Genomic DNA, 72089 nt, shown 5'->3' with positions numbered 1-72089 from the left:
GCCATTGTTTGTAAGGGAAACAGTATGTGTGAGATAGGAATTAAATTAAATGGTCCTATTTCTACATTATTTTGTAAGGAAATTTATAATGGAATCAGTCGCGTTTAACAACCGTTATAATTTAGATAAATGACAAATAAATCGATTATTTATCTGAATAAATTCTCCACCATTAAAATCATAATATCTCGTTGCATCAGCTCAACTGTTCCCTACAGTTAACTGTAGGGAATTAGCTTTAATAAGAGAAGTATGATTAATTATCATATTGGAGTAATATTATTCTAATGGCTTATTGACAATAATATTACACATAAAGGTATAGATTTGAAGCTAAATCTTTTAGAAACAGGGATGATATTAATTATCAAAAATATACCACAGTCAACATATCATTAAAAGGGAAACATAAATAATTAATCATAACTCATTGTAATTAATTATGAACATTTGGATTGGTCAATAGAATCAACTCGATGTAGCTGAATTAACATTAAAATCAATGTATCTGTTCATCCAGCGAACACTCAGTATTGATAATCTATCAATTCTCAGAAAGGATATTTTTCGTGGCCACACAAAAATAACTCTTTATTAGCATGGAGCTGAGATCGACTTGTTAAATTTACATTGATTGACAAGCAGACCAGAATCAACTCGTAAGAATGTACACAAAAGTTTATTTAACTAAAATAAGAACACATAACTAATCTAAACAAAAATATACACACAAAACACATACATGGGAAAGGGAAGAATGAAAATAAAATTAAACCGGAACAGAATAGGGGAAATACAGTTATGAAAAGAGTAATTTTGACCATCTGTGAGAACAACAAGCTCTTAATTCAAAAGCACCTTTGTTATAAAGGGGTTTTCATCTTATACTAAAACTAGGTTCCGTTAGTTATTGATACAAGATGTTCGTTAGCAGCACGTAGACTGGTAAATTGAGTTTGGAATCCATGTAGCACTTCACTCTGGTAGTTGAAAGCTGCTTGAATCTGTGATACTTCTGCTGGATTCAGATCGGGCAAAGTATTCTGTAACTAACTCAGACTGGAGGTCGGGTTAGAATCCATTTTGCAGAAGAGTTTAATGAACACATCCAAATCAGAAATCACTAACATAGTAAGTAATACAGGCAGAGGTTGGCAACAGGTAATCAATCCAAACAGGCTAAAAATACCAAATGGGTAATCCAAGAACTTAATTCCAATAAACAGGCAGTACATCATAACATGAAGCAGAACGAGATGGCAACAGATAAGCGCTTGGTAAGGCAAGTGAACTGGCAATACTTTGCAAGGTGTGAGTGAATGTGCATGGCTTAATTACAGAGCAAACAGGAAGTGACATGGCAGGAACTGATTTGGCAGGAAACAGGAAGTGACAGAGTTCAGTATTCAGGTGAGGGCTCCCCCTCTGGTGGATGGGAGGCCGCTCAGATGTTACAGTTAGGAGCATAGATATTCACAAACAAGAATTTTAAATTACAACCATTTCCAGTGAGACAACCGAGCACACATTTTGCTGGAACTTTAAAATCTCTTTCATACTCCAAAGCATCACATTGCTTGGAGACGTGCAGCCCAGGGGCCCGAAGACCCGCTGTTCCAGAACTGGTGAACAGACCACTCTATCCCCCGGTGGAGGGCAGGTAGGAGAATCTTTTGTTTCTTTCTCATTTCATTTCGCCACATGCTCAAGTAGCTGTGGTACCCAAAAGTTTAACAAAAGAGCAGCTTCCATATTTCCTGGGTCACATAACCGATGTGTACAGCCGTCATTAGGACCACCGTTTTCCCCGCCCCTGCACACCAAGCTGTGACACAAGCATGCTCAACCCCGGATGGTTTCGAAGGACCGTGGTGACAAAACACGACCTCCCCCCTCCTCGACTGATCTGCTGGTGAGTATCAGGAATCAGGTAAGTGCTTCAATGTCTCTCGACTCAGCAGCACCACATAGCTCAAGATTCAGTTCGCTACCTTGCACGCGGAAATCGCCACCCTTCTGCGGAAGCCTGTCCCTCCGACCATAATGAAGAAAGGGTTTTAGAGCCCCTACTTCATTGTATCAAAAAAAGGCAGTGGGTTGCGGGCAATCTTGGACCTACATGAAGCAAAGTCTCCTGTTCAAGATGCTGATGCAAAGGCGCATTCTAGCGAGGTTGGTATGGTACACATATCACAACTCGGGTAATCCAAGAATACAGAATACTTAATTCCAATAAACAGGCAGTAAATCATAACATGAAGAAGAACGAGATAGCAACATATAAGTACTTGGTAAGGCAGGTGAACTGGCAATACTTTGCAAGGAACTGAGCATCAGGTTCTTGAGAAGCGCAGGAGGTTGAATCCCTCCAGATCATGCCTCGTTCCCTCGTGGGACCTCCCTGGCAAATTCCCCTGAGGAAGCACCTTCTCTCTCAGGGATGGGGCACCATCTGGCACCCGCGACCAGACCTCTGGAACCTCCATGCCTGGCCTCTGGATGGGACGTGGAAGACCCAGTCTGTAGTAGACACGGTCAATCAGGAGAGGGCCCACTATAATACGAGGTGCTGTATGCCTTGAAGTGCCGTTTGTTCGCTAAGTAGTGTTCTTCCCGGAATACGAAGACCCCCAGGGGTGCGCAGGTCGGCTCAGTGCTTTCCTTTCTGCAGGACAGGTTGGAGGAACGGCTTTCCCCCTCCACCTTGAAGGTATACATAGCCACTAGAGCATTAGGAGAACAGGAACTGAGCATCAGATTCCTGAGAAGCGCAGGAGGTTGAATCCCTCCAGACCGTGCATCGTTCCCTCGTGGGACCTCTCTGTAGTCCTGAAAGGGGCTCCCTTTGAGCCCTTAGAGTCAGCAGAACTTAAGGCCTCTCTGAAGACTGCCCCCCTGATGGCGCTCACATCCATCAAGAGGATAGGGGAACTGCAAGCACTCTCTGTCAACAAAACGTGCCTGGATTTCAGTCCGGGTTACTCTCATGTGATCCTGAGACCTCGACCGGGCTATGTGCCTGCAAGCACTGCCCAGGGAGGAGGCAGACCCAGCCTGGTGTTGCTTTGTCCGGTGCGTACTTAACGCATCTATTTCGATCGCACGCAGAGCTTTAGAGTCTCTGAGCAGCTCTTTGTCTGCTTTGGTGAACAGCCGAAAGGAAGCGCTGTCTCCAAGCAGGGGATCGCCTACTGGTTCATTGATGCCATAGCTATTGCTTACCAAGCTCAGCATGTGCTGCCCCTGGCAGGGCTACGAGCCTATTCTACCAGGAGTGTGGCAGCCTCCTGGGCTCTGACCAGTGGTGCCTCTCTAACAGACATTTGCAGAGCACCTGGCTGGGCTACACCCAACACCTTTGCGAGTAGGCTGCATATTAAAGTGTGTAAACACACATTTTCGTGGTATAATATTACACAGGCATAAGCCCGGAGAAGTCATCTCGTGGCCCCGGCATGATTATACAGTTACATACAATGTGGAATGATTGCTGACTTTTTGTGCATCTAAACTGCTTTGTTTTGAAGATGCCCATAACTACTTCTCTAGGATCCGTTTGCATCAGAACTGCTCTGTGATAAAGCATTTAACATTCAACATTTGTTTGAGTGAAATGCAATTGATTGATGTGTAAATACATGCTGCATTATAAAATCAGTAAACACGTTTAGGCAGAGGGATTATAAAACTAGTCTTCCACCTGCCACAGCGTGATATACAAGGTGAAATACTCGCTCAGTACACTGACTTATGCAGCCAAACTGCTCTGTGTTAGAGTTTCCTGTAACTAGGAGAATGGGATGAGAAAATCTGACTCTGGATCAGCGGATATGAGATACGTTATACATGGTTTGCATACAGTTCTTATGACATTTTAGTAGCATTAAAAATTATTCCATGTATCAACATGCGCATTTATAGTAGGCTGTCTGCAGTACACACCATGGAGCAACTCAAAACAAGCTTGTACTGAGATGACTTAAGTGAAAAATATACTTTTTTTTTTTATCAGACTTATTCCTTGAACATGTTAGGTTGGCATTCCCCACTGAATTTTATCCTGACTTCTGAAAAACATCTCAAGTTTTGACTCAGGCATTGTCGATGGGCACCGCAGATGATGACATACTGTATGATGCAGGTTGAGATGTTGAACTTTGTTGAATTTGTTAAGACAGTGATTTTCCTTCATTATTCATGTTGGCTGCAATGTCGATTGAAAAATAAATCATGCATATTCCTGTTATTGATTCCTACTAATTGTAGACGTTCTAAATATCTGTTTAGTAATTTGTTTTGACAAGAGTGTTGCACAGTTGCTAGCATTACCTGTAATGTCTCGTATGCAATGCACAGCTTATTTGTATGCAATGCAAAGCATAGAAGAAGAGAGAGTGGCGGGGAGAAAAAATTTATGCAAAAATAAAGCAAAAGTAACGTAACCCTTTACTTTCCATAAAAAGGAAAGTACTTTAAGGAGTAACGCAATATTCTAACGAGTTACTTTTAAAAGTAGCATTACACAACACTGACCAAGAGTACTGTTGTTCATCTGCTTTGAGTAAACAAACACAAACAGGAAATTTCTAAAGGGATTCTTTAGAATTCTTAAGACTTTATACATTTTTAGAATTCTATGATTGTATGTAATAAAAAACAGAAATGTTGGACAATTCTCATTGACCAACTTCCAACCTATACATTGTAAAAATGTAAAAGATACTCAAGAGACTATTTGTTTCCTACACAGGTGGAACCCTTTGAAGAACCTCTTAAAACCCTTTTAAAAAGTACAGTTGTCTAAGGAACTTTCAAAAAGGAATGAATAAGATGCAAGAACTCAATAGACTATCAATGATAACCACATTCTAAATGCAAGGCTCTTGAAATATATATATTTATAAATATATATATATATATAAGTTTCTTAAGTACACAATAGGATTGATGAGGCACCCTGAAAAGTTTCTCCAGAAGGTTCCGCTAATGTGGCAATCTGAGGGAGCCCAAATGATGCCTTTAATTTTTACATTGTAAAATGTAAAAATATACTCAAGGCACCATTTAGGGTTCCTCAGGAGACTAAAATATCCTCAAATTGTGTATCTTTAAATTCTGCAGTGTATACAAAGTAAGGGACAACACCAAACTGATCATAGTGAAAAGGCTGGATCTTGACACTGTGTGTATCCCCTTTTGTGTGGTGTGTTAGCAAGTGCTAGATGAAGCCTTTCACTTATGACCAAAGTTTGAGTACTAAACAGTCATATTCAGTTGGTATGGAGTATCCATCTTAGTCAGTCACGCCAAATTTCAGTGCTCCGCTCTTCCTGATTTTGTCATCTAACAATCTGTTTGTATTGAAGCTATGTGTGTCAGCACCACCCCTTTACTATGTGAAAATCCTAGTGAGTTGTTTTATTTTATCTGTCAATGTGCCTTCTCCACTTGTTGGCCCTTTAATACACATCCACACAAGCACACAAACACTCTCAGTTAAACCTATGTTAACTGCAAAGAAGTCAATATATTTATAATGACCAGTCTGTGTGCAAAATTGCAGATTAAATAAAGAGGCCACTTTAGATTTATGCTAATTCTAGTCAAAAGCCCTGATAATTTTTTCCTCTATCAATCTAAATGTGTACAGAAGAGTTTTGCTTTGTATTTGATGCATTATAGGAGCTTTTACATATACCAAAATATGCTATTTCAATCACACATCAAAGATGTTATATCAACCTCTATGCTTTTCCAATTATGGTTTCCAATTAAAACTCTGTACAGGTTCATTCTTCAGCAAAGCCAAATTAACAGTCCTATAAAAGTGTTTCCTGCACAGTTGCCTTTGGTAACACTTCAGTGCTAATACAGTGTTTCTGTAGTTCACCTGGCATGGTGAGGTCAAGGCCAATGTCAAGGTAAATTGTTTGTTCCCAAGATACACACTTACTTACCAAATGTTTACCTTGAATGTAAGCAGTTGTTAAAAGTGTCTTCCAAATGCACACATTTTAACTTTTACACTGCTGCTCCATCTCCAAACATCTGTAGATGCAGAATTCTGGATTTCTATTTCAGCCCACATAGCAGTATGGTCCTTTAAAATAATGAATGCTGTTATTGCAATAATCTTCTGAATAAAGGCTTAAAATACGTTTTTTAAATATGACTACAATTTTTGGTTTAAATTATAGGTTTTTTTAAGTTCACACTGTACAAGACAAACACTGTGTCGCATTGTTAGCAATTAGCCTATTCCAGTCATCTTTCTTTTTTGTACTCAATGAAAAGACAAATATAATTTGAATTTCTTTTATCCACTGACGTATCTGTAAAATTACATGACATCAGTTGTCCCTCATTGCCCTCCCATAGAATATTAAAACAATCTTTTCTTAAAGAATCCTAATTATGCTCTTTTACATACAGTAATACTTCATATTGACCACTGCTGTCAAGGTCCAAAGAGGGGAAAAAAATCATCATTAAAATACCATAAAAGTAGTCTATACAATATTAAGCTTGGAACATAGTGCACAAGTCACATGGACTACTGTTATGATGTCTTTATATTGAACCTTTAATAACAATTCATAGTATTTGTCCTTTATGAAGCTTGACAGCTCCTGCTCACTATAAACTATTATTCTATGGAATAGAGCTGCTTAAAATATCTATTTTTATGTTCCAAGAAAAAGTAACAGCATATGGGTTTTGAACAACATAATGGTGAAGCATGGCACTTTCCTTGTCACAACCTAAAAACTCAATTGAAGCCACAAGTCATAGGTTTTACCATGTTCTAGTTTTAATCTGAGTGTGAAAATGCTCAACTTTTTCTTATTTTCTATTTTCTTAGACAACATATAACTCATTAATTTCCTTTACAATATACACACTGTCACCCTCTGTCTCCATCACCTTCTTCAAGGACTCATATTTTGAAGTTTTCCCCTGCACTATGCTTCCCAGAATTCACTGCCCTAATTACTTCCATCTTTTCATCACCATCTCCACCTGCTCTATTCCCTCATTTAGTTCTCTGTGTATAAATACCCTCAGTCTTTTGTCAGTCCTTGAAGTGTTACATTGAGTTATTGAAGTGATACATAGTGTATAGTTTTGATGTTAAGATCCAGAAATTGTTCCACTCCAGCGATTGCAATTATTGAGCCTTTTGTTTGTTCCACTCCAGCATTTGTTCTACTCTAACAACTGCTATTAAAGGATTTAAAGAATCTGCTCCTGCGTCTCCTTTCTTCCTCTTGCACTCCTAGACAACCAACGTTACAAAAGGACTGACCCAAAAACCCACTAAGAATCTGGAATCACTTACCTGCTCTTCCAAATGTCTTCCTCTACTCCAGCGATCCCACTAACCCTCCTCTCCTATGAAGCCTCACTTCTTTTATTCCTCAAGCCCATTTATGGAATGGGATTAAACTTCCACAGACCTACAGCACTTCCAGAAGCGGACAATCTTCCCTTGGTTAATTACATATTAGCCACCCTGAATATGCATAACCCTTCTTTCACATCACGTTTAATACAGGAGATGACTTCTTCCACTGCCCCTGTCTCTGCGCCTTCCACGACTCCTCCTTCCACACCATCCATGCCGCCTATCTCCAAGGTAACTACTCTCCATTCAATTCCCCTAAATAATTTTTTTGAGGGGGTTCATCCTCTCTCAGGTTCTGGTGGTCGATTCCCTGCCGCAATCAGTGGTAGTGACCTCGGTTAGCGAGCCAGTGCCCATGCCTGTAGCCTCGACCGTCCCAGAGCCAATGCCTGTAGCCTCGACCATCCCAAAGCCTCGACTGTCCCCGTGTCTACGATCCCTGCTGGCCGGAAGAGAGGGAGAAGGAAAAGGACTCCTCCTTCACTCTCTGTCCATGTTCGTGACCACGGATGCCGTTCCCCAGTCTCTGCCCATGCTCGCAATCACTATTCTCTGCCTATGCTCATGACCACAGAGGTTGTTCCCCAGTCTTTACCCAAGCTCTCGACCACAGAGGTCGATCCCTAGACTCAGACTATACTCTCTTCCACGGCCCTAATTACATGGCTCCACCTTCCACGGCTCCGCCCCCACACTCTTCCACTGCTCCGCCCACAGAGTCCTCCGTGGCTCTGCCCACTTCCCCAGAGTCTCCTTCTCCAGTGGTTTCACCTCCTGTTCCAGTCCTTGCCCTGTGGCTGCCTCCCAGGCCTCCAGATCCATTCCTAGCCCTGAAGCTGCCCCCTTGGCCTCCTGATCATCTTCCTTGGATCCTTCATCTTCTGTGTCACCCTTTCCTCATCATCCATTTTTGGGTGCCAGGAGTCACTCTTTAAAGGGGGGGGGGGGTTAATGTCACAGTCTGTCTCCATCACCTTCTTCAAGGACTCTTTATTTTTTCACAGTTTCCCAGAATTCACTGCCCTAATCACTTCCATCTGTTCATCGCCATCCCCACCTGTATTCCTTTCCCTCATTAAGTTCTAAATAACCTTTAGTTTTGTTCAGTCTCTTGTCAGTCCTTTACATGTTACGTTGAGTTATTGAAGTGATACATTGTGTATAGTTTTGATGTTAAGATCCAGCATTTGTTCTATTACAGCGATTACTATTGTTGAGCCTTATGTTTTCTACTCCATTGATAGCATTAACCCTCCTGTTACCCTCAAATCTGATCAAATTTTTTACCCACTGGGGTCAATTTGACCTAAAATTAGAAAAGTATATATATGTTTGGTGTTTTATTTGTTTTATAATATTTCTTAATAAGTATAGATTTTTGTAATCTATAACATTTAGAAAGAAAAACTATTTATTTTATCAAGGATAGTAACACGAGTTGTGTTTGGGGTCAATTTGACCCCGGGAACAACAAACACAATTTCAAACATTTAGAAGGATTTTATTTTTAAACAGAACATCATTACAATTAAAACATCAGTAAGGAACACATAACAGTCCTTTTTGTTATCAAGGATTGCAACATACATAATGTGTGGGGTCAATTTGACCCCAAGAAAACGTCTCAGGTTATGACTATAACCCTTGTTCCCTGAGAAGGGAACGAGACACTGCGTCGTTGAAAATGACTCTTTGGGGAACGCTCCTTAGCGTGCGCCTCTGAATTATGAATGAAACTATTCCAGTCTTGATTGGTGTTGCGTCATGACGTAACATGTGACGGCATAACCGGATGCATAAAAGTGATGCCGGTACACACACACATTAGCCTAGCGATGAAGCAAGCCGCTCTCAGGCATTGAGGGGCGTGGCAGGACGACGCAGTGTCTCGTTCCCTTCTCAGGGAACAAGGGTTATAGTCATAACCCGAGACGTTCCCTTCGAGGGAACTCGCGACTGCGTCGTTGAAAACGACTCTTTGGGGAACGAATGCCCACTAGGCCACGCACCGAAAAAAGGCCTGCCCTAGAGTGAAACTGAACTCAGGCACTCAACTAGGACGAGAGCACACGTGTGCCAGGCGTACTAGGGAGGTGCAGACTATAAAACCTGATAAAAGTGTGCGGGGTAGCCCAACCGGCTGCCTCACAGATCTCCTGGAGGGGCACTCCCGATAAGAGAGCCCTAGAGGACGCCATGCCTCTAGTTGAATGAGCCCTTATGGCCAAAGGTGAAGGCAAATTGCGCACCTGTAGGCCGAGATAATAGCCTGAACAATCCAATTACTAATGGTTTGTTTCAAGGCAGGGAGCCCCTTCTTAGGTGACCCAAAACACACTAACAGTTGGTCCGACCTCCTCCAAGAAGAGGACCTCTCGAGGTAAATGCCCAAAGCTCTGACAATGGAGCCTCTCTTCTTCTGCCGACACATGAGGTGGAGGATGAAAAGCCTGCAGGACCGTAGACCGTGCCGCGTTAGAAGGCACCTTAGGCACATAGCCAGGTCTCGGGTGCAGAATGGCTTTAACTCCGCCAGGGTCAAACTCCAAGCAAGCTGGTGTTACTGCCAGGGCTTGAAGATCTCCCACCCTCTTTAGAGAGGTAATAGCTAAGAGAAAAGCCATCTTGAACGTCAGGTCCTTGGGCGAAGCCGACTGAAGGGGTCCGAAGGGGGCCAGGGATAACCCTTCGAGAACCACCGCCAGGTCCCAGGCAGGAACCCTGGACCTAGTTGTCGGTCTCATCCTCCATGTACCACGGAGAAAACGAATGACCAGCTGGTGCCTCCCCAGAGGCCCATCACTCAGTGGTGCATGGAAAGCCGAAATGGCAGCCACGTACACCTTAAGTGTGGAAGGGAGAGACCACCAGAGAAACAATTTTGAAGAAACTCCAGAACTGAAGCCACCGGGCAGTTAACTGGATCTAATTCATGTTCTCTACACCAAGTGGAGAACACATTCCACTTGAGGCCATATAATCTCGGAGCCCTAGAGCCAAGTATGGTTTCAACCACCCCCGCTGATAGACCAGCATTTAGGTACTGAACCCCCTCAGGGGCCAGACCCACAGTTTCCACAGCTCTGGACGAGGGTGGAAAACTGTGCCCCCTGCCTGAGACAACAGATCCCTCCTCAGAGGAATCTGCCGTGGCGGAGCTATCAGGAGTGAAATTATGTCTGAGAACCATACTCAGGCCAGCCACATCGGGGCAACCAGAAGTAGACTGATGCCCTCTTGGCGGACCCTTTCCAGGACTCCCGGGAGCAGAGCGATCGGAGGAAATGCGTACAGGCGAGGCCTCGGCCAGGCCTGTACCATGGCATCCAACCCCAGTTGGGCTGGATGTGAGAGGAAGAACCAAAGTGGACAGTGGGACGTCCCTCGAGACGTGGATAGATCCACTTCCGATGGTCCAAATTTGTCCCCTATCAACTTCACCACCTCTGGATGAAGTCTCCATTCCCCGGGCCTCAGCCCCTGCCTCAACAGGATGTCTGCTCCCTGATTCTGAACCCCCGGAACATACATTGCTCTGATAGACAGTATTTTCCCTTGGGACCAAAGAATTATCTGATGCGCCAGTCTGCACAGAGGGCGCGATCCGAGTCCCCCTTGTTGGTTCAGATAAGCTACCACTGATGTATTGTCTGAATGTACTAGGACATGGTAACCTTAGATGTCTGGAAGGAAGCTCCTCAGAGCCCTGAACACAGCCAACATCTCTAGACAGTTTATGTGCCAAGAATGATGATGGTCCTGCCACAGACCCCTGGCAAAGCGGCCGTCCATGACCGGCCCCAGCCAGTGAGGGAGGCGTCTGTCGAAGCGGTTTTCCGGCGACATGATGCTCCCAACACTGGCCCTAGGGACAGGAACCAAGGTTTCTTCCATATTAGCAGAGAACGAAGGCATCTGCGCGTTACTCTGATTATACTGAAATGGATTCCCCTTGGGGAAAACCCCTTGGCTTTCAGCCACCACTGGAGGGGCCTCATGTGTAGAAGGCCCAAAGGTATAATGTTGGATGCCACTGCCATGAGGCCCAGCAGTCTTTGAAACTGCTTTACAGTGATGGCCTGGCCTAGTTTTAACCCGGACACCATCGCCAGAACGGACTCGATACGTGCAGGAGACATGCGTGCCTGCATCGTAACTGAGTCCCACACAACACCCAGAAACGTTGTGCACTGGGATGGTTGTAACACACTCTTTTTGTGTTGAGTCTCAACCCCAAACTTCGAATATGGCCTTAGGACGACATCTCGATGCCGAACCGCCATTTCTCGAGACTGGGCCAGAATGAGCCAGTCATCGATAAAATTCAGTATGCGGATGCCCTGAAGTCTCAGAGGAGCAGGAGCTGCATCCATACATTTGGTGAATGTGCGGGAGAGAGTGCTAGGCCGAACGGAAGAACCCGATATTGGTAAGCTTCGCCCCGAAGCGAACCTCAGGAACCTCCTGTGGCATGGAAGGATGGGTACATGAAAATAGGCGTCTTTTAGATCTATCGTGACAAACCAGTCCTCGGATCTGATCTGACTCACGATGACAGGAATGGTAAGCATTTTGAACCTGAACCTCCTCAAAGGCCGGTTCAAAACTCTGAGATCTAAAATCGGCCTCAACCCCCATCCTTTTTGGAACTATAAAGTACCGGCTGTAAAGACCGGACTCCTGTCTGAATGAGGAACACGTTCTATGGCCTCCTTCAGCAGCAGAGATTGCACTTCTTGTTCCATCACCTGAGCCTGCTCCGGAACCACTGTAGTCTGCACCACCCCAGAGAATTTGGGGGGGGGGCGGTGCCCGAACTGCAGTCTGTACCCTGATTTTATTATATGCAGGACCCATGCAGAAATGTTGGGAAGATAATTCCATGCCTCTACAAAATCTACTAAGGGAACCGTTTTTCGAGCACTGTTCTCGACTTCCTGAAGCGAGATACCGGCAGGATTTAGTCGATACAGTCCTTGTGACCACAATTGATGTGTGTTTTTTATTTTTTGACGCGAAAAAAGAGTCATTTTTTGGCACGGTGTGCGTTCGCTGGAAATTGATGTGGCCCGAAGCGTCAGAGACGGCAGGAACCGACACCGATTTCCTGAGGACTCCGCTGCGAGAGCAACCTCGGTTGCTCTGCAGCGGGGGGGGGGACAGCCCTCCGAGGTTCTACCACCTCGGTAGGACCTCTTTCCCGAAGCTTCTACTAAGGGAACCAGCCTCTCGAGGCTGGCCTCGGTTGTTTTTCAAGCACTGTTGTCGACTTCCTGAAGCGAAAGACCGGCAGGATTTAGTCGATACGGTTTCTGTGACCACCATTGATGCTTGTTTTTTATTTTTTGACACGAACGGCACGGTGTCGATGCTGAGCATATCCACTTCCTCGGAAGCAGTGAGCTCAAGCAACGGGACCTGATCATGGGCAGAAGAAGCCACGACGCGGGCTTCTGCACCACTCACAGTAGGCTCGGGATCCTCAAATGAAGAATGAGAACGTGCCGCAGCAGTCTCATTCTCATCTGCAAAATCCCGCTGCGAACCCCGCGATTTCAATCGCCGCGCTGCCTCAACAGACGCGGGACCAAAACCGTGGGGAACGCGAGCCTGACCGTGCTCATCAAAGCACGCCAACCGGAGCGCAGCACTCTCATGGGTAGTGCTTCACAACTTTCACAGGCAGATCCCTCGAGAGTTGCTCAGTGCGTGCTGCGCTCCCAAACAGTTCACACATAAAGCGTGTGTGTCCCTACACGTAATGAAACGAGGGCAGGGGTGCACGCACTTCTTGAACTGTTCGGTGGCCATAATATTTTTAAATCAGACAAACAACACCAAATAAGACAAACAATTTCAACATAGAGCGCTTGCTGAAGAGCGAAAGCTAATGTGTGTGTGTACCGGCGTCACTTTTATGCATCCCGTTATGCCGTCACATGTTACGTCATGACGCAACACCAATCAAGATTGGAATAGTTTCATTCATAATTCAGAGGCGCACGCTAAGGAGCGTTCCCCACAGAGTCGTTTTCAACGACGCAGTGCGAGTTCCCTCGGAAGGGAACAAACAATTTTAAACATTCAGAAGGATTTTATTTCTAAAACAGAACAACATCATTGCCATCAGAACAACAGTAAGGAACACATAACAGAGAAAGAAAGAGAGAAAGAGAGAGAAAGAGAGAAAGAAAGAAAAAGATGGATTTACAAAACCACCTCTAAAAAGTAAATTTGAGCATTTTGTCAGGAATTGTTTTATGAGACTGTAAGTGCTTTATGCAAAAACTATGAGTTAGAATACAAACAGCATAGACAGAATATGAACAGCATATTGTTTTTTTTTCCTACAGATCTTCCTAAGGTACATTCCAGCCTTTTGTCTGCACTACTTTGCACATGATGTGCAGGAAGTGTGTGTGTGCTCCTTGCAGATGTATTTTTTGCATTTCACACAAGTGTTGCTGGTCTTGGTGTCATTTCTGTTGGGACAGACCTGGCACCTGCCACGTTTCCTGCTTGCAGTTTGAACCAATGGAGTGTGCGTCTCCATTTGGATGTCCTTCACAACAGTTGCAGCAGCTGTTGATGCTCTTGGAAGGCACCGTCTTCTCTCGATGTGAGGTTTCACTAGCTCGTAACCCAGCTGCTCCAAGAAAATTCTCCTTCGACTCAGTTTTCCGCTGTTCCAGTCCTTGTTTATTTCACTCCATAACACAAAGGCATTGTAGGCACTCACATCAATGATGTTGAAGAAAATGACAAGTGGCCAACGGGCGGTCATGCGTCGGCAGCTGTAGGTGGCTGTAACCTTGTCCAAATTATCAACCCCTCCCTTTGTCTCATTGTAATCCAGCACCATTTGTGGTTTTCGGTCTTCTCTAGTGCTCAGAACAGCATCTTTGTGCATAGTGCTCATTAGCAGGACATTTTTCCCTTTCTTGGGGCAATAGGAGACGACAGTGGCCTTTTCAGTGAAGGCAAACATTGAAGATGTTACCTTCCTGTTCTTCATCGCAAGAAGCTCAGAGGGAAGTTCTGGCTTATTTTTTCTCACTGTCCCCAACATGGTAACCTTCCTTTTTAGCAGTTCTTCACCCAGGGCGTACGATGTGAAAAAATTATTGCATGTAATGTTATGGCCATTCAGTCCCTCAGCCATGTCTAGTACCACCCTCATGCCTTGATTTTTTTCAGGTGCTTCTCCAGGGGATTTACCCGTGTATACCTGCATATTCCAGGCATAGCTGGACTGTGCATCACATGAGTCCCATATTTTTATGCCATATTTGGCTGGTTTGCTTGGTATGTATTGTCTGAAAGGACAGCACCCACGAAATGGAACCAGACATTCATCCACCGTGATGTGGGGGCCTGGATTGTAAAGAAAGGGTAATCGCTGGACCCACTTGTCCCATACAACCCGTATTGCTGCGAGTTTGTCACGCTCTCGTCTGCCCTGTCTTGTTTCTTTGTCATCAAAGCGTATGACACGGGAGAAAACATGGAATGTCTTTAGAGACATGGTGGCTGGAAATATTGCCCTTCCAGTGTCAGCATTCCAAAGGCTTGCTGTTGCTTCTCCTTTTGACTTGTAGACTCCAGCCAAAATGAGCAACTCAATGTAGGCTTGCAAGTCAGTCACATCAAAGTCTTTCCAACCTTCCCCATACACACGCCTACCCTCTAAGTTTGTCATTTCAAGTACATCCTTTTCAATTGATGGTGTGATGAAAAGATCAAATGCTGATTTTATATCTTGGACATGGCTGACAGCATATCTAGTGGGCCCTGGAACCATTTTGATGACATTAGCAGCACTAAGTCTACCCTGTCGTTCAGGTGGTGAGCGGGACCATGATAACTTTCCATTTTTGGAAGGTAATGGGTTTGTGGGTGGTTGAGAGACAACAGGAGGGTCAACATTAGGAGTATCATTCTCATCTGAGGAGGATGCCTCATAATCAGGGTCCTCCTCAATATTATCATCGGTCTCAGACACATTCTCCTCTATGTCACTTTCACTGTCAAAAAACTGTGACAAAATCTCATAGACAGAAAATCTTTGCTTAGATGTCATTTTCAAATGAAAGAGATGGAGAACATAGAGAGCACACAGAGCACAAAGAGAAATGGTTTAGAAGGCTTCTGCTCATGCTTTTATAATGTTTGCTCCTCCCTTTGTTTGGTAAACCATGAGAATTATGTTTTCCCTCCCCACGGCACGGGAAATATCAAAGTTCTCGCAAAAATTATGTTTTCCCTCCCCATGGCACGGGAAATATCAAAGTTCTCGCAAAAATGATGTTTTCCCCTCCCCCATGGCACGGGAAACATCAAAGTTCTCATGAGAATTATGTCCCATGTCATGTGAACTACTAGTGGTTCTCGCAATACTACAGATATGGTTATGTTAGGTTAGAGCCCTAAAACAGAGGGAAGTTTTTTTGAATATAATTTTGAATATGTAAAATTGTAATGCACATTATAAAATTATAACATGTTATAGTGACCTCAATAAAACAACCAAAACAAATGTGTGTGAAATTTTAATATTTCTTCTATTTTATACAGCTAAAAGTGCCTGGGGTCAAATTGACCCCAAGGAACACCGATGCTACAAAATGTGTACAGGACATTGAAAAAATATCAGCAGGTTAATTTGATGTTTACAGAGTTGTCCCCATTAAATTAGGAAAAGTCATTAAATCTGAAGCAAAAAAAAAACAAAAAAAAACATGTTTTTACATACGTTAAACATTGAATGGGGTCAAATTGACCCCAAAGATAATAGGAGGGTTAAAGGATTTAAAGAATCTGCTCCTGCTTCTCCTCTCTTCCACTCCTCGACACCCAACATTACACACTTATTCGTGCTTTATCTTAAGCCTGATATGCTGAAAACGGCTCCGTTAATGTTTTCACATTCACAATTATTAATGACATCCAAATCACATACCGTCATTACATACTTTCAATTCAAAAATGTAATTTCGCAAAATGGAAAATAGTTTGCACTCTTGGAAATTACTTATAGTTGGTACAACATTTTAATCATAAAACAGTGGTCACATTTTTCATATTTAGTTAGATACTTACATCTTACATGACACTAACACTCTTTACCTGAACTGTTTGCTTATGCACGGCTCAGGAATAATCCATGAGGTTCCCACTTAGCATCTTAAACTTGAGTCCCGCCTTAATCGATTTGATTGGTTATCTCAAAATACATTGACGAGCGGTGTTAGACTACTGTGTATGCTAAAAATTCAACTTTTTAAACCAGTATGTTATTCCTGCAACAACTTAAGGACAATTATACAGTAGCACATAATGTATTGCATTAGAACAGCAACAAGGATAAGGACAATTGGGCCATGTCTGATTATTGGAAGGGACTTTTGCCCCTCAATGTATATTGCAGTTACGGCCCTGACACAAATTCATAAATGTAATTTTTAAGCTTAGATATTTTTTATGTAACCACCAAACATTTTTAGCTGAAGAAATATGATACAAGCCACTAGCCAGGTGGCTGTTATTACATTGAAATTTTAGTGGTCACACTAAGATTTTACCACGAAAATAATGTAAATTTTAAGGAGATACAGGGTAAAACAATTATTGTGCAAAAAAATCTAAATGTAAACTCTGCCTTCCAAAACTTCATATCCTATCTACTGCAAATTATTCCATGTAAAATCTAAAGAATTCTAAAATGTACATGGCATATCTTGCCACCACCTGATGAACACATTTGAATAATTATTTAAATTATCACTCTGTGTGACATATGATGTGTCACTAGATCTTTGGAAAGGTTTTGTCCATCAAATGCATTAAAAATGTCCAAATACATGATCCACGATCTAATGCACATGTCACAGTCCTGTCTCTCAGTCTCTGTCTGACAGGACCATGGTATTATCCGGCCATGTCTGTCTTCGTGTGAGCTTGTGGTCCCTGTTTTATATCCGGCCACACTGGGGTGTCTGCGTCCTGGCTTCCTGTTAGTTCGGTTCCGGTCTGTGTCGGGACCCAGACATTCATACTCCTTGTCTATAGATTCCACGGACACGCGATGCGCTCGCTTTGCACCAAATGCCCAGGTCACGAGCTGTCTTCATGTTTGTGCTGAGTTTTGGTCACTTCTTTGAGGTGTCAGGTGTGCATGTGGCCAAACTCCCACCCAAGTGCCTGCTCTTGTCTTGTTTGTCGATAGGCATAAGTGTATATTGCCTCATTGTCTTGGCGATGTGGGCTCATGGAAGAGGTGGAAGGGCTGGGGCCCATCTCCTTCTGAGATTTTGTGAGGTATGTCTACCACCAGAAGGAGTGGATAACACCTGAGTACAGGCAGCTCTCCCACATTGGACATTCTACCATTCCAGCCGGAGACTGTAAAGCCCCCAGCAATTCCCGAACGCATACGAGGATGAGAAAAGGGGCACCTTCTTCTCAGTCGCAGCCAGTGCCTCCAGCCACGAAGGCTCCCCTGCTGCTGCCAGCATCCACGGCCAATGAACCAGCGTCAATGCCTGCCATGGCCAACAAGCCAGCGCCCATGCCTGCCATGGCCAATGAGCCAGTGCCTACGTCTGCCACAGTCAACAAGCCTGTTCCCGAAGCCACATTCGACCCAATGTCAGCGTTCCTGTTCTTGACAGGAACGCTGACATTCGACCCAATGTCAGCGTTCCTGTTCTTGACAGCTGCTCCCACAGCCATGCTGCTGGCCATCCAGATGCTTGGGTCAAGAGCTGTCTTCATGTTTATGCTTAGGTTCATTTACTTTGGTGAGTTGTTCATGTTGTATTGTTTTCTAGTCAGTACCTGTGTGTACTTCTGTGTTCCAGCCTTCCTGTTCCTGTGTGGTCTGGTTGGTCCTGTTTCCCTCTACCATTCCTTGGATTAATTTAGTCCCCTTCAGGGTTGTTTATGTTTTCCCCCTCATGGGATTTTGTTTTTTGTATTATTGTATTATTATTTTTGTATAACCAAAGTATTTTTGTTTTTTTGAACTCTGCATTTGGGTCCTTCTACTCACCAGACCCATGACAATGCATAGCCTAAATGCCTTACCAATTGCATTAGTATGGTAAAGTTAGTTTCAATTTCGCAAATTGCTTTTGTTGTTGGATTTAAAAATGTACATGAAAGTGCTTTTTTTAATATTTTGAGACTTTTTTACTTTTTTTTTTTCTTTTTTTTTTCTGACATTGATTTATATAACTGTTCAGATCTGTTACCACACATGGATTATGTCTTTTTATGCCGAAATTGCTGGAGTTAGTCCACATTTGTTAAAAAAGCCCTGAATAACTGGTCCATAATTCTAGAAACTCTCCCATAAGAAATGCATGTTAACAGTACTTTATTATCCTTCTAAAATACATGTGACATCAAACAAAAACTAGGTCAGAGATAATCCAAAATTAACCCAAAAGTAATTAGATTAGATTGCTTAAAACCAGTAATCTAAGAGATAATGTAATTAACGGTTTAACATTTTTGTCATTTAATTTGCAGTGTAGTACCATATTAAAATTATGTAGTAATCTAACCAGCATTGTGATTCCAAGTTTTCAACAATCTCTCATAACTTCCTAACTTATTTACAGCTTTTTTGAGTTTAATTTGATTATGTAATGTAAATACAGTGCATAATTGTTCGCTGCAAACTGACTTGCTAGCTCACTCCATGTGGAATTTAAATTTCACAGTGGTACATGATTATGACTATGCAGGTATTTAGTCAAAGAGTCCTGAAACTGCTTTTACACTTAAGAAATTATTATCAAAAGCTGCTAATTCAAAAGGCCTAATACCACTAAAACCAACCATAAAACCAGAAGCACTTTCAACCCCTGCTAGAGCAGTCAAGCCAAGATAAGCATATGCTTTTCCCAGACACACAACACAGAAACAGTCAATACTTGCTGAGTTCTACACACATGCAGTAAGACAAGAGAGATGATAGAGTGTTTAACAAAAATAACTTATTTTTATTTGAAAAACAATTTTTTTTTTTTTTTTTTTACAAATGTGTCAGAAGCTGACAAGTGGAAGTGAGGGGAAAATGAAATGCTGATATAAAAGAGTGGATTATGTCTCTGATGGAGCAAGAGAAAGAGAGCAGGAGAGTGAGAGGGTGGGAGGGAAAGCAGTCATTTTAATAGTCTGCACAGAACAGTTAAGGATTTGGACTCAAACATCATTGTCATTACATCTGCATAAAATAAGTAAGATCTTCCCATGTGGTTAAGAGGGATGAGACACACTAAAAAAAAAACGGATTAATTAAACTCATTCTAAACACAAATTATTTGGCATAATTGGGTCCTGATTAGCCATTTTAATTCTGGAATGCAGTCATGTTACAACTCAAAGTTATTTATAGATCACCCACATTCTTGACTAATTTCATCATGTACACAAGGCTGCCTGCTTTTCCTCTAACACAGTGTCCTAACCAGGCATGCCACCTCAAAGCAACAAGCAAAAAGATCTTTATAATAAAATATATTTCATGTTAATCCAAATTCCGTTGTAAACAGCCATGGCAATGACAAGCAACGAATCACAGTAAATTTTGTCTATTTGTTTTTTGTTGCGTCAGGTAGCCCCATCAACACTTAAAACTCACTGGGAAAAATCCCACTCTGTATATTAAAGAGGTCATGAAATGGAGAATAACATTTTCCTTGAAATTTAGACATATAAGATGTAACTGTACTATAAAAACATACTGTACATTTCAGAACTTCCTCTAAGTCTAAAGGAGCATTTAGAGTTGCCACCCTGCTATAAAACATCTCATTTTTAAATCTGTCTGTTTGTGACGTCAAGACACATTGCTGATTTATATTTTCATATCCCACAATATGCGTCATCGCACACTTGGCCCCACACACTGGTGCGTAGTTTGAAAGAGCAGGCCTAACTATTTCTGAACACCAAAGGGAACCCATATTTGAATTATTTTGTATACAAACTTGAACTACACAGACTCACTGACTGCTGCCATGTATCTCCCCACTTTTAAAAGACATGTTGTCAAGTTACAACTCTGAAAGGGAGAAGCAACTGTCTTTCATTCAGCTGTTGTTTTGAGCACAAACACGTCATGGATACGTTCTTTCGGCCATCTGCACTATTCTTAATTGTTGGTGTATGTAAACGTGAACTAGATGGGGGCCTTGACCGTTTCGATGTGTTTCTGGCGGTGTTCACCTCAGTGGGCCTACAGTATGTGTATGAATCATTTCACCGTTCTTTGAACTATGTGTGTGCATTTTTTTTCTTCAGCTCATGTCAGTGTGGATTGTGAACCAGTCATAATACGATTCAATCTTTGCAAAGGAACTGCTATGGAAGAATGGAACAGTTAAAAACATTTAGATGCAATCAAAAACCAAAGTAAACCATTTAATTCATGAATATTTCAAATGTCATGACTATTTGATAGTTTATGGTGCTGAGTGTTAACATTTGAGGTTGAGCTGAACACTTTATTGTATTCAGATGCAAAGTGTTGGATGTACGTTATGTGTAAACCAGCAATTTTGTTTTATAATGTTGAGGGGCTTGTTACTTCTCCTCCATTTGAGTTTTCTGAATTTGAGGGGCTCCATTATGTCAGCCAATCATAACATAGGGTGTTTACATTGAAGTTATAAGGACGTGCTTAAGCCAAAACCGGGCGTTTCAGACAGTGGGGCAAAAACAAGGAAGAAAATTATCATATATTACAAAATTATGACTGTTTTGGTGCAAAAAACGTATAGAACATTATTAGTGGTCCTCAGGGAAGATAATACAGTTTTTTTCGATTGCTAAACGACAGTGAGCACAACTGGAGCTACATGTGCAAAACTCTAGTTCGTTTTTCATTGCTTGAACACAGTTTTCAAAACTCTACACACTTATCCCATGACTTTAACCACAACCTGCACAACACTGTGGATTTACAGCACTTTGTTCAAATGCTAACACACTGCTGTCAAACCTGTGAACCACACATTCAAAACAGAATAGATTTCAGCCTTGTGCCTTTCAAACACTGCTGATTGCAATTTCAGCTGAAAGGCTAAGCAGGTGTCTTGTTTTAGACTTGTTAGTGAACACACACACACACACACATATATATATATATATATATATATATATATATATATATATATATATATATATATATATATAGGTAGAGCTCAGAAAGACTAATTTTGGAAATGGAACAAGGAAGACGGGTTCGTGGAGGGAGAAGGGTGGCAGGGAGTGGCCTGATGCTAGAGAGAGGCAGGATTAGCCCCTCAATTATTTGTTCGAATTACAGTATGTACTTTTAGTTTCTACCTTTTTTTTCTCATTACTGTAATTCCGTAAATTACTACAGACTATTGAAGAAAACTGCTAATTTTCATTTACCTTAAAGAATTGTTATGTTCTAAAAATGTAAATAAATCATGTGAAAGAATGTCACTCTTTTCTTTGAAGAAAATATGACTTTGTATGAAGTCACTGAAATTGTTCAAACTGTAAAGATGAAAAGTTTGTATTTTGTGTATTGGTGTTTGATGCTAGTGTTTTTACTCTCAGTGTGTTCTGAGTGACAGTGTGTGTTATCTCAATGAGGGTTGTGCATAGTGTTTGGCTGCACTGAGCCTGTTTTGAGCCATGTGTTAAGAGTTGTGTTGCTTGGAATGAGTTTTGCAGGTGATGTGAACTGTTTAGCTCAGGTGACTGTTGGTAGTGCAGACTGTAGTTAGAGTTTTGCACATGTAGCTCCAGTTGTGCTCACTGTTGTTTAACAAACGAAAAAAAACTGTAAAATGACAAAAAAAATAGCACTTCATGACCCCTTTAAACAGCAAACATGGACGAGGTGAAATTGATTGAGAAGCTGAGGAACATCAGATTTTAGATGACAAATCCCTCAAGTTCCACAAGGAAAACCATGAATAGAAGGCCATCTAGAGATGCATCACTGAAGTCATGGAAATACAAGGAAAATGCTCTTAGTTCCCCTTCTGTCACTCACTCGACGTTGTGTCGATTGTAGTGACACAAGCGGCTTCTTTCGGGAGCCTCGGATAACTCTGGATATGAAAAAGGCCAATGCCAAAATGAATTTGCATGTCCCACCCCCAGAATTTGCATGTCCCACCCCCGGACGCAACCTTGCCTCCCGATGCAACACTACCTGCTTCCCAATGCTGTGAAGCCCCACCGGGTATGTCAAAAACGATCGACCCGCTTACACTTTCCAACCCATTGCGCTGGTTGGCCAGGACTCTGCAATGTGATTACTTCATCGTACCCAAAAAGGAGGTGGGTTGAGGCCAATCATGGACCTGCAAGTTCTCAACTGGGCTCTGCACAAATTCCCATTCAAGATGCTCATGCAAAAACACATTCTATCGTGCGTCCAGCATCAAGATTGTTTCCCAGCGGTAGACCTGAAGGATGCGTACTTCCACGTCTCGATTCTGCCCCGACACTGTCACTTTCTACGGTTAGCGTTCGAGGGCCGAGCATACCAGTACAAGTTCCTGCCCTTCCGTGTGTCCCTGTCTCCTCGCGTCTTCTAAGATTGCAGAGGCCACCCTTGCCCCATGACGACTGGCTGATCTTAGCTCACTCTTGAAAGGCACTATGCGCCCACAGGGACCAGGTGCTCAGACACCTCAGCCATCTAGGTCTTCAGATCTCCCCGGTTCAGGGCATCTCTTTTCTCGGCATGGAGTTAGACTCTCATTCATTGCCTCTCATAATTCAAAGTAGGCACCGCAGTTCCTCTTAAGCAGTTCCAGAGGCACCTGGAGCATATGGCATCCTCAGACACGGTAGTGCAGCTAGTGTTGATGCATATGCGAACGCTCCAGCACTGGCTCCAGACTTGATTCACGAAATTGGCATGGTGCCACAGATCTTCACGCCCCTCTGCCATCAGCAATTCAACCCCTGGACAGACCTCTGTTTCCTGCAGACCGGAGTCCCCCTACAGCAGGTGACCAGGTGCGTCGTGGTCACCATAAATGCCTCCAAACAGGGTTGGAGAGCCATAAGCAACAGGCACGCAGCCACCGGTTCCTGGTCGGGCCCGCAGTTATGTTGGCACATCAACTGCCTAGAGTTGCTGGCTCTAATTCTTGCACTGTGGAGGTTTCTCCTGCTGATCCGAGGCAAGCACGTCTTGATCCGTTCAGACAGCATCGCAACGTTAGCGTACATATATTGCCAAGGCTTGTGCGCTCTAGTCATATGTCACAACTCGCACGCCATCTCCTCCTTTAGAGTCAGCACCGACTGAGGCGCTGCACGCCACTCATATCCCGGACAGCTTCAACAGGACAGCGGACGCACTTTCATGACAGGCTCTGCTCAATGGAGAGTGAAGGCTCCACCCCCAGGCAGTTCAGCTGATCTGGGACCATTATTGCAAAGCACAGGTAGACCTGTTTGCTTCCCAGGAGAACTCCCATTGCCCGCTCTGATACTCCCTCATGTCGGAGGTAAGTCCCCTCAGGACAGATGTGCTGGCACACTGTGCCAGTATGCATTTCCCCCAGTGAGCCTACTTGCACAGGTGCTGTGCAAGGTCAGGGAGGATGGGGAACAAGTTACTCTAGTGGACCCTTACTGGCCCACCCAGACTTGGTTCTCAGATCTTACGCTCCTCACAACAGCACCTCCCTGGCAAATCCCCCTGAGAAAATACCTTTTTCGGGGACGGGGCACATTCTGGAATCCGCGCCCAGACCTCTGGAACCTCCATGTCTGGCCCCTGGACAGGATGTGGAAGATCTGAATGGTCTAACAACCAGCTGTCGTAGACACCATCAGCCAAGCCAGAGCTCCCTCCACCAGCATCTTTATGCCCTGAAAAGGCGCCTGTTCGCGAATTGGTGTACTTCCCGATCTGAAAACCCGCAGAGGTGCACAGTCGGGTCAGTGCTCTCATTCCTACAGGGAAAGCTGGAGGGGCAGCTGTCCCCCTCCACCTTAAATGTATATGTTGCCGCTATAGCGGCCCACCATGATGCGTGGGCGGTAAGTCCCTAGGAAAGCACAACCTGATTATCAGGTTTCTAAGAGGTGCCCGGAGGCTGAACAGGCCATGCCTGTTCCCCTCATGGGATCTTTCCATGGACTTTTCAGGCCTTCAGAGAGCCCCCTTTGAGCCTCTAGAATCAGTCGAGCTAAGTGCCCTCTCCCAGAAGACGGCCCTCATAATTGCGCTCGCTTCCATCAAGAGGGTTGGAGACCTGCAAGCGTTCTCTGTCAGCAACACTAGCCTGGAGTTCGGTCCAGCAGATGCTCAGGTCATCCTAAGACCTCAACCAGGCTATGTGCCCAAGGTTCCTACGACCCCTTTTAGGGACCAGGTAGTGAACTTGCAAGCACTGCCCCGGGAGGAGGCAGACCCAGCCTTATTGTTGCTGTGTCCGGTGCATGCTTTGCGTACCTATTTGGACTGCACACAGAGCTTTAGTCTCTTTGAGCAGCTCTTTGTTTGCTTTGGCAGAGAGCGGAAAGGGAACACTGTCTCCAAACAGAGTCTTGCCCACTGGGTAGTTGACACCATTGCATTGGCCTATCAGACCCAGTCCGTGCCCGCCCCCTTGTGGGTTCGAGCACACTCTACAAAGAGTGTGGCGTCCTCGTAGGCACTGGCCAACGGCACCTTTCTAGCAGACATCTGTAGAACAGCAGGCTGGGTGACACCCAATACCTTTGCAAGATTCTACAATCTCCGAGTTGAGTCACTTTCATCTCGTGTTTTGCCAGGTCCGAGCATGTAGAACTCTGTAACATGGGACAACTGACCTGGTGTACCATTTATGCTTGCGCCTTTCCCCTCCACTGAGGCGAAAACATGTCATTTTACCCCCAGGTGAGTCAACAAAAGCTTGTGCTCCCTGGATGTTTTTCCTCCCTAGCCCTCTGGTCCGTGAATTCAGCGAAGGAATTCCCGACCAGACCCACTATGGGTACTAACTACTCTGTACTGGAACAGGTGCTCCACAGGGTTTGGCCATCATGGATTAATCCCCCTGAGTGTTTTCCATGGTACGGTTCCCCCGCCGGTGGACCCGCATCTCTTGGGCAGTTCCCTTTGCTCCCCCGGTTGCCTTGTTTGTAGCAACGCCTCCCTTGCTAGGTAGGATCTACCACCAAATTTTTCATCCCCCTAGTCTAGGCAGGATGTGGTCTCCACGGGGTCTTTTCCCACCGAAAGAATAGGACTGGAAAAGAACGCCTTCCCCGATGCGTATTATAGCTAGATGGCCCCAGCTGCATCTAACACTCTATGAAGGGAAGATAGAGTAGAAAAGGCCTGCTCCCATGATCGCCACATTGCTTGTTCCCACCCCTCAAGGGAATCCTTGGTCGGATGCCAGGAACCTAATAAAAACAATATGATGTCTTAGTGGGACATTGGGGAGGATTACATTCAGTCTGTTGTTCATGCGCCTTTGGCACGCTATAGCCTGCTGCACCAGCATCAACAGATCATGTAACATGGTCAGTGTAGGTGGCACTATTGAATAGGGACCCCTTGTGTCACTACAATCGACACAACGTTGAGTGAGTGACAGAAGGGAAACATCTAGGTTACTAGTCTAACCCCCGTTCCCTGATGGAGGGAACGAGACGTTGTGTCCCCCTTGCCATAACACTGTACCAAGCCGCTGTAATGGCCGAACCTTGTTCTCGGCTCCTCAGTGTAAAACCTGACATTCCACCTTTTATACCCGTATGTCCGGGGGCAGGACATGCAAATTCTGTTTGCCAATTTGGCATTGGCTTTTTTCATATTCAGAGGTATCCGAGGCTCCTGAAAGAAGCCCCTTCTGTCACTACAATCGACACAATGTCACGTTCCCTCCATTAGGGAACGGGGGATACGCTATTAACCTAGACGTTTTATGCTCTTCAGCAGGATGGGGTGGGGTCTGAAAAAATCTGGAAAATGGTATCCACTACAAGTTATTACTTCTCTAAAAATTGCAATCAGATTACATAACGGATTACTTCATGAAAAAATAAATTACATTACTAATTTCGCTCAACAAATTCAAAATAATCTTTATTTTCCTCCTCGTTTATTTTTGCGAACAAGTCATGCATGCACTTAAAATACAAAACGTTAGTGACTCTTCAGCTGTCACAGGAATGTATATATACTTTATGGGCGTATATGAACATAATTTATGTTTTATAATTTAGAATATGTAGTTATGTACTTAAAAGTAATACAAAGACTTTAAAGTAACTGTAATATTATTACAATAATTTAAAATGTAATTTGTTACACTCCTTTTGACTAAAAGTAACAAGATTACAGTAGCTAATTACTTTGTAATCGGATTACGCCCAAGACTGGCCCTGTCTGTTTACAACATGGTGTGAGGGTTTAGTGAACTGATCTACAGTATACAACACATTTCTTCCTGTATAAGCTGGATATCCTTTACTCTGGTAAGAAAAACACCATCACTGTCTGTTGCAGACTTTCCTGAGTTGATTGTTAGTTAAAAGAAGATGGCCATTTTGTTTTGTATAAAATGACATGTATCTTGTGAGAATGTGGAATGTAATGGGTTGTGAGTTGTGGCAACACATCAGTCTAATTAATATTCTTATGGAGTAAGTTATACTAACATTAGAAAGTTCTAAGTTGATTACAAAGTTCTGCAATGGTAAATTTTTAGAGTCCCTGATTGTTAAGAGTAGTCTCTGATTAGTGGCGAATAAAAAAACAGAACAACTAATTAGCTATTTGCTGCACAAGGACATCATTACATAGTTGTAGAATTTTGCTGTAGTGACAGAATAAATGTGATTTTAATTAAATACGATAGCATGTCAGTGACTCAGATAATTGTTGAAACAGATATTAAGTGTCTTTAGTTGGTTGGAACAGGTGCTGTAGGCTGACATCTGTGTTTCATTGTCAGTTATGAGAGGAAGCCAATGAGAGGTTGTAGGAAGAGGCCCAAAGTCCCAAGCACACACACCAGCACAAAGACCCACAGGAAGATGCGGTCAATCACCATAGCAACATACTTCCAATCATCCTCCACCTAAGAGAGAGAGGGCACACAATAAACAGAGAAAAATGGGGAAATGGGGAAGGTTAATAAATTAAAGAAAACAGAGGTTCCCCTTCTGTCGCTCTCTCCACGTTGTGTCGGAGAAGCGACACTAGGGGTCTCTCTTGAGCGACGATATTCACCTCTGATCTATGAAAAAAGGCCAATGAGAGTTGGCAGCCAGTATTTGCATGTCCCGCCCCCGGACATACGGGTATTTAAGAGGCGCAAATACGGGAGTTCATTCAGAAAATTTCTTCGGAGCCGATGGTCTGTCTGCAGTTTGCTGCGAGTTACACGCCACTTAAACGTTCCTGTTTTCCTCTGACGATCTGCATGCTGTTGGATCTTGATGGCGCACAACAGCGGCTTTCTCCTTCTCAGTGCACGGCGTGCATTGTTGCCCCTGAGCGCCGACAGCGCGAACGCATACACACACACTGTGTATTAAAAGAGTTTTTACTAAAGAGTAATTTTATCTAAAAGAGCAAACACAGCGGCGTTGAGCGTCCTTTTAAGGGCGCGTCTTTTCAAGATGCCTTTCCGCCCCTGTGTGCGTTCCTGGATCGCGGTAGAGTGCTCTCTGCTTCAGGCGGCCACAGAGCTGTCTCGTGTGTTTGGGCGCGATCACACCGGCGGCGTTTGTGGATGGTTCATGTTCTCACTGCGAGAACATGACCATGACTACGTTAGCGGATCGCGGCTCGCTTTCAACAGAAAGCAAGCCACCCCAGCTGCACCCGCATTGCTCCTTCTTCCCACGGGATTAAGGGCGGTGCGGTTGGCGCTAGAGGCGATTTGAGGCGGCAGCGGGTGCAGTTTCACCGGGTAACCCCGCGAACCTCCGTTCCCGACACGCTCGCTGGTCTCCGTCCACGCTCGCGGCGATAGCGGCTTCGCCTCATGGCCTGGCTGTCTATCCTCCGAGTCGAAGCAGATGAGCTCGCCGCTGCATCGGAGAGTCGCGGTGTCTGATGCCGAGGACTCCCCTGGACTGCCGCCGGGCCAGCAGGCCCAGGCTGAGGCCGGCAGCTCAGATGTCCGACATGCTTGCCGGGCCACCTTGGCGTGGGGTTGGACTGGAACCCTCCATCCTCCCCACAGCCTTCTCGGTTGGATGATTGGTTCCTGGGGGCAGCGCGCGTTCGCGGCCTCGCATCCCCGGTCCCTTTCTTCCGGAGGTGCATGATGAGTTGACGTCTACGTGGAGAGCCCCGCTCTCTGCTCGTCTAGGTGCCACCTGCTCCACTCTCTCCACCCTCGGCGGCGGAGCGCCACGAGTGCGACGCGATTCCCCAGGTTGATAGGGCAGTTGCGCACCATCTATGCCCGGTAGCCCTACCTCCTGGCAGGGTCGCTCCGTACTCCCGTCCAAGCCCTGTAGGACAACATCCTCAAGCTAGCGAGGCCTACACTACTGGCTGGACACGCTGCCTCCGCCCTGCATCGCGATGGCCCTCCTGCAAGTCCACCAGGCCATAGCTCTCAGAAACATGCACGGGGTGGACCTGATCCTGATGTGCTGCAGGAACTGCGCTCAGCGACCGACCTCGCCCTGAGGCGGCGAAGGCCACAGCGCAGGCACTTCGGACAGGCGATGGCCACCCTAGTGGTCCAGGAGCGCCATCTTTGGCTCAACCTGGTCGAGATGCGTGAGGCTGACAAAAACCGCTTCCTGGGCGCACCTGTCTCCCAGATTGGCCTTTTCGGTGACACCGTCGAGGACTTCGCACAACAGTTCTCAGCGGTGAAGAAGCAGGCGGAGGCCATTTACGCACATCATGCCCGCCGCCAGACCTGCGCTCACGGGTCCTGCCCGTCTGCCGCCCGAGGCGTCCCCTGCGAGGAAATCAGCTCCTGCTCCGCCTCAACCGGGCCCAGCTCTCAGCCCCAGCGTCGAGCACTCCGCGGCGGCGCGCGCCCCTGTCTCCACGAACCCCTCCAGGACCGGAAGGCTCCCAAGCGTTCCTGAGACAGCCGACCCAGACCGAAGACATTAGCTCCGGAGGTGATAAGACCGCTCCGTCCCGGTGGAGGGCGGGAGGAGAATCCTTTGTTTTTTGCCACCGCGGGGCTGTGGTACCCACATTCTCAATAAAAGAGCTATGTCCTTTGCCTCTGGGTCACCTGGCCCACAAATGCCGTTTTCGCGGCAATGTGCTTTCAGATCACAACAGTCCGGTACACGGGCGCGGTGATCCGCCTTCCGCCTGCCCACGACTGTCCCCGGCCGGCCGGTTCAGGCGAGTCCAGAGGGCGCCAACATCAGACCTCCTCCTCAGTCAAGAACCCGCCCCTGCCAGGCGGCGGAGCAAGGTAAGTGCTTTGAGTCTATTCTCAGCACCTCAGCCTCAGGCCGCAACAAAGCCGCCCGGCGCTGCATTACCTGTTCGCCCGCTCGCGAGGCCCGCCGGGTACGTCCAAAATACTCGTCCCTTTGGTGCCCCTAAGCGCCAGAGCTGGGAAGCATGGCTTTCAGCTTCCCAACGCATCACGCAGGCTGCACGGACCATTCGACTTCGGTTACGCCAATTCAGTTTGCCCGGCTCCGCCCCCTTCAGGAGCGTCCGCTTTCCGCAGTACACGGCGAGCACGCCAGTTCCCTGCGCACGCGAAATCGCGACCCTCTTAGCCAAGAGTGCGGTAGAGCCCGTCCCTCCAACCGAAATGAGGAAGGGTTTCTACAGCCCTTACTTCATTGTACCCAAGAAAGGCGGCTTACGACCAATCCTGGACTTGCGAGTTTTCAATCGGGCCTTGTTAAAACTCCCGTTCAAAATGCTTACGCAGAGAAATATTCTGGCTGGTGTTCAGCATCTAGATTGGTTGCAGCGGTGGACCTGAAGGGCAGCGTACTTCCACGTCTCAATTCTGCCACGACACCGACCCTTCCTATGGTTGGCGTTCGACGGCCAGGCGTTTCAGTACAAAGTCCTCCCCTTCGGCCTGTCTCTGTCCCTCGGCGTCTTCACGAAAGTCGCAGAGGCGGCCCTTGCCCGCTCACGAGTAGCCGGCATCCGCATTCTCAACTACCTCGACGACTGGCTCATCCTAGCACACTCTCGAGAGTTACTATGCACACACAGAGACCAGGTGCTCCGGCACCTCAGCCGCTGGGGCTTCAGGTCAACTGGGAAAAGAGCAAGCTCACTCCGGTTCAGAGCATCTCTTTTCTCGGGTTGGAGTTAGACTCAGTCTCAATGACAGCACGTCTCACGGCGGCGTGCTCAGTCGGTGCTGGACTGCCTCGCTTCCTTCAAGCCAGGCACAGTGGTCCCTCTAAAACTTTTCCAGAGGCTCCTGGGGCATATGGCGTCCTCCGCGGCGGTCGCGCCGCTGGGGTTGATGCATATGAGACCACTCCAGCACTGGCTCCAGACTTCGAGTCCCGAGACACGCATGGCACCGCGGCACGCATCGGGTAAGGATCACCCCGCCTGCCTCAAAACACTCCGACCCTGGACAGACCTCTGCTTTTTACGGGCAGGAGTGCCCCTGCAGCAGGTGTCCTGACGCGTCCTGGTCACAACCGGCGCCTCCGGTCGGGTGGGGTGCGTGTGCAGCGAGCGCAGCAGCGGGCCGTTGGAAAGGGGCCCGCTGCGTTGGCACATCAATTGCCTGGAGTTGCTGACCGTCCTTCTTGCTCTCAGGAAGTTCCTCCCGTTAGTTCGGGACAAACATGTCCTCGTGAGATCGGACAGCACCACGGTGGTGGCGTACATAAATCGCCAAGGCGTGCGCTCCGCCACATGTCACAACTTCGCCCGCCGTCTCCTCCTATGGAGCCAGCAGCGACTCAAGTCGCTGCGTGCCACTCACATCCCGGCAAGCTCAGCGTCATAGCGGACGCGCTATCCGCGACAACGCCTGCCGGCGGAGTGGAGGCTTCACCCCAGTCGGTCCAGCTGATTTGGGAACAGTTTGGCAAGGCCCAGGTAGACCTGTTTGCCGCCCAGGAAACCTCCCACTGCCTGCTCTGGTACGACCTAACAGAGGCTCCCCTCGGGACAGACGCACTGGCACACAGCTGGCCCTCGGGGCTGCGCAAGTACGCATTTCCCCAGTGAGCCTTCTTGCACGGTGCTGTGCAAGGTCAGGGAGGGCGAGGAGCAAGTCACATTGGTGGCCCCCTACTGGCCCACTCGGACTTGGTTCTCGGAACTCAGGCTCCTCGCGACAGCTCCTCCCTGGCGAATTCCCTGAGAAAGGACCTCCTCTCTCAGGGATGGGGCACGCTCTGGCACCAGCGCCCAGACCTCTGGAACCTCCACGTCTGGTCCCTGGGCCGGGACGCGGAAGAGCTAGCCGGCTTACCGGCGACCGTTGTGAATACCATCAACCAAGCCAGAGCTCCCTCTACCAGGCACCTTTACGCCCTAAAGTGGCGCTTGTTATGCAGATTGGTGTTCTTCCAGAGCCGAAGACCCACAGAGATGCTGTGATTAGGTCAGTGCTTCTGTTCCTACAGGAGAGGCTGGACAGGAGGCTGTCCCGTCCACCCTCAAGGTGTATGTTGCCGCTATCGCCGCCCACCACGATCCTGTAGGCGGCAAGTCTTTGGGTAAGCACGACCTGATCCTCAGGTTCCTGAGAGGCACCGGAGGTTGAATCCTTCCCGGCCAGGCCTAGTTCCCTCCTGGGATCTCTCGGTAGTCTTGGCAGGACTCCAGAGACCTCCCTTCGAGCCGCTTCGAATCAGTTGGACTCAGGGCCCTCTCTCTTAAGAGCGGCCCTGCTGATCGCTTCGCCTCCATTAAGAGGGTCGGGGGACCTGCAAGCGTTCTCTGTCAGCGACACTTGCCTGGAGTTAGGTCCGGCAGATCGTCTGTGATCCTAAGACCGCTGACCGGGCTATGTGCCCAAGGTTCCTACCACACCATTCCGAGATCAGGTAGTGAACCTGCAAGCGCTGCCCGGGAGGAGGAAGACCCAGCCCTTTCGTTGCTTTGTCCAGTGCGCTCCCTGCGCATTTACCTGGACCGCACACAGAGCACCAGACGCTCTGAGCAGCTCTTTGTCTGCTTTGGGGGACGGCAGAAAGGGAATGCCGTCTCCAAACAGAGGCTTGCCCACTGGGTTGTCGATGCCATCACACTGGCTTATCACACCCAGGCCGTGCCCCTACCCGTACGGGTCTGAGCTCACTCAACAAGGGGTGATGCGTCCTCGTGGGCACTGGCCAAGGGCACCTCCCTAGCAGACATCTGTAGAGCCGCGGGTTGGGCAACACCCAACACCTTCGCGAGGTTTTACAACCCCCGCGTTGAGTCGGTTGCGTCTCGTGTTTTCTCAGGTCGAGCCCGTAGGAACTTCGGTAACACGTGAACCGACCGGCCGGGTGGATCAGCTTGCGCCCAGAGCCCTTTCCTGGCGTCAAGGTAAAGCAGTGTGCCTTCTTCCCAGGGCGCCCCACTCCGAGTCGGGCCCCTGGTCGATTCCTCCCCAGCCCTCGGGTCCGCGGTTCAGCGGAGGAACTTCGCCGACCCAAGCCACTGCGGGTACCCTGATGGCTACCCTGTACTGGTATAGGTGCTCCACAGGTAAAGTAGAAGGCCTCCTGTGCGGGCGCCCCTGTGTGTATTTCCACGGTTCTGTCCCTTACTGGCGGACCCCGTGTCTCCCTTAGGCAGTTACAGCTGCCCGGTCGCCGTGCTGTAGCAACTCCCCCTTCGAGGCTGGGATCTACCACCGCACCATACTTTCCACACGAGCCCTAAGGCGGCCGTGTGGCGTGTCCACCACTTTTCCTCCCCAAGAAAAAGGGCAGGTGTGGTCTCTGCAGGGTCTAGGTAAGACCCCTTCCCTATATGCGTGTAAGGGCCCGGCCGTGATTGCTCTATGCGAGAAACATAGAGGGAAAAGAGGCCCAGCCAGGCTGGCCCGTTCCCATGTTGGCAAACATGGCCTTGTTCCCCTCCCAGGGTAACTAGAAGGATCCGATGTTCAGTATGGAGCATTGGGGAAGAGTGCGATGCAGCCGGGTACAGGCGATGCATGGCACTGGATGAATCCCTACCCGCCTCTGTATCGGCAGTTCACGTACACGGTTCAGCACATGGCAAGATTGGAATGGGTCCCCTAGTGTCGCTTCTCCGACACAGCGTGGAGAGAGCGACAGAAGAGGAACGTTTGGTTACGTATGTAACCTCCGTTCTCCGAGGGAGGAACGACGCGTTGTGTCTTTCCTCCGCCATGTCACTGAACCGAGCCACTGTTGTGGCGGACCATTTCCGGCTCCTCAGAAAAATCCTGAATGAACTCCCGTATTTGCGCCGCTTAAATACCCGTATGTCCGGGGGCGGGACATGCAAATACTGGCTGCCAACTCCCATTGGCCTTTTTTCATAGATCGGAGGTGAATATCGGCGCTCAAGAGAGACCCCTAGTGTCGCTTCTCCGACACAACGTGTCGTTCCCTCCCTCGGGGAACGGAGGTTACATACGTAAACAAACGTTATAGGTAACAAGAATAGAAAATGAGAGAAAGGAGGAAAATGTGTCACAATCCTGTCACTCTGTCAGTCTTCTTTTTGTGTGACAGGGTCGTGACATCATTGTCCTCTGTCTGTCATGTGCTTTGTTTCTATCTTTGTGTGAGCGCATGGCTTCGGTTGTTGTTTTCCTCAGTTGTTCTCATGTTTCTTGTTCAGAGCATGGTGTCTGGATCCTGACATCCGTGTCTGGTTCAGTTTCGGGAGGTGTTGTGGTTAGGACACTCATGCTCCTTGTTCTGTTTGTTATTGTTGTGAGTGTATTGTGCTTACATATTTTTGGCGGCATGCACTCACGTCAATCGTTTATTTCTGTGCTTTGCAAGCCTGGGTCATGAGTTGCCTTCATGTTATGCTGAGGTTCGGTCATTTTGGTCTGAGGTGTCGGGTTTGTGTGTGGCCAAACACGCGCACAGGTGTCCTGTCTTGTTTTATCGCCTGTTGCGTGTATCGCACGGTGTTTGCCTCGAGATGTACACTCAGACTTTGCCTAGTGTCGGAATGTGTCGCATTGCTTTGTTTGCCATTGCTACGCATTCTTTCATCTTGTCTGTCAGTTGGTATGAGCGTATATTGCCTTATTGTCTTGGCGATGTGTGCTCATGTCATACGGGTGTTTGTCTTGTGAGAGCATGTGGCTTTGTTTTCTTTCTGTGTTGCCACATATCACTCAGTCTTGCATCATACCCAGCCTCTTTGTTTGCCCATTATTAGTTAATTTGTTACACCTGCCCTGCCCTGCCCATTAACCTGTTTGATTCCCTTCCCTATTTTAGTCTCCTTGTGTGTGCGGTCCAGTGCCAGATCGTCTTATGCATGTTTCATGTTCATGTCGGCCCCATTTGCTTTCCAGTCTGTCGGTTCCGGTTGGTCCTGGGGACAGTTCATCTACCCCCAGCCTGTCATCTAGTTTGTTGCCCTGGACTGTTTTTCACCTACTGGGTAGTTTTTGTCTGGTTTTGTATAAATATATCCTTTTATTTTTTAACTCTCCATTTTGGGACCTGCATCTGCTTCAACCCGTGACAATATGAGAAAACATTAAAGCCAGGTCAATAGAGTTGACAATGACAGTCCTACTGGCCTTCCAGAATTATTTGTTCACACTATATTGGGAGAACCGTGCTACCATAAGCTATGAGCTATAAGAAATATATTCCTTCACATACTGTGCCTTACTATTCTAATGGTATTCAGTGAGTTTCTGAGATTGTGCTTGAAAAATTTTAAAAATTTCATCATGGTCTATTTTTATGCATCATACTTTTTCATTTTATAAAGTACTAGGGCTACATTCGGGGGCATAGCATTAATTGAATTGCCATATAAATGAGAGTGAATAGGCATATATGATAGATTTTTGTCTCCCCAAGCACGAGTTAGGTGCATCCACAAAATTCTTTGGTGAAAGTTGTAAATCAACTGCAGTGATAAAACACGTTTTTTTTTTAACTTTGCGGTAACTTGTATCTTTAAAGGAAAATATCGTCTGATCAGAAAATCAGAAAAAGCTGAAACATACATTCACAAAAACTTTTCCGTGTGCCTGATACCAACATTAAGTGTCACAGATGAGAAGCACAAACATCTTTGAAGGTCAATAAACACAGAAACGGAGATTTCTGCTCTAAATTGTTACCACATATAATTATCAGAAAATGATGCACAACTTTTATGTTCTTTCTTTTCGTTATTAAATTTTTTGTGCTTTATTATCATGCAGTAATGATAATATAATGATTGATGTATGGAGTCATGAAATCAGAGATCCTCTCCTCGAAAGCCCAACAGAATTGTTCAAAAGAGACTCATATTACAGGTGTAAATGGTGCCTGTTATGCATCTTAATGCATCTTAATACCAGAAAATGAACAAAACAGGAGAGAGTTAAGTCAAAAGTGATGCACTAGGTTAAAATTATTTTCTTTTTATTTGTCAAAATTATGGGCAGCATATGAAGTTATCCATGATGTTTCAAAAAAATCTGTAAATTATGGAGAATCGTCTAGGTTACTATTGTAACCTCCATTCCCTGATGGAGGGAACGAGACATTGTGTCGAATGAAGCAACACTACTGGACATTCTTGACAGACAGAATTTGCATGTCCCTCCCCCGGACATACAGGTATAAAAGGAGGGAATCGTGCATCTGTTCATTCAGGTTTTGCACTGAGGAGCCGAGAATAAGTTTCGCCGTTATGGTGGTTCGGTTCAGCGTCGTGGCCGGGGGGGACACAACATCTCGTTCCCTCCATCAGGGAACGGAGGTTACAACAGTAACCTAGATGTTCCCCATATGCCGCTTATTCAACGTTGTGTCAAATGAAGTGACACTAGGGGACCCTATTCAATCACGGCATGCACTGAACTATGTACGTGAGCTGCTGACGCAGGTGCGGACAGGCAGTTGCATGCCAAAGTAACAGGTTGCATCAGACTGCACGTAAACTTCCCCAACGCCCCATAAAAAACGTCATTTGGACAAAGTGGACAAAGCGACGAGTCAAGCATGGGAGCAGGCTTTTCTCTCTCTATGTTTCTCACATAGAGTTAAAGCGGCTGGGGCAATTTTAACACTATAACATGCATCGGGGAAGGCGTTCTTTTCCAACTCCTATTCATTCAGGGGGGAAAGACTCTATGGAGACCACCACCTGCCCAGGCTGGGGGGAGGTAAAGTGTGGCAAAAACGGGTTTTCAGGCCACATGTGGAAATGGCGTGGTGGTTAATCCTACCTGCTGCGAGGGAGGAGTTGCTAAAAAAACGCCGACTTGGGACAGCGGGGACTGCCCAAGGGAGACGCGGGTCCGCCAGTAAGGGGACCGTACCGCATAAAATACACATAGGGGGATTAATTTATGAAGGCCAATCCTGTGGAGCACCTATTCCAGTACAGAGCAGACCAGAGGGCTAGGGATCTAATTACTCTGTACTGAAATAGGTGCTCCACAGGATGGGCCTTCATAATTAATCCCCCTGTGTGTATTTTATGCGGTACGGTCCCCTTACTGGCAGACCCGCGTCTCCCTTGAGCGTACGTGATTACCTCAGGGGAAAGGCGCTATGTGCAAACGGAACACCCGGTCAGATGTTCCGTATACCCAAGTTCTACGTGCTCGGACCTGAGAGAATACTGGATGAGACCGACTCAACCCTGATATTGTAAAATATTGTAAAGGTATTGGGTGTTGCCCAGCCCGCTGCTCTGTAGATGTCTGCTAGGGAGGCGCCGTTGGCTAGTGCCCATGAGGATGCCACACTAGTGCCCACGAGGATGCCACACTTCTCGTTGAGTGTGCTGAACCCACAAGGGGGCGGGCACGGCCTGGGTGTGATAGGACAAAACGATGACATCAACGACCCAGTGGGATAGCCTCTGTTTGGAGACAGCGTTCCCTTTCTGCTCTCCGCCAAAGCAGACAAAGAGCCGCTCAGGACATCTAAAGCTCTGCGTGAGGTCCTCAAAGGTACACAAAACATGCACCGGACACAGTAACGAAAGGCTGGGTCTGCTTCCTCCCAGGGCAGCACTTGCAGGTTCACTACCTGGTCCCTGAAGGGGGTCGTAGGAACCTTGGGCACGTAGCCTGGTCGAGGTCTTAGGACGACATGGGTGTCTGCTGGACTGAACTCCAGGTAAGTGTCACTGACAGACAATGCTTGCAGGTCCCCAACCCTCTTGATGGAGGCGAGCGCGATCAGGAGGACCGTCTTCAAGGAGAGGGCTCTGAGCTCGACTGATTCTAGCGGCTCGAAGGGGGGTCTCTGAAGGCCTGAAAGGACCATGGACCAGTCTCCACTATCTCGTCAGCTCATCACCTCCAGGTAGAAAGGGACCGGGGGGGGGGCCGTGAATGTAAGTGGCAAATTTGTCATCCAGCTCAGTGGGTCCAAAGGAGTAAACAGACTGGCCTTGAGGCAAGCCACTCTCACCTCGAGCCTGGACGGAAGTCAACGAGCATGCAGGGAGGTGGGTGGTTCGTGGGGACCTACCCGGCGAAACCACGCCCACTGCAATCCCCAAATTGCCTCCATCGCCAGCCGGGTCGTCCTCAATCCCGTGGGAAGAAGGCGTGACGTGGGGGGGGCGGCTAGAGTGCCGTTCCTTTTTAGGAAGGAAAGCCACGAGTTAAGTTCTCGCAGTGAGAACATGAATCATCCACAAATGCCGCCTCAGTGTGATCACGGCCCAGACAAACGAGGCAGCATCTATGACCATCAGGAGTGGAGAGAAATCGACCGCATCCAGGAACAACACGGGCAGAAGGGCATCTTTAAAAAAAAAACGCATCTTGAAAAGGACGTTCAATGCCTGCTGTGTGTGCACTTTTAGAGAAAATAAACTCTTTTAGGAAATGCTGTCGAAGTTCCCAGGGGCAAAGCTGAACTGCCGTGCAGAGAAGGAGAAAGCTGCTGATATGCGTCGTAGAGCCAATAGCAAATGCTCTACAGAGGTGAGTGGAACAGACGTGATCTCAGCTCGCTGATAGCACGACTGCTCGGCTCCGAAGAAGAAATCTTAATGAAAAGATGCACGATTCCCTCCTTTTATAGGGGAGGAGCATGCAAATTATGTCTGCCAAATTCTCATTGGCCTTTTCTCAAGTTCAGGGGTAACCAAGGCCTTCAAGAAAGTCCTCTAGTGTCGCTTAATTCAACAACATCGTGTGAGCGACAGACGGGGGCGGTTTTAATGCAACCCCAGGTTCATGAAGTATGAAGTGTTGAACATTTTCATATAAATGTATGATATTTCCACTGAAGGATCTAAAGCACTTATTGTCAGTGAGATACTCAGTCAACATTTCCAAAGAGTTTAGCTAAGTTGTTTAAGCTTGTGCTAGATGTTAGTCTATAATGCGTAATATTTTCTTGTAAGGGCATACATCCAAATCTTGGTATAAATTTGCAATCTGAGGTTTTTAGAGTTGGGGTTTGACACATTTCTGTTAAAACCATCCATCTTGTCAGAGCTGTGGCCAGGCAGTAAACGGATAAGCTCCAACATGTTGAGCGATGGTGCTTATGCAGGCAACAAAAATTAATCTGTTTTGAGTCATTTGCCAAACCCATTTCCCCCTCTTTTCACCACCATTTGCTGTCACTGCTCTACTTTCCATATAAATAGAAGTGTTAAAAAAAAGAACTGTCCATCTCTAACTTAAATGAACAATAAATGTAGTGAATTGTGGTATGCTAGGAGCAAGCATATTGGAGGAAGGCCCTTTAGTGCCTGACAGGCTGATCAGCTTTACATGGTCAGAAGGGTAGGATTGTGGGGGTTAGAGTTATAGCTTCTTACTGTAAGCCAGTCAGGAACTAATGAGGCTAATTCCTCCAATGATTTATGAGGTTCATACCAGGAAAACAAATCAAAGTGAGGTCATACAAGTGAATGGAACAAAAATGAAAGTACAGTAAATGTGTTGCACTTTTAGTGAACCTACAGTATAATCAAAAAACAATTAAATCAAGTGTAGCGTTAGCTCTGTCAGGTCACGTGAGTCAAGCTCGCAATCAGCTGATGCTCAGCTGATCGTGTCGTCTACCAATACAATTCAGATGTTTATCAGAGCAGTCCTATTTAAGTCTTCCATATATTTGTTCATTCATTGCATAGCTGTCTTTCCATTGCATGGATGCAAGCTGCACTTAACACCCTCCTCCATCCCCAGCTCCACCTCTGTATGGCAGCGTGCCTTTAGTTTCTATACATGTGTCTTGTTTTTTGTGCTCTTAGACTACAGTTGATTGCCAGATTGGAATTCCTTTATTCAATATAAAATTCTGTCTTGTTCTTGATTGCCAACTTGATATACAGTATTTGAAGTTCTAGTAAGTGTTATGCAAATGTTTATTCTGAATGTTTATCAGAATGTTTAATAAATGGAACAATGTTGTAATAATCCTGCAGCATCTGTTTTGTTACCATGGGCGGATAATTTGCCCAGAACAGAACCACACCTCCAACACCAAAGGATTGCTTCAATTGTCTACAAGTGCATAGTAGTATTCATTCAAGTATTCATTTCTTGGAAGTGTATCTGATTGAACTATTATTCTCAGAAGGAGGTGAGGTACAACATGTTGACTATGGGAAATCTTACTCTCTCGTACACACACTGACAGTGGCATGCACACATTTTTACATATTTTATATGCTTTCTCAATTCTCTGCTTCCGCAATTCATCCTGTCATCTCTGCTGCTTTCACTCTGACCTCATCATCCTCTTTTTAGAACTGACACTTTCTATAATACTTTCTCTTAATTTTTTTCATATTACTATGACGTTATTGTGACAGGGCAAAGGTGGGGCCTCCGCTCAAGCCTCAGAGAGGGATAGAGGCTGACTGTAAGCTGCAGTGCGAGAGAGAGAGATTTATGGACAGCTGTCCGACACCTTTGTGTGTTTGTCTTTTTGGTTCAGTTTTATAAAATATTATATATATTGTCAAGCCGGTTCTCGCCTCCTCCTTTCCATTAATCACTTTACAGTTATTTTACTATATCCACAGTTTTCCTAAGCAATAACTGCACGGCTCCATGATGATTCTAATTGCCTATTTTATGTTTTTTTTCTTGAGAAGCAATGTAAAACTATCCGAAATGAGCGATCCAAAATGTATTTCACACTCAACTTGTGCAGTTGTTGGCTGTCATAACAACTTGAAACAGATAATGATGTCAACATAACTAACCTCGGACCATCGCTTCATGTCATCTACATACTCAGGTGAGGCACTTTTAAAAATATGGTCATCTCTACTCTGTGACGTATCAGCAATATAGAGCCACATGTTTTTTCACAACTTCTAAAAACAAAAATGAAATACTTTGCCAGCTAAGAATACACATCGATGCGGATGAAAACACTGGAGAGTGGAAATTGAAAACAGGCGAATCATGGAACACTTCCTTGTTCAGAAAAAAGGTGAATACTGGCATTAATATTTAGGACCTTACAGCAATAATGTAAAAAAATCATGGTACAATGATGGTTTCGATATAAGTAATAAATAAACCATGGTTCTGAATGTCTAACATGGCAGCCTACATTACTGGAACAGTCCAAAAACTGGTAACACCATCGTACTTTTTTAAAAGTGATTAGTTTAATTTCTAATTAGTTTAAACAAAAAGAAAACTGACTTTGGCCGAACCAGACAGTTCCTTCATTTTATGGCAGTATTCTATTAAAGACTATTACATTTCTATCTACACTGACAGTGATGTGACCGCTCCATCATAATTAATAAAGCTGTCTAAACTGCATGTGTGCGATGCCGGAAATGTGGTAACAATTGAGTATAATTTATAATTAACTTACATTACAATACATACAGTTGATTTTGTATCTGAACAGTTTCTCATATGAGGTCTCCGATGTTTCGATCTGTTTAGCTGGCTTAGCTACAACCACTATGCTAATCATTAAGAGTGAGAAATGTTCGTCAAGGTATTTGTATAACTACCGGTATATGGGGAAAATTTTGTTGCTGTGCGTTAGTGGCATTTCAGCTGTGAATATGTAGTATCTTCACTGTATGTATGTACACGAGAGCATGATTTCCCATAATCACTATGTTGTACCAAGTGGACTGACTAAATGGGAAACTCTTTACCTCTTTGGCTTTGTTGCGGCTCCTCATGTTCTCAGCAATGTACTTCACACTCTCAATGGCCTGTTTGATCTCTGGTGACAAGACCGAGAAAGCCACAACCGTGTTGACGGCCTGCGGACTCAACTGACGGCTGGCTTTCCCACAATCCCCCTCAGGTGCCTCTTTCATCGGGTGACATGGGCATCCCCCTTTCTTTCCTTCTAATGCTGCTTTTCCCTCTCCAAATTCCAAAGAGTTCATTGCTCCCTGCTGGGATCCACTATTTTTCCTCTTCTTTCCCTCCCCTCCTCTTCCTTTTCCACTCCCAGATGAGCCCCCACTCTCTAGTCCTGCTTTTCCAGAGGACTCCGACAGGTCGAGAGGCCGACGCATAAGCATGATACGGGGTAAAGCTTGAAGGAAGACAGTACGAACCCAGCAGGGCATGGTGTGGGTCATAGGGGTGCGATAGTGCACATTCAGTACAAAGACTGTAATGACAATGGAAAGGGTGACGAAAATCATGGTGAAGAGAAGGTACTCGCCAATCAGAGGGATCACAAGTGAGGTGGATGGAATGGTTTCTGTAATGACAAGGAGGAACACAGTGAGAGAGAGAAGTACAGAAATGCACAGTGTCACTTTCTCGCCACAGTCTGAAGGAAGATAGAAGACGAGTATGGTCAGGAAGGAGATAAGGAGACAGGGGATGATTAAGTTGATTGTGTAGAAGAGGGGCAGTCGGCGTATGTAGAAACTGTAGGTTATGTCTGGGTAGATCTCCTCACAGCAGTTGTACTTGATGTCATGTTTATAACCGGGTGCATCAATGATCTCCCATTCTCCACTCTCCCAGAAGTCTTTCAGGTTGACCTTTGAGCCAATGAGAACTAGGTCAATCTTGGCCTTGTCATAGGTCCAGGAACCAAACTTCATAGAGCAGTTCTGATAGTCAAAGGGGAAGTAAGTGATGTCCATAGGGCAGGAGGATTTGAAGATTGCAGGAGGGACCCAAGTGATGGTTCCATCATATTTCAAAAGAGCTTTGGTTTTGTCCTCCACCAAGAAGTCCCCAACAGCACTGTGTCAAAAAGCACATAAGAATATTATGACCTTTGATGCATTTACTACATTTTTCAAACTAATACTTATTATTATTGTTCCTTTGGCTCCAAAATAAAATTAGGTTTAAATTAAATGAAGTTAGAAGACTTGACTCACTTGTTGTAAAGTACAATGTCTGGCCTCCAGATTTTATTTGATGGGACTCTGATGAACTCTATTCCATCAAACTCTGCTGGTGACCACTTCAGCTTGTAGTCATTCCATATCTATCAAAGAAATCACACAAATGACATCATATACCAGACAGTTTTTACAATCTTTTCACACATTTCTCAATAATGAGATCACATTTTCAACCGTCACAACACTTCATACATCTCTCAAAATAATTTAATTTCACCAAAACCCTGGCAAACTGTTTCTCCCAATAGAAATGCTTTGTCACTCAAAAACACAACTTACATTTTTGGCTAAGGTATGCTTGATTTTATACATATGTAAACCAATATTTACAAAACAAGAGATGCACTTCACTGTGTAGAATGTACTCCATTCTACACAAACAGTATGGAATGAATCTCAAATGCTGCAGTTTTCTTCAGTGTGCTTAATTGTATTTTCTCATATGTTAGCATGGGCACAATAATTTCAAAATACAAAAAAGCTCAAAATGGAAAAAAGTTACAGTAAGCAGTACTTCCATCTAAATTACAGTAAAAAGGCAATGACAAAGTCACAGTCAGAAAAATCCATTGTTCTGTAATCTCAATTTACAATACATCAAAACACCAGGGTAGGTCTTCAGCTAAAACAGGAATCAGCTGTTTTTATTGTTTATTTATATTGTTTATTTATCTTAATTGTGAATATGTTTTAGTATACTATTATTATAGAAACATAGCAAATGCTTTCAAATTTAATTTTGTGTAAGGTTTTGAACTGAAGTTTTACAGTATTGAGAACAGTATGCAAACGTGCAAAAACGTCTAGGTTACGGATGTAACCTCCGTTCCCTGATGGAGGGAATGAGACGTTGTGTCGAAGAAGCGACACTAGGTGTCTCTCTTGAGAGCCTTTTGCATCTCTGATCTATGAGAAAAGGCCAATGAGAAATTGGCAGACAAAATGTGCATGTCCCGCCCCCAGACATACGGGTATAAAGGGAGGGAAATGCATCTGTTTCATTCAGGATTTTTCTGAGGAGCCGACAATGAGGTTCAGCCGCAACAGTGGCTCAGTTCAGCGATGTGGCCGAGAGGACACAATGTCTCGTTCCCTCCATCGGGGAACGGAGGTTACATCCGTAACCTAGACGTTCCCCGTCTGTCGCTCACTTCGACGTTGTGTCGAAGAAGCAACACTAGGGGTCCAATTTAAATCACGCCATGCGCTGAGCCGTGGCATGCAGAGCGGAAGCGGCCTGTCCGGTGGTGCTGTAGGCTTTGGAGGCATTGAAGACATCATCCTACAGGCCTTGGAGGGGAACGCAGGGCGACCCCGCCAGGTGGCGACGTTCTCGGGGCACAGGTGGATCGCAACCGTTCTGTCCACCTGGGGGATCGCCGTGTACCCGTGGGCTGCTCAGCCATCGAGGGTAGTGAGAGCGGATGAGCGAGAGGCACGGTGACCTGTATAGAAGGGTGTCCTCCACGAACTCGTCAGCTCATCATGCACTTCTGGGAAGAAAGGAACCTGGAGGGGGCACGGTTGTGAGCAGCATGCGGACACGAGGAATCAATTGTCCAGCCGCGAAGGCTGTGGGGAGTACGAAGGGTTCCAGTCCAGCCCCATGCTGACAGCGGGCCGGGCAAGCATGTCGGACATCTGGGCATCAGGATCAGACCCGGCGAAACCAAGCCTGCTGTCATCCCCAAATCGCATCCATTGCCAGCATGGACGTCTTCAATCCCATGGGAAGAAGGAGCGATGCGGGGAGTGGCTGGAGTGGCGTTCCTTCTTAGGAAGGAAAGCCGTAACTGCAACGTTGTCTACAAATGCATACATTTATTGTACAATACTGCAGGGGGTATCACAAACGCATCCTTTGATTCTGCAAAACCCATTTACCAAAATCCACAAACACCCCAAGATACAATCCTGCTAAAGCAACACACTTTTCAACAAAGTTAATTATTATCTGACCTGGCTAGACTCTTTTTTGCACATACCTGTATATTTCCATCTTTTCAGCTAACCACCTACTGTATGCAAAGTTGCAGTTTTCCATTCTTTACATAAAATAGATTTTTCAATCCACAAGTAGAGTCCACTGTTCTGTTTCATGTATATATCTATATTCTCCCTTCCCTTCCTTCAACTTTAAATCCCACCCTGCTATATGTATATGCTATACACATTTTCTTGTAATGTTCTGATCAATATTGGCTCAGCAAGACATAAAGATGATGAGATGCTGGAGCTGACACACAAACACCCATGCATGCATGCATGCATAAGGCATCCATACGGCACACAGACATCACTTACATGTCTCAGCCATAGATTGGTCTCCATGATTTGATTGACTTCATCCTGAAAAGGGGAAAAGATGAACAGAGACAATTACAGACAATCAGAGTAAAAGACACACATCCTCTTTTATTTAGAATAGAACAGGAGCTAACAATAACATCTATACAGATATTGTCTTATGGGAGAGAGAGAGATCTGGCTGTTGCTTTCAGGGCCATGATAATTAGTTCTACCCAACAATATGCAACATTATTAACATGACATGGCCAAATAGGAAATTTACAATTTTGTAAATGCTTAAACAACAGCAGAAGATTGACGTACCACCCTAACATCAAATAAACAGGGACAAAGATTGCCAAGATGATTTTCATTGATTGATTCTATTTTCATATGGGGCTCTATTTTCATAGCTATGTGCTACGACCGTGCCCAACATCTTATCCAATATTCATGAGAGCGCTAATGCTAGGTGCAATTTTCATGCCAGTGCAAAGGGCAAGTGAGCATGGGTGGGACTGTTTGCGCTATCTGTGGAAGTATGCACACAAACTGGTGGTGTATTGTATGTTAATGAACTGGCACAAAGGGCAATTTGATAATTTCCTGAGAATTAGGTTATTGAGCTAAGATGTTTCAAAAACAGGTCTGTTTGCAGCACTCAGTTCCTGCATTTGCAGTTCAGAGATCCACCAGCAGATGGTAAAAATAGTCCATGTCCAAACTGAAAATATAGTGAAACATCAAATAATCTCCATGACGATGTCATTTGACATCTTGTCATTGTTTGCTTTATTAAACAAATATTTATGATATCTGTGTTAAACTATCTTTTGGTCATGGTTTATTTTCAATTATTATGTTTATATTTACAATTGTATTTATGATCTGCTTAGTATTGGTATGTTTCTACCTGTTGTCTTACAGTGATTTTTAAGTCACTGCAAAAGGGGTTGGTGGAAGAAGTTGGGCAGAATGTTTTGTTGAAATTAATTTGTTTGGCAACTTCGTTGTTTTGATTATATTGTCATTTAATGTGAAGAGTACTTTGAATTTTGAATTCTCGCCATGATTTGTGTGTAAGTAGATCAAAATTATTAATAAATTCTGTATAATTTAAGGGAGCATAAATACACCAATCCTGACAAGAACCACATTTTCCATGTGTATAAAAGAAGTGTGTTACTGTCATAGAAGCCTGACATTCAACAAGGATGGAGATAATGCACAAAAGAACGTGAATCCATATTTCTATTCTTCCAATTCATTGCAAATAGTCAATTTAAACTACCAACTTCTTTTAACTGTGCTGTCTTTGTTTATATCGCTTGTGCTTGACAGGGAATGTACTTTACAACAGGATGCAGATGGTGCTGGACAAGAACCTCTTAATTAAATGGCACTTGACTCAGACCATCAGCGCCTTGCTCACGTAATTTCACCAAGCCCACTTGCGCCTGGATTTAGTGAATGATTGCACGAAACTACCAAAACTTCCTGGCCATACCCATTGACTTTGAATGTGTGACTTATGGCATAGCACAGAGCTTAGAGCTATCATTCTTAAAATAGGGCCCATGGGAAGTGTTTTCCCCTCCCTTTTAAAAGTAGATTCTCCTTTTTTATTTTTCAATGCTAACAGTGCATATGATTGTATGGTTAGTTGCAATTTGTTCTTTACATTTAGCATTGTATTTCCCCTGCTGTCTGAACAGACTTGTGGCCCATTTTTGGGTCATGACCAACCAGTTGAGAACCACTGATGGAGAGTAAACAATTTAAGAACACCTATGTGCTCCATGGGCATAACATATGCCATTATCACAGTAACCTATATCAGCTGTATAAGATGATAATAGCTCTTTTTAAAACACTTGCATATTCACAAGAAAACTACTAAAAATGCTTGCCCAGCTAATTTGTCTTAATCCTCTGAGAGTGATCATAATCTATAATCCAGGATTCTGTTCACTAAAGTGGTGAGTTATGTCTTGTTAATCTCTCAGGTGTCTGTCTCTGTGAAGTAAGAATAAAGATAATTTTGGTAGCTCTCCCCTCATGATGTGAAAACTTTATTCTGAAATGCTGATTTGTATGATGCCAGAGAAAGCACAGAATCTGCACAACCTTCTGTAACAGTGGAGCACAGAGGCTTTTAACTCAAATGCTCTCTCTGACCATGGTAAATGAAACAAAAGTCCCTACAACAGCATCGAATTTCCCTTATAGAAAGCCACCACAGTTTTTATTTTTCCTTTTTGAAAGATCACAAGTATAAACATGAACAAAATGATGAAATGGATGTCCTATACAGTTTCTTCTTTAGATACATATTGATCTTAACTGAGGCCTAAAACCTTTTTTACAGGGTCACAGTTCTGTTCAAACACAATTTCAGGACAAAATCAGGTCATGTGTTTTTGAGACAGGGGACACTATAATGTTTTTCTTACCACTTTAACAAGCTGTGAGATGGAGACCTCAAACTCCACGGTGACGGGGTCAGACACATTTTCCACTGGGCGAATGAACTGATTATACCTCCTGAATAAACGACGAAACAGCCTATCTTCTCCCTTAGATGAGAAACAATCTGCACAAACATGCCCATACACAGCATAGAAATCTATTAAGCAGTTCACTGAGAGAGACCCAGGGATAGACGTCATTCATAATACAGTGGTTGGCCAAGTAAGACCTGTGTAGAGAAAGAGGCACATGCAAGCATATATGGAATCTAATATGATGTGTATAAGCAATTCTGGAAATCATTATTCTAGTTGTTTTTCTGTTTAGGTCTAAAAGTCACCATTTCATATCTTATCTATCAATAAAATTAATGTTATGCTGTCTGCTTATCTGTTTAATATATATATATATATATATATATATATATATATATATATATATAAAATAGTATTTTGAGTATGTGTTCTTTTTTGCGTGTGTGTGAGCGTGTATTTATCACTTTGTGGGGACCAAATGTCCCCATAAGGATAGTAAAACCCGAAATATTTGACCTTGTGGGGACATTTTGTCAGTCCCCATGAGAAAAACAGCTTACTAAAGTTTTTTGAAAATGTAAAAATGCAGAAAGTTTTCTGTGAGGGTTTAGGGGTATGGTTCTGGATAGGGGATAGAATATACAGGTCCTTCTCAAAAAATTAGCATATTGTGATAAAGGTCATTATTATAATGATAAAAATTAAACTTTCATATATTTTAGATTCATTGCACACCAACTGAAATATTTCAGGTCTTTTATTGTTTTAATACTGATGATTTTGGCATACAGCTCATGAAAATCATCTGAATCAACTAATTAACTCTAAACACCTGCAAAAGATTCCTGAGGCTTTTAAAAACTCCCAGCCTGTTTCATTACTCAAAACCGCAATCATGGGTAAGACTGCCGACCTGACTGCTGTCCAGAAGGCCATCATTGACACCCTCAAGCAAGAGGGTAAGACACAGAAAGAAATTTCTGAACAAATAGGCTGTTCCCAGAGTGCTGTATCAAGGCACCTCAGTGGGAAGTCTGTGGGAAGGAAAAAGTGTGGCAAAAACGCTGCACAACGAGAAGAGGTGACCGGACCCTGAGGAAGATTGTGGAGAAGGACCGATTCCAGACCTTGGGGGACCTCGCGGAAGCAGTGGACTGAGTCTGGAGTAGAAACATCCCTGCATTCCCCAGGTCAAGCCACTTTTGAACCAGAAACAGCGGCAGAAGCGCCTGACCTGGGCTACAGAGAAGCAGCACTGGACTGTTGCTCAGTGGTCCAAAGTACTTTTTTCGGATGAAAGCAAATTTTGCATGTCATTCGGAAATCAAGGTGCCAGAGTCTGGAGGAAGACTGGGGAGAAGGAAATGCCAAAATGCCTGAAGTCCAGTGTCAAGTACCCACAGTCAGTGATGGTCTGGGGTGCCATGTCAGCTGCTGGTGTTGGTCCACTGTGTTTTATCAAGGGCAGGGTCAATGCAGCTAGCTATCAAGAGATTTTGGAGCACTTCATGCTTCCATCTGCTGAAAAGCTTTATGGAGATGAAGATTTCATTTTTCAGCACGACCTGGCACCTGCTCACAGTGCCAAAACCACTGGTAAATGGTTTACTGACCATGGTATTACTGTGCTCAATTGGCCTGCCAACTCTCCTGACCTGAACCCCATAGAGAATCTGTGGGATATTGTGAAGAGAAAGTTGAGAGACGCAAGACCCAACACTCTGGATGAGCTTAAGGCCGCTATCGAAGCATCCTGGGCCTCCATAACACCTCAGCAGTGCCACAGGCTGATTGCCTCCATGCCACGCCGCATTGAAACAGTCATTTCTGCAAAAGGATTCCCGACCAAGTATTGAGTGCATAACTGAACATAATTATTTGAAGGTTGACTTTTTTTTGGTATTAAAAACACTTCTTTTATTGGTCGGATGAAATATGCTAATTTTTTGAGATAGGAATTTTGGGTTTTCATGAGCTGTATGCCAAAATCATCAGTATTAAAACAATAAAAGACCTGAAATATTTCAGTTGGTGTGCAATGAATCTAAAATATATGAAAGTTTAATTTTTATCATTACATTATGGAAAATAATGACCTTTATCACAATATGCTAATTTTTTGAGAAGGACCTGTATAGTTTGTACAGTATAAAAAACATTTTATCTATGGAAAATCTCAATAAAACATGGAAACACAACATCCAACATATGTGTATGTATATGTGTGTGTGTGTGTGTGTGTGTGTGTGTGTGTGTGTGTGTGTGTGTGTGTGTGTGTGTGTGTGTGTGTGTGTGTGTCTTGCTTTTAGCATGTTCCTCAGGGTCAGAGCCAAGCTCCTGCCAGACACTCTAAGTGCACTAAACATAGCTCTCAATGATAAAGGTCATCATCAACTATCACCAAAGAGACCAGGTGTAGCCAAGTGAAAAATGAAACCACTTTAAAATGTTGCACTCTGATGCAGCTAGCTACATCATAGTGAACACCAAAGAACATTAAGTCACTTCAGAACATGAGAGAAGTCAAGAACAGGTGAATGGCTACAGACTGCTATAGAAGGTATAAAAGAGGCATTGGTGCATCCCTAAAGCATTGACTAAAAATACCTTGTAAATCCAAGAAAATCTAAATTACTTAAACTAGTTAACCACTCGAGAATTTATACTTTAAGTTAAAGGTTTATTTTTAGATCAACCAAAAATGTATGTTCTGACATCATTTACTAAATTGCATGTCATTCAAAATGACTTTCTTACTTTTGTGGAACACAGAAGGTGACAGTCAGAGGATAGTGATTGCTGTAGCTCTCAAAAATAATTTGCGCTTGCATAGAATTCAAATTATTGAAACATAACACTCCTTGAGTCGCCATTGTTTAATTGCGGAAGGAAAGATTTTAAATTAATAACCTAAATTTCTGCCTGTTAAAGAAATTTACAACTGTTCATCACACAAAGTGTGATGGTTTTTATGGTTTTGCTGCTCCATGGAAAAAATTTAATAATTTGGGTTTGGAACAGCATTTAGGTTCGTAATGGATTACTCATTTTTGAGAATTTTCATTTGTTGGTGAACCATTTTTGTAAATCTTATACTGTGTTTTCATATGAAAAATATGTAGTCATATGATCCTGAATTATATCATATCTGGATAAAAGAAATAGTATAGTATTATGTAGAGATGCACCGATCGACCGGCCAGGGACCAGAATTAGCCGATTTTCCGCATGCTCGGCCGGACCGGTGACCGGCCGGTCAGCCTCACGTCTTTCCGTTTTGTTGCCAGCGGCGCAGGCAATAACGTCACAGCTGCATGTAAACATGTCATAGGCGTGGAAGATCTTCACTGTGAGTGAAGAATACATAAAGTTCGAAATGTGTAATAATTGTAAGGCCAAAGTAAACCGTGGGGGAACCAACACAATAACTTTCGGAACAACAAACCTAATTAGACATTTAAAACACCATCACCCAGCTGAAAATGCCCATTTTAAAAAAGAAGCTAAAAAGGGAAAGAGGCTAAAGCTAGCCAGAGCTCAGAGCCAGCCACAAGTCAGCAGCCTCTCCTATCATTCCTTGGAATGAGCAGCGAAAAGACCAAAGCAATTACGAGGAAAATTATGGAATTCATGGCCCTGGATGACCAGCTGTTCTCCATAGTTGAGGACAGAGGGTTCAGAAATCGGATACATTTCCTCGATACAGAGTAGGAGGTACTTTCCAACGTCACGTTGCCCGAGTTGTTTAAAATCGTGTCATGTCACACAGCCTGTTATCTGTCAACATTTGGGTACACAAATCCGGGAGAAGGGAAGTGGGGTGCTGGATGGCAGAGGCAGGCTAAATACTATAGAAATTGTGCCATTGTGATTTAATGTGCTGAGTAACGTAATTTTTCCCACCGTGTCCGATATTAAAATCAGTGCGACACACATTGCAAAAGGCGTGGGCTTTGTCGATATGGCTTCGGGATATGAAATTAAATTCTTCCATCCAGCTGTTGTTAAATATACATGCATATTTTGTTTTTTTTCGCCGGAGCACCAGCTGAGTCTTCTCCTCCCATCTACCAGTGATGCTTGATTTAACATCCTGCGTCTACTACCTGCGCAGATATCAACAGCGCAAATGGGTTGTAGGTTGCCAGGCTGAGGTCACAAATGATTTGTAATTTGTATGATGTGTCGATTGTGTGAGTAGGATGCGTTTCATTCAATATCTGGCAACTGGACCACCTTGGAATAATATTGATGTGATTATTCATCCAACGTGGTTTGGGCCATACAAATTACGGGAGTTTTTTTGGGAGAAATAACAAAACGGGAGTGTTGACAGGTATGTTACAAGCCGTTCCCGAAGCAGTGCTCAGTTTTACAATTGATATTTGGACATCTAATGTAAGTTGAGCGTATTGGACACTTCAGTTTTTCAGATCTTTGGAATTGTTTTGTTAGACGAGTAATAAAGAGAAAAAGGTCCATTTATAAAAATAGTGGAAAATGACATCTGTTATATAAAGCAATTCATTTGCAGTTAATTGTTATTTCTACAATTAACTTTATTTTGAGAGTTAAGTGAGAGAAGATCCTGTAACTTAGTGCAGTTTGGGGGAAATTGTAATGTTTAATAATTTATTTTATTATGAAAATAAAATGTTGCATTGAAGAAAGGTAGATTTTGTTTGTATATGCGGTCAATAATAGTTCTTAGAAAGAAAATCGGAATCGAAAAAAAATCGGTATCGGCAGGTCACACTTGCAAAAAATTGGAAATCGGAATTGGCCAAAAAACTTGCAATCGGTGCATCTCTAGTATTATGTCTAGAATAGTTATATTACTATATATATCTGCTAAAAAAGTCAAATAACAGTAACTCTTAACAATAAGGGTGTATTCGTTAACTTTAGTTACTGCAATAGTTAACATTAACTAACAATACCATAAGAGCATTCTTGGTTAATATTAATTTGATATACTAATACATTTTTTACATGCAAAGTTATACACATTAGCATTAGTTAATGCAATATGAACTTACATGCACAAACAATGAACAAAGGTATTTTGATAAATTAACATTAACCAAGATTAAATCTGAAGTATGTAATTTCTGCACCACTAGAGCAACTAAACGGATTGCAAAAATAGACATTGTTTACAATTTGTTTACAAACAGCTCTCTGAATATGTTGCCATTGTTCAAACAAAGATATAGTCCCACCCCTGACTCACGCCATTTGTTGAGTAACATTGTTGCTTAAATTAGTGCTGTAAAAATTGTCTCTTTTGTTCATTGTTAGTTCATGATACCGTATGCATTAATGTTAACAAAAAGAACCTCAATGTAATGTGTTACCAAAATAACTAATATAGAAAGCTCTCGCATTAAAAAAGATTCAATGGGCTAGAAAATATATAAACATTATGCTAAATAGAGGTCGACCGATATGGGTTTTTTCAGGCCGATGCCGATCTTTTGATATCCAGGTCGGCCGATGGACGATAAATGCTGCCGATTTATTTTGCCCGATATTTCGCCGATATGTGCTTGTTTTTAACCTCTCATTTGAACCTTTTATTTGAAAGATAAAATGTAACACAAATAATTACTGAAGATAGACAAAATTTCTCAACAAATACATTTATTGAACACTTGACCAATCTGCACTTGTACACTTAAATTAAAAATGTATAATGTAAAAACATATTGTATAAATAATGTATAACAAATATATTAAATAATCAAAGCAGGTGTTACGAACTGCTCCGAGACACGAAGGTTGAGATCCAAATGTAGCTTTAATTAAGGGGCAATCCAGACACGTAATCCAATATTCAGAGCATCCAAGAGAAGCACAGGCATAACTAGGGATGGGTATCGTTAAGGTTTTAATGGTATTACTACTGCTTATCGATCCGGTACTTTAATGGTATTCTTAACGGTTCTTTTTGTTATATATATTAAACAAAGATAAAAAAAAGATAAACAATTACACAAAGATAAACGTTATATAGGCACAGTGATTTAATTTCAGGAAGGTCTACATTACTGTTAACACTAACATTACTGTTCAGGTGTGATCTAAAAAGAAATCTAATAAAGTAATCAATTGTAAAATAACACTGCATAGTTTATCATAGATAGATTAATGCTTATTAAAGCAGAAGTTATACATTCAAGAGCTGTAAGTGATTTTCTCTTTGCCTTTTGTTGTTTGATTCGCAGTAATGGCTCAATCGTCAGCATGTTTATTAGACTGCTTCCCTTTTAAGAACGAGTGCAGATCTAATAGGCTCCTGATGCACCATATTTTCTCCCAACTATTTCCATAACTACGTCCATTTAAGACATAAACTGTGTTTAAGTGAATCTCCAAGCCGGTCGTTTTGACATTTTTGTGTATAGTTGATCGTTTAGACGGGCACATGAAACCCAAAGTAGCCTATACTTTGCTTGTCCCGTTTCGGAGCGTGTGCCGCCTTGGGAATGGTATCTCTTGCTCTCTTTTTATTATTAAACGCGTCCCGCAATTTAGCAACAGTAGCTAGACTGCATTTTACAACAATCACCGATCGTGCTGATTCTGACGTTAAGTTTGAGTTTTAGGGAGAAATGTCAGTGCACCGCTCTGAAGGGAAGGAAGTTGTGCTAGACAGAATGCGGCTTATGTATAAATGTTATTTTTATAATCTTTGGAAGGCGAAATCTAAAATAAAATCAGACTAATATCACAGATCTAAACCAGGCTACGTTTGAATGTTTAGTTCTGTCCTCCGTCGTCACTCATTAAGCAGAGCTCGTGTTGTGCTCGCTGTGGCACCGCGTGAGAGATCTCTCTCTCTCTCTCTCTCTCTGACTGCGAATAGCTAAATTGCATCACAGACAAATGGTTTCATATTATTATACATAGAAATGGCTGGCTTCTCTTTATAGCAACAATACAGTTATTTTTCTTAATTTCTCCAGTACCGACAGCAGAACCGATAAGCTTACCAAAGCCAGTCCTTCAATAGCCTATAGTGCGTTGGTATCTTTTTTATTACTTATTTCTCTGCATTGAGTGACAACCCTCTCAAATATAAGACACACAAACAGAACAAATAAAAGTCTCAGATTCACTGTCTGTAATTGCAAAATTCTTGCTTACTTATTGTGACATGATAGCAACCCTTCTGCTGCGATAATGCAACTTCAACTATGCTATCAATATCCAAAGTAGCCGAACGTCATGTCGCCTATCGCGTTTGTCACGTTTTTTCTTGAAGTTGGCAGTAACATATCAAAAGTTTTTAATTAAATATAAAGGAGTTATACAAATTTAATCCTTACCGTTTTCTCCAAGGAACTTAGCTCCTTCCTTAGACACTGGATGAGGTCTGCTCACTCTGCTGGAAAATGACTCTAGGGTCAGCATGCGTCGAACACGTGTTCCACAACAACACTAGGCTCCCCACAGATGCGCCTGCCTAATAATCGGCTTGATATACTTGGATATTGGCTGATGCCGATTATGTAAATTTTTTTTTAAAAATCGCCGATTAATCGGCCGACCGATAAATGCTAATATGTCAGCTGAAAACAAGATATTTACAAAAATGCACACAACAAAGCATCAATTTAAAATATTTGTGGACCCTCCCTGGGAGTTATTATCTCTGTAAATCCCTAGTTGGCAACAAAAAAAATAAAAAATGGAAGAGGACTGAATGTACTGAGCCTTACATCTAGTAATTTCAGTCAGCTGCCATGAACTTAGAACTTAAAATATACAATCACATGTACAGTCACAGAGTGTTCAGTGCTCCTGTCTCATATATTAATTTCTTCTTTTAATTACTTCAACAGCTTAACTCTCCAATGTCCTCTTCTGTTAATAGGGTTAACCAAGGATAGTGAGGCACTGCTTTTGTTAATTAAATGGACTTCACCCTCATTGAAATACATAAGATAAAAAGCATAGCATTTAAGTTTAAAGTTAGTTTTCTGAACCCCATCAAGTTTAAGATAACCCTTCAAAATTAAAGTGGCACAGTATCCACACTGACCATACAGGCTCTTAAACTTGAACTCTTGTGCAGGCCTTGATGGGAAATTTCAGAATGTTCAAGAACAAGACATTTTTTTTCCTTTTTCCCATTGCGAAGTGTCCTTGGTGAATGGATTCGGAATTCTTTTTTATTGAATGCTCAGAATGAGTATAATTATGGATAGATGAAAGCACAAATGCTCCCTCGAGTACTCAACTATGCCAACAAGTCAGTTTTCTTAAATTCTTGATAAATATTTGACAATCAACCTTATCAATATGTCATATTAGCAAAACATTTATTTAAAAAATGATACAACTAGATGATTTTGTTTGTTTCATTTCAGAGCCTGACTAAAATAAAAATGTAAGAATGGTGCAGAAATTCTATTAATTAACATAATTGCAAGGACAGCCATCAGCAGTCACAATGACTACGGAGTCTAAAACCGAGGGTTGGATCAAAAATAGCTGCAGCTCCTATGTTAAAATTACAGTTAATAATAGTTAAACCCTCCACATTTTACTTGTTCCAATGTATTCTGGGCTAAAGCCCATTCAAATTTAATTTGCATCTTATGGAACTTATTCCCTCATCACATGTAACTTATCCCCACTTTACTTAAATGTGTTTGTTTTTTTTAGAGAGAGAGAGAGAGAAAAAAAACACTGTTTTTGAGATTGTGTGTGAGAGTTTACTCAATGTGTTAACGTCATTCTCTGACAGAGATTTTATTGTCTTCTTTTATACATTTATTTTTGTATTAGTTACAGAGTTTCTAGACAACAAACAAGAAACAACAAACTAGAAAAACAAATAAATCTCTACAATTAACTTGAGGGTTTAATTAAAGGTCTTAGTGCCATAAAATATTAACCAAATTACATTTACAAAGCATACAAACGTGACAACTCTTTCCGGTCTCTCAATGCTCTGGAAATTAGTTTGATGGAAGAGGGTGTGCATTGAAGAGGCAACAGGGATGACGAAGAAGGTTCATTCATACAGAAGAACTAAAGAGACATTAGTGATAATATAAAGCCATATGTAATTCACTGCTGTTGAATACATACTGTAAGCCCTCATTTCTCACAAGTAAAAAGAAAGAGAGCGTCAGTGGGACACTTAGTGTGTTTCTCTGTCAGTGGAGGAAAAGAAAAAATGTATACAATCAGACAGGTGAGCTGTTCTTATTGCCCAGAGAATTCAGCCTGCAGCAGTACACACATGCCTGTTCCTCACAGCAGACTGTGTGTGAGGTGTGTTTGTGTGAAGTATTTCAGGGCATGCGTCACTGTCTGTCCATGTGGTAAATGCATGCGTGTGTGTTCTGTGATTCTGCTGTACTAAGTGGCTTCTAACTAGAACAAAGTGTACAGAGGACATGCATGTCCATGTGTATTTGTGACACATTCCAAACCCCCACGTCACATTTCCAGTACTGCCATCCATTCTATAAGCAGTGAAATCCTCTGTTGGTCTTAAGGGACACTTTGGGGCAATCATCTTATATCATAATTTTGAAATACTAGTACTTTTTTATTACCACCTCAGTGGAGGTTCAAAGTAAGCCGAGCCGATACTAAATGTGCCGTCAAAACCCTGCAGATCGATAATTTTCCAGAGAGAGTCGTCACTACCAGCGTCACTGGATGTTCAACATGGGACATCAACCTGCTAGTTTTAAAGTTAGCTACAGAGATAGCAGTATCATTTGTTCATGTGACTTTCAAATTGTAAAAATCTCTGCTGTGGTCAATAAACGAGGTGCTGACGTTCATCTCTTTAGTGACGAATGAAACAAAAAGACCGCACAGTTGAGACACAGCTACCACCGGACCTACCAACATTGTAGGGAAAATTTAAAAGTGACTAAAGAACCATCAAGGAAAAGTGGAAGTGGTTCGACCAAATGGACGCTATCTAGACCGGCGAGCAATGGGAGGGAGAGTGCACTGGACATCGTGGAGTCCACGATGGAGGATGGTATGTTAGCTCTATACTCTGCTTGAAAGCTTCACTTTATTTAGTTGACCAGCTACTGGAAAGCTTGCTTCTAAAACAACCAAGCCAATTTAACTGTTACACTTGTGTAAAATCAAGAAGACCCAGGATTAGGTGGAGAGATTACATCTCCACACTGACCTGGGAACGCCTCGGGGTCCCCCAGTCAGAGCTGGTTAATGTGGCTCGGGATAGGGAAGTTTGGGGCCCCCTGCTGGAGTGGCTGGCCCCGCGACCCGACTTTGGATAAGCGGTTGAAGATGGATGGATGGATGGACTTGATGGATGGACATAACATCCTTTCGTTCTTCGTATAAAATATATCAGGGCCTTGAGAAAGCCAGAAGATATAGAGGTGGCAAAGCATGCAGGGATGAGAAATACAGAGGACAACATTTTGAAAAGTCTTTCCACCCATCCTCAAGGCTTTTTTTTTTTTGTTGTTTGTTTGTTTACTTGTATTGTATTGCTTTATTCCAATCTTTTGAAGCAGAGGGCTTTACCTCCAACCACCTCTCTCTCTCTCTCTCTCTCTCTCTCTCTGCAGGAACCTAATTGATTTCTCCCTTCAACACCAAAACACAGATGTGAAACTATAAAAAAAGAGCACTTGAGTGGCTAAAAGAGCAATCCGATGTTTCTCCCTAGAGATCAGGAAATGTGTTCAATCTAACCCTGGATAGCCTTTTTCATGTGTAATAACACCACATACTTGTATTACATGTATATAACATAATAACACCTGATGTGAACAAAAAATAAATGCCCACAAGGTGCACATATTACAATAAATATCTAATGTCTACAATATGTTTTGTGATTGTCTATCAAATCTAAATCTATCACATTAATAAATCATCATCTGCAGCAAAGAAAGAAGTTTCACTGATTTTGTGTTATTTCACTGCAAAAATGGTTGGAGTATTATGATTAATGTCAAATTTAATCAGGGTTACTTATAACCACCATGTAGATTGCGAGGGACACGTACCCTCCAATATTGGGAATAGTAGATTAGTGGTTGTTCAATATGGGTTATTCACTGACCCTTAAACCTTTAACATTGGTCTGACCAAATTAAAAATATATGTTATCCTGTACTTATTATTTGTAGCTTTACTTTCATGCTTTATCTCACAAGAGTGTGCAGTACCCTTCTAAACTGTGCAACAAAAACGAATGTCAATCCTGACCTTCTCTAGTCTTTCCATCCCCTGATGAACATTTCCAGGCCTTTCTTGATACATGTCTTTCCACACATTCTCTCTCTCTCTCTCTCTCTCTCTCTCTCTCTCTCTCTCTCTCTCTCTCTCTCTCTCTCTCACACACAGCCTTGATTTCAGTCCAGCATGTAGGGGATGCTTACAGCATGAATGACATTGGACTGAAGTTGAACACAAGTTACTCTTTTCTAAAACTCTGAGTTCAAAATGGCATTATGAATTTAGCAACAATTCATGTGACCTATGAGTATGTGTGAGTTTAAATGTATCCCTTGAGTGTGTGACTCACTGTTGAGTGACATGGATGCATGTGATGAGAGGGAGACGAGGACTGAGCCTCTTGTTTCTTGATTAGCTAGATGTAAAGTTACTACTGACCTAATCAAATTAAAAGTTGATGATCACGACCGATTACGCACTTGTTGTAAATTCCATAGGTGTCGCCGAAACGGAAAGGTTCATTTGGGTCAGGAAGACTTTAAATATTTTAATAGAGTGCGCAAAAGCAAAGGTTCATGAAAGTGAAAATGAAGAACGGATTAGAACCTACTACCCGCAATTCATTATAATAACGCCACAGGGTTCGCCTAACGGTTCCTTTTATGCCGATAAAAGGCTTTAGAGCGATTAAACAAAATTATGCTGTCGCGGTTGCCAAAAATAGCCGCTAGATTCCCTGCAGTCAGTGTCTCCCGAGCGAGACAAATATGCGCCCGAAACTCCGCTATACACCCGCACCAACAGAGTAGAGAATCGGTGTGACTAAAAGAAAATGTTACACTTGTGCATAAATCTCCATTATCATCGTTATCAAAACCAAATAGGCTTATAGTGTTAAATGTGGCATGAGACCCACTTAAATGCCAGCAGACCGATTAATAATTTAGTTAAAATGTATAAACACAATCAGTCAATTTAAGTGCATATATTCCATATGTTTAACATAATGTCGAAATCGTGATATCATGTCAACTGAGAAAATATTATCAAATAAACTTGATAGGACAGAAGAGTTAAACGCGCATTTTATGCTACTTTTTTTCTTGAGCGAGAAAAGTAAACAGGGGGCACAAGAGACGTGGAACAGGTCAATATTTTGCAATGTTATTAAAAATAGTAAATATCGTAAATGGTTAATAAAGTAATATCATGAAAACAGACTTACCTTGTGTTATAAGGACAATAAAAAGAAAAAGAAAAATTACTCTCCCCACAGAATTCATCGAGCGTCGCAGGTTTGGGAGTTCCCTAAAGGAATGCAATACATTCGTGAAAGAGTCGACGAGACTAAAAGGTAAAGAGCTTGTTTGCAGAGTTGTGGCTTTCAGCTAGCAGAAGATGTGCGCTTGGTGGAGTTGATTTCGTCCCTCCCCTTTGGCGCGTGCATCATTCCACACGCGGATCTTCAAGCAAGTGCCAATAATGAGACGCACAGTTACAAACAACAATTTAAGAATTTAAGTTACTAGCAATCTATTGCGTTATAGCTGTATGTGAAACATCGACCTCACTAACCAACCTTTGCGCATCAGAGTGCCCATATATCCTATACAGAAATATGATATGGCAATATAGGCATGGAATATATGTTCATGTTTTTTACTGATATAAAAAAGTCACATACGTGTAGATATAAGGAACAAAAATGTCCGTTTTCATCTAACATGTATTTTTCCATATACTAGTGGAATTTTAATACCTACATACTGTATATGGCTCAAATGCACACACACACACACATTTGTATATGTGTGGGATGTTACACATTTAATAGTATTAATTAGTATAAATTGCTTACAGAAAATAAATAATTAGGTAGTAGTTCATACGTAATTACACTGTAGCCTAACATAAACACATTATGTGATCATATTGCCTACTTTATATATTGAATTAAGTCAATGGAACGGCTTTAGCATTCCGTTCCTATTGACCCTTTTTTACAAGATTACTCTACAACATGTTGCCAAATCACCCCCACACAGAACGTTCCCTTAACATTTTTGTATGGTTCCCATTTGGACGTTTTTTGAGAATCCATTCCTAACATTCAAGGAGTGTTCTCTTTAGATTCTATTTTTATAACCATAAAATAATGTTCCCATTATGTTTGCGTTGAGGTTTTTGTGTTACAATGTAAAAATGAATTGTACAGAACATTCTCTAATGGTTAACTTTAGGTTTTATTTTTTTAAAACCCTAAAGTAACCTTCTCAGAACATTGCAGTCACCTTAGAAAATGAGCAAAAAATGTGGCTATTGTGTGAGAGGTTTATCTTTCCTTAATTGTCCATTGAACAGGCTTTCTGAAGTGCATAAAGTTGTGTGGCAGGTTTTGACAGTAGAGCGGTCTATAAAGACTTCCGGGATACATCAGGTGACTAACAGAATGGTCACAGGAAAAGCCTTCCAGAAAATTTATTCAATTTAGCCTCTATTATAAACGCCTAGATTTTGACATCACCAAACAGATTTTTTATGACAGGATTGAGCAGAGATGGGCTTAATCTCACTTATAACAATTATAACATGAGCAAACACGAGTAACCTCACGTCCCAGAGAGTTTAAAGAGCAAGGCCTTTAATCTGTGTGAATCTGCACATTTAACATACACACGTGAATAGGCCAGAGGGACGCACATGGCACAGCAGCTGTTGTTGTGATATTATTGTTTTCATATCAACAGGCTAGATTAACTGTGTTTGCATGCTGCATTGATAAAGCCACTGACATTCTGATGTTTGAACACACAAGCTAAGAGACCGTAAAACATGCATCCACATGCTAATGCATCCACACGAAAAAACAAACAGACTGAGAGAGAGAGAGAGAGAGAGAGAGGGAGAGAGAAGTGAAAGCTATGTAAGTCTTTTGAAATAAAAGGATGTGCATCAATTATTTAATGCCTGTGCCAATCACAGGTTAATTTCCTGTTGGCATTTTTGTCCCACTATTGGCCTTTTCATATGGCTTTTGCTTCACACACAAACTAATTTTATTGAAATAAAACAGTTCAGATTCAGTCTAGGGTAAATAAATTGAACTAATTAAAATGAATCCCTTCAGTTAATGATATTATATACTTATATGTCATAAAATACTATTTTAAAACTGTCGTCTATGTGCTAATTTCTTCATACAATATATTTGGCAATTGCTAATCCATAATTTGTTCTAAACACACACACACACACACACACACACATGCATTATCTGTAACTGTCTCAAACTATTTGAATTTTAGTTCTTATTCACACAATGAAGACACAACAGCAGCAAAGGATCTCTGTCCCTGTCCGTGGTTCTGAAATTGTGGCAATGTGAGAACATGCATGTAGTAAGGAATCACTGTTTGTATGCATCCAGATTGGTCAATATTTTTTGCACTAGGTGTAAATCTTGCCACACAGCATGGCAATTTGCACTCATTTGCACAATAGTCTGGTGGAAACAGATACATTTCTCCCCAATTTGGCATGCCCAATTCCAAATGCGCTCTAATTCCTCGTGGTGGTGTAGTGACTCGCCTCAATCTGGGTGGCGGAGGAAGAATCTCAGTTGCCTCCGCGTCTGAGAAAGTCAATCCATGCATTTTATCATGTGGCTTGTTGAGCGAGTTACCACGGTGACCTGGAGGCTCACGCCATTCTCCTCGGCATCCAAGCACAACTCACCACGTGACCCACCAAGAGCGAGAACCACATTATAGCAACAACGAGGAGGTTAACCCAGCGTGACTCTACCCACACTATCAACTGGGCCAATTGGTTGCTTAGGAAGTCTTACTGGAGTCACTTAGCATGGGAAACAGATACATTTAAGACAAACTGTGCCCTTGTCAGAAAAGGAAAGGGGAATTGAGAGAAAGGTTTGATCCAGGTAAAATTAACCATGTTTTTTTTTTACTATAGTAATATTTTAGTAACCAAGTTTTTTGGCCATATTTTTAACCATTTTAATCAACCAAGGTGTTGCTACAGTAATACAATGTTAATATAGTAACCAAGTTTAATTTTGTGTTTACTTTGATTTTACTGCCACAAAATACCATTTTAGTAAAACCATGTATGATTTTAAGGTAATGGTTAGGTTAAGGGGTAGGGGTTGGTGTTGGGGGCCAGTGGGACTCTAAATATACACAATAAACATCATGCAGTGATCCCACTGTACTGTTTGATAGTATTTAATTAAGAGTGCAAATAGTATCTGCCACAATATGCAACGGGGTGTAAATAGCATCTCATCTCAGTGTAGAAGACACTGGGCTGTCCGTAAAAGGTTAAACTTTTGATGTACAGAGTCATGTGACAAAACAACATGGCGGCAATCACTGCAGAGTTTATCTTTGGAAGAAAAGCCAATAAAACTACATCTGGTAAGAAACCTTGGTAAGAAACCAAAGTTTTTACATTGAAACCTGCCTGAGTCAAAAGATTATAGTCTCTAGTTAATTCAATATGCCATTTTTACAGTTTGAGTGATTTATCTCGAAACGCCATGCGACTAAACACAATGTACACTATGTGTACTTTTGCACATTCTTTCCTTAGAAATCCTATACTTACTTTGCATTATTTATCACATTGAGAATAAATGGGTTTATCCAAAAGCTGAAAATGTTTGCTTTCAGATGCTTTATATATAGTTAGGATGAAAATAAGGTGCATTTCAAACTGTTCTGAGGCTGGTGCAGGAACACTGGAGCACACTGGAGTTAAGTAATTCCTTAATTAGGGATCAAGGGGCCATCCTATAGCTTTCCTATGCACACATGGGAAAATTATGATCAGTACTTATATTCAGAATTTATAATGTATAATTTTATTTTAATATGGTTGGAAGTGATTGGATGATGCTGGCCATTATGTTGAATCAGAATGAATTATGCAAATTTTTGAAGTATTGTCTATAACATCTCAAAAACCTGAATAACCAACACACCAGGAAATATAATAAACAATTTGATATAACTTTCTATAGCTTAGTATTATTTAAAATTTCACAACTTAGTCCACCTATCCACATATGTTGCCATCAATTGTTAGGAAAACTATTTCCTAAAAACAAAAACTGTTTATATATATATATATATATATATATATATATATATATATATATATATATATATATATATATATATATATATGTTATTTAAAGTGTATAGGTGCTAGCTACTATAGTAGTAACAAATTAAAAAAAAAGGAAATTTAAAATACACACAACAGTCACGCTCGGGTCTCAGGAGGTTAAAATAGATTTGGAATAAATCAGTGTATGTAAACACTTTGGGAATAAATGTCATAATTCTGATTTAGATTCAATTTTGTGGAATTTCTGTCCAAGTATATTACCCAATGTAATGACAACATAGATTTCACTATACAAAACTTCTGTTCAGAACAGACTTTCCCAGAGGCCTTGTCAACAGACCATCATCTAACTTTGGTGACAATTCAATAGCTGGAGCTTACAATCAGTTTGAAGTCATCCTGTTTTCTCAATTCATTCATTCATTAAAGTAAATTCTACAATACATTTGTCAATATTTATAAAAAAAATAAATTGAGAGAAAATGGACAAAGCAAGAGGTTGCACACAAACGTAAGTTTATAATTTTGAACATGTTTAACAGAATAATCCAAAATAATTCAATGATACATAAACTTCTATTTTTGTTTGTTTGTTTATTTGTTTTTTTTTCTTCAGTTTTTTAACCTGTTTTGTCTCAGTACTTCACCGTACACATTTGATCTGTCCAGTAGTGGACAGAGCAAAGAGGTCATGGGTGATGAATCGACAGCACAACACAAGAATCTCCATATGATTTTTCACTCTCCTTATTTCTTCTCTTCTCAATATTGTTTCATGCCTTCCTAAAAGCAAGACGTAGTGACTCACAGGGCCATTAATATCTCACTCTTTTCTCGTCTCTCGCTTACCCTCTCTTTCAAATCTCTGAGTGTCTTCTTTCCCAGCCTCTCTACTCCCACAACATCATGTCCCAAACAATCTTTTAAAAGCTTTTTCTCTCTTTGGAAAAGGACTGCCATCTTTCTGCACATATTAAAAATAGAAAAAAAAAAAAGCTGCATTGCCCAATATGACTTGTAAATTATGGCCTTGTAAATTATTCACTCCACATATCTACAATACCTAGATGATGATACCTGAGTGCTTTTATTATTTGCCACCCCTGGATGAGTCTGGAATCACGCTCATCTATTATGGGTATGCTGCTGACCTGGTGTAGGGTAGAAAACCAGAAAAAGCAGAGATCATATACACAGCTACAAACAGATCCACAATCCAACTGCTCTAGCTCTTGGAAAAAATGATTCGATTTTCAGAAAAAAACTGTGACCATTCACTGGCTGTCAAGTTTTCTGGAGCTTTTGTTTTGTCCACTGGAAATGTTTTTTTTTTTGGAAAGACATATTCAGATTGTTTTTGTCGACTTAACGATCAACATCAAGGTATATAACAGTGCAACTTATTAAAAAAAACATTTATCCCTCACAGCCTTTTTCATTCGTGTTAAATTAAATATGGCATCTACCTTGATTAAGGGTCATTGTCTTGAAACGTATTATTTTACACTAACCTAGCAAAGAAACAAATGCTTTCTATTAAACAGGCGTTCTTAAAGGAATAGTTCACCCAAAAATAAAAATTCTCTCATGATTGTCTCACAGTTAAGCAAGATGTTAATGTTAATCCCAGATGTCTGTGTCTTTCCTTCTTCAGCAGAACCAAAATGAAGATTTTAATAAGCACATTTAAGCTCTTTTTGTCCATATGATGCAAGTAAACAGGTGCCATCAGGCTGCTGGATGTTTGACAGTCCAAAAGGCATATTTAGGCAGCATAAAAGTAATCCTCACAACTCCAGATGATCAATTAATGTCTTCTGAAGCAAATCGCTAGGTTTGTGTAAAGAAATGTATCTATTATTAAAACTTTAACTTTTAAAAAACACTTTCTGCTAGCAGTTGACACATCTCGGAGCTTTCGCATGATGCAAGCCTGATAAAGCATTCATGTGTGAAGTCGGAAGCACCCGCTTTGTTTACAACAGAGGAATGAACATCAAGGGAGAGTTAGGTAATTTCAAACAGCATCCCAGCGCTAGCCAGAAGTAACGGAAGTTTAATTTAAAGTTAAAAACTTTTTAATTATCGATTTACTTCTTACACAAACTGATTTGTTTCAGTAAGTGCTGAAATGTGCATATAAATCTTTGTTTGAAGAAGGAAAATCTTTAACTAATCCTTTAATAACTGCACAGAAACTATTAAACAGTATGCAAGCTTGTAGTACCACCTGTTTACTCCAGAGGGCAATAAGTAAAACTTCAACTGTACAGCAACACGTAGTTTATACAGTGAACAAAACAACCAAACAGCACAACACAGAAATACGTTACATTCTTGCGTTCAAAACACTTGATGGAGGGCAAATTCGAACTAAGGGATCTCAAGATGTGTTCTAAGTATTAAACTATATTTAACTTGACACAGTGAACTAAATATTTTATGTTTATGACACAACGCACCCGAGACGCTGCATAAGCATGACTGACGCAGGTGTACATTGAGGGGTCCTTAAACAAGCCCTAATAATAAATCTTGAACTGATTGACAAATTCACTTGTGAAATGGATTGTTTTTGAACTGTATGCCAATGATTGGCTTATGTTCAATAATATGATAGTAAACAATACATTGTATTCTAAAGCCGCTTTTTGTATTGTCTAATGATTAACTCTTCTGCCACAAGAATGTATTGCATTTTCATTAGCCGAATATTTTTTTACTATATATATATATATATATATATATATATATATATATATATTTTTTATATATTTAAATATAACTGTATAATTATTGAATCATTATATATTTAATTATTGTTATATGAGGGGCAATTAATTGTGATTAATTAATAGGGACACCATGTAATTAATTTTATTAAAAATGTTCATCGACTGACAGCTCTAATATATATATATGTTATGAGTGTAGGTGAAGGCAGACGAAGACAGATGAGGGGTGAGGATCTAAGTGCGGTTTATTTGAAAATAACAAGACAAACGACTGGAACAAACAAACGAGAAAACATCCACGAAGGGCTCAGGCAGGAACACATACAAGAATATACAAGACCTTAACATTACAAGCATCCACAAACATCAACGATCGACAGGGGAATGGAGAAACAGCAGGGTTTAAATACACAGGAGACATGATGATGGCAAACGACGATCAGGTGAGCACAATGACACAGGGCTGGCAGTGATGAGGGCCGGGAATCATGGGAAGTGTAGTTTTTTACAAAGGGAATAGGAGTTTGAGACAAAGACTAGTGAAACACAGGGCAGACAACAAGGGAATCGTGACTATATATATATATATATATATATATATATATATATATATATATATATATATGTATATATGGAAGTGGAGCGTAGTTCTAGCGGGAAGACTAGCAGCTGTACGTCATTAGCGGGGTAATTCCTAGCCAATCGCATGTAAGCCATTGCTTTATAAGTCTGCTCACAATCTATCACATTGCTGTTTCAGTGCGCTAAAACACAGGCAACCTCCGCCACCCCACCACCACCAGCTGAGCCCTGTCCCGCACGGGGTAGGCTCCTCGCCCCTGCGTCCTATCTCTGGCAGTATATGACGGTTCCGGGCACAACTCCCTCGGACCGCCGGACGGGGCCTACGCCAAAGAGAGAGACATTACTTTCTGTTTTAAACAGCATCTTAAACTTCACTCAAGCCTGCGTGTCTTCCCGATAGAAATATATGTATATGGCAAAAATCTAAGAGCAATTCTTAAATACGTTTTGCTGTCAAACATTTGCATTCTGGGAGAGCAGGCTCATTGTGAATGACTAGTTTTTAACTGTTATTTGCAAAGCATTTTCAGAAAATGAACATTGAAAATCCTAGTTCCATCTTGGCAAAACCATATAGCCATATATTTTCAAATCCACAAACAATACTACAGCTGTGAAATTATGTTAAAGCATGAAGTCCACAGTTTATAGTCCTGCCACCCTGCAGCCTTTACCCACATACTGTATGTCTAATAAAAAGTACAATTCATCCTGTGAAGCAGTGTCAATTAACTGAAAAGTATTGCCAAATATTTACTCTTTTTTTTTTTCTTCTAAAAAATAAATACTGTTTATTGTACGATAACAGTATTTCACTGCATTATGGGATGCTAAAAGGGTGAATAATATTACTTGAGCAATGCTTTTGGGGTTTTATAGGGACATGTACAAAAGTTTTTATTCAGAGTCTTAGCTGTATTTAGTGTTGTTTTGTTATAAACAGTTGTGTTTTTTTGAAGTCATCATTATTGTGATTTATTTAAAGTTCTTCCTGCCAGTGTATGTGTTGTAGTAGAACATGATTGGGTTGCACTGTTAATTGGAAAAACAATAAAAAGCTAAACTAATGATCAGACTGTTAGTATGAAAATTACAAAAGTTAAGAGTGCAACAAAAACAACAGCAAAATAAACCAGTAAATAGTAAAAACATTCCATGTAATTTATTTATGCCGCAGTACATGCTGGGCACTTAAGTGATATTGTAACTGTGAACACCACACAATTACAGTTAATGTATATACAGTATATACAAGAGATTACTGTACTAAAATACAGTTGCAGAGTAAAATACAGAGCTGCTTTTGGAAATACATGATGTGCTGTAAACATCTGTAAAAATACAATGTGTATCTTAAACAATATTATACTGAAATGTACTAAAACATTAAGCGATACAGATATACATGTAGATTCATAACTGGAGAAACTGCCAGTAACATACTGTATTTTTACATTAAGTGTCTGGCAACTGTACAGCTAGAACTTAAAAAACTTAATGGCCTGTATTTAAAAAAAATTAATACATTTTTATATTTTTTACAGTAGTCCATACATTCGAATGTTAGAATGCACACCTAATGGATTTTAAATCATATTCATAGTAGTTTGTCTTTAAATCTCATTAGTATCAATTGTTCACAATTTAAAAGAGTTTAGACCCATCACAACCTCAATACCAAATCATTTTAAACAATGGAGTGCACCAACATTACAGTACACAAACACAGACAAAAACAATCTTTCAGCTACATAATACAGTGACTCAGAGTCTATGGCCTGATGTCTCGCCAGCCCTTAACCAGCTTACAGGAAGCGCAGCGGCCACCATGACTTTAACTGGCTAAGAAAGACAGGGAAAGTGAATTCCTGTCTCTCTCTCTCCTGCTTTTGCTATTTCTCTTTCTCTTGTCTTGCCATGGGCTCCAGGAGAAAGGAGAATCACCATTTAAGGTTTATAGAAGGGGCAAGATTCACCATAAAAAAATTTTTTGTCAGGTAACATTAAAATGTGCTTCATTTAGCAACATCTAAATTGTTCAATTACATTTTGTTTTTATTTAATCTGATTAATTTTCCCTGACACATTAGGTTACTCCAAAAAAAGTCATTTTTAAGGGTTAGATAGTTAAATAGGTCACCACTTTTTTCAGTGTATGCAAGAGCATGCCTTTTAATGCACTGAACAGTTACTATCCACACGGACTAAACTGTCATCATCAACCGGTCATCTTTTCTAAAATAAGCCCCAAAACTATCAATTATAGTATTCTCAAGCATATATGGTGAGCAGCCTTAAAACTGAGGGTATAGTATTTAAGATTTCATATGTTTTAAAACTTCATGACCTCATGATAAAAACCATGATGTTACAGTCCATTATGATCCTTGTTCACAATAATGCCATTTTTAATTTATTATGGGAATGGCAACGAGACTGTGAGGGATTGACTTACAGTCTTTTCAATGGGCTGAACAGTAGTTTAAAGTGTTTTTGATCATTCTGCTAATGAAACATGAAAAAAACTCCAGAAAACATGAGTTGTGGGAAATTTGATGTGATCAAGGAGCTTGATACAGCTTTAACCAGTGCTTGCCATTGAAGAGACAATAACTCTATCCCTCACAGCCTCATTTTTAATTACATCACAAATCAAATATGGCGCATCAATAAATAAGGTCTATAGAACAGTATGTTGCAAGTCAGGCTTTTCATTGGTAGTCCACTGAAACATACCCTCCTTGTTTATGACATTGCCTTTTAACATTAGAAAACATTTGAAAAGTCTGAAAATAATGACCATCAGACACAAGGTCACCATCCATCCATCCATCCATCATCAACCGCTTATCCTGTGTACAGGGTCGCGGGGGGCTGGAGCCTATCCCAGCTACACAAGGTCACAAATTATATAAATGAATATATTCAAGTGAGGGAGAACTTTGTGTCCATTGACTATGCAGCTCTAATTAAATGTATAAGTATATTTGAAAGATCAAAAACAAGAACTTATAGATGAGGAAGCCGCTTTGGACATTGTCCACAAGTTCTTGCAGGGAGAACTGGTATGCCCCGTCTAGTGGTTAGGACGCAACATGAAAGGTAGCACTCAAAAACAAAAGTTCTTAGAAACAATCTTTCTTTTTATTTATCTTAAATGCGAATTCAAACTTCAGGCGGTGACCAGGCCAAAATAATAAACAAAAGAATAAACACTGTTGACCTCTTTCAAATCCTAAGTCAAAAGAAAAGAAAATACAATTAAGTTACCTAACTCCCTAATAAACAAAGTCAAAAGATTTATAATAAACAAAATGACATTAGATTCCTTACTTTCCCAGTCTCCTATATTTACAATATATTTAAAAAAGTAATTAAAATGTTCTAAGCATCTAGGTTGAGGGGTTAAGCTTAAATCAGCGTTGATAAACCCGCAAGAATCAAATACATCAAACACAATTCTAAAACATTTCTCACTCTGAACCCAAGAGTAAGTGATGACATGGCTTTTAAAGGGCTCCTGGATCTGGCTGTACCAATCAGGAAGTGGCATCAATTAGGCTGCTGGAGCCAATCATACAGTACATTGTTCCTAAGACAAACACACATAGACATTCCAAAACAACACAGAAACAGAACAGAAAAATATAGGGTCACAACAAAGACAAAAAAAGACACATACAAGACATACAAATACATAGATGATGACAGTAATGACAGAGAGAGAAATAATTTCAGTATGTTCAAAGTAATAAATAAAATTATACTGTATGTAAAGTGGAGAGCTACATATTATATTATTACTCTGAGGCATCCAATACATGAGCCATGAAATTTAAATGCAGACAGAATGCATTTTAGATTGAGTACATAATTCTTCCTGAAATAAAACAAATGCTTTGACTCATGCTGAAATACAGCAAAAAAGGCAGCAATTAGCTTGTCAAAATATACATGCAATTTTGAACTTTTGAGTCTAGACTATGTTAAAAGAATTAGTTTGGGAATCTGTTCCCTAATGTGGTTCTGTCTTTAAATGACAGCTGTGTGTGCTTAGTGTTAGCAGTTAACATCACTGCACTCTGTTATTTTTAATATTCAATGGCAGCAAGAGTGATCAAACGCAAGCACAGCTTGTCTCTCCAAAAGCCTCTGGGGACGTGCAACCTTAAGACAGTATTTAATGAGAGATATGAGGGACAGACTCACAAGCTAATGAAATAATGTGTGTGTGTTGTAGTCACTCTTCAGTTTACCCCGGTCTAGATATGGTATTTCCAGCTTTCTTCATCATGTGCTGTTTTCATTCTCTCAATGTCAGCCGCCACTGGACAGGAAAAAGTATTTTAACCTCCAAAAGCCTACTTGACCTTTAAGGAGGAGGGAAACATGAATGCGTTCTCTGATTTCTAAACATTATTCAAGCTGTTATAAGAGGAAGGAAAATCGAACTGGACAATAAAATTAAAGGGTGAATAGAAAAATAGAAAAAATGCTCCCTACAAAATAAGACTACTCTATAGCAAGAAGCATAGCTTATTAAAAAGCCAGATTCTCTCCCCTGCACACACACACACACACACACACTCACACACACACACACACACACACACACACACACACACACAATTCCTCCTATGTTTAGATAATAAACATGTTCCATTTGTGTGTAAAACTGTGGTACTATTTTTTAAGAATTACCATTCTAATGAACATATCCCCTGTGGTAAATATTTAATTCAGTTTGTGCATTGAAACAAATAAACACATACCTCCTT

General features: G+C 42.3%; 2 protein-coding genes across 2 annotated transcripts; both read right to left on the bottom strand.

Annotated features, from left to right (window-relative positions):
- Window positions 1–13793: 13793 nt before the first annotated feature.
- On the bottom strand, window positions 13794–15485 carry LOC127643530 (piggyBac transposable element-derived protein 4-like). The gene has a single exon (XM_052126324.1). It carries the CDS (start codon window positions 15483–15485, stop codon window positions 13794–13796), a length of 1692 nt encoding a protein of 563 aa, XP_051982284.1.
- An 11887-nt stretch (window positions 15486–27372) lies between these two features.
- On the bottom strand, window positions 27373–60180 carry chrna6 (cholinergic receptor, nicotinic, alpha 6). The gene is made up of 6 exons (XM_052126896.1): window positions 60066–60180; window positions 47594–47733; window positions 45156–45200; window positions 42825–42934; window positions 41625–42684; window positions 27373–27498 (listed from the first exon to the last, which is right to left on the bottom strand). The coding sequence occupies exons 1-6, from the start codon at window positions 60121–60123 to the stop codon at window positions 27373–27375; spliced, it is 1539 nt and encodes a 512-aa protein (XP_051982856.1). The 5' UTR covers window positions 60124–60180.
- Window positions 60181–72089: the final 11909 nt, after the last annotated feature.

The sequence above is a fragment of the Xyrauchen texanus genome, chromosome 5 (assembly GCF_025860055.1).
Source record: "Xyrauchen texanus isolate HMW12.3.18 chromosome 5, RBS_HiC_50CHRs, whole genome shotgun sequence".
NCBI lineage: Eukaryota > Metazoa > Chordata > Actinopteri > Cypriniformes > Catostomidae > Xyrauchen > Xyrauchen texanus.
Note: the sequence above shows the minus strand (reverse complement) of the source record. Positions and strands in the feature narration are given on the sequence as shown.

What these genes read in the sequence shown, in the direction of transcription:
- LOC127643530 (XM_052126324.1), bottom strand. Translation starts at nt 15,485, where the DNA reads ATGACATCTAAGCAAAGATTTTCTGTCTATGAGATTTTGTCACAGTTT.
- chrna6 (XM_052126896.1), bottom strand. Translation starts at nt 60,123, where the DNA reads ATGAATTCTGTGGGGAGAGTAATTTTTCTTTTTCTTTTTATTGTCCTT. An exon ending in TCTCACAGCTTGTTAAAGTG is followed by an intron (nt 45,201 to 47,593) that starts GTAAGAAAAACA and finishes TCCCCTTTTCAG; the next exon opens with GATGAAGTCAATCAAATCAT. An exon ending in GCCGCAACAAAGCCAAAGAG is followed by an intron (nt 27,499 to 41,624) that starts GTAAAGAGTTTC and finishes TCTCTCTCTTAG; the next exon opens with GTGGAGGATGATTGGAAGTA.